Source organism: Epinephelus lanceolatus, chromosome 16 (assembly GCF_041903045.1).
Source record: "Epinephelus lanceolatus isolate andai-2023 chromosome 16, ASM4190304v1, whole genome shotgun sequence".
NCBI lineage: Eukaryota > Metazoa > Chordata > Actinopteri > Perciformes > Serranidae > Epinephelus > Epinephelus lanceolatus.
Window position 1 is genome coordinate 33408501 of NC_135749.1, and position 72089 is coordinate 33480589.

At 40.9% G+C, this 72089-nt stretch overlaps 2 protein-coding genes across 3 annotated transcripts in view; both read right to left on the reverse strand.

Annotated features, from left to right (window-relative positions):
- Positions 1-266: 266 nt before the first annotated feature.
- chd4a (chromodomain helicase DNA binding protein 4a) lies at positions 267-36897 on the reverse strand. Of its 2 annotated transcripts, none has more exons than XM_033636985.2 (41): positions 36679-36896; positions 36031-36187; positions 30962-31071; positions 30229-30471; positions 25618-25736; positions 25076-25341; positions 24748-24878; positions 24482-24620; positions 22418-22584; positions 20140-20373; positions 18267-18470; positions 17972-18180; positions 16705-16836; positions 16515-16614; positions 15974-16165; positions 14678-14878; positions 14442-14579; positions 13877-13998; positions 12652-12825; positions 12402-12543; positions 12106-12237; positions 11601-11718; positions 11239-11363; positions 10821-10913; positions 10392-10536; positions 10119-10288; positions 9766-9943; positions 9052-9141; positions 8035-8126; positions 7776-7909; positions 6911-7055; positions 6429-6582; positions 6235-6344; positions 5812-6070; positions 4389-4457; positions 2790-2981; positions 2595-2703; positions 2341-2473; positions 1242-1437; positions 813-988; positions 267-591 (listed from the first exon to the last, which is right to left on the reverse strand). In XM_033636985.2, the coding sequence occupies exons 2-41, from the start codon at positions 36089-36091 to the stop codon at positions 577-579; spliced, it is 5919 nt and encodes a 1972-aa protein (XP_033492876.2). In that variant the 5' UTR covers positions 36092-36187; positions 36679-36896; the 3' UTR covers positions 267-576. The 2 variants fall into 2 exon arrangements, with proteins under 2 accessions (XP_033492876.2, XP_033492873.2); XM_033636982.2 differs by having other exon boundaries at positions 268-591; positions 22418-22587; positions 36679-36897.
- Positions 36898-62771: 25874 nt separating this feature from the next.
- Positions 62772-72089, reverse strand: part of LOC117263484 (cell division control protein 42 homolog) — an 18855-nt gene continuing 9537 nt past the window's right edge. Inside the window, exons 3-6 of the mRNA XM_033636886.2 lie at positions 68096-68168; positions 67731-67840; positions 67011-67208; positions 62772-65718 (exon numbers count right to left, since the gene is read on the reverse strand). Coding sequence (XP_033492777.1) covers positions 65629-65718; positions 67011-67208; positions 67731-67840; positions 68096-68168 — 471 coding nt within the window. The 3' untranslated portion in view covers positions 62772-65628. The remainder of the gene's footprint in view (positions 65719-67010; positions 67209-67730; positions 67841-68095; positions 68169-72089) is intronic.

Sequence of the window (72089 nt, forward strand, 5' to 3'; positions counted from 1 at the left end):
TCATCGGTTTAAAGCAAGTAATTCTTAATTTCTAGGTACAAAACCACATCTGCAAGTGTCTTTCTTAACATTTGGACTTAAGACTTTTAAATACACCTGAATATAAAACAATAGGAAGTAAACTGAACTAGATTATAGGAGTTTTCTCCACCTAACTACTGTCGCAGATATGTGTTTTTACTTTCCCTTTTCTTTAATAAAATAAACTAATCAAATTAATTATATTAGCCTGTAGTTTTAATGCAACTGTAACTGACCAAAGACACATTTTTTTATTTCATTTTTTTTTATTTAGGTCCCAAAAAACCATCATAATAACATTATATCAATAATATTAATACAGAAATTGAAAAAAGGAGGAAAAAAATAAAATAGCTTTTCTGTCCACAGCCTCAGACTTGGGGAAGGGATTCGATCCTCCAGAAAAACTCTGTTTAAAGTCTGTTTAAGGGGGGGGAAGTGAACTGGGCGTGGCTTCAAGCTTGAACGCGCTGTCCATGACTCTGCTGTGCACCAATCAGGAATGTCGAGGTGAGGCAGGGGGTTGGTTTTCGAGGTAAAGCGCAGAGTTTCAGTCTACTGCTGCGACATCTGGAAGAGGGAAAATGGAAACGACAAAGTTAGTTTTATTTGTTTTGACTCTGCACATCCTCAATAATGAGACCTTAAAGGAAGAGGTGCACATTTTGGGAAACATGCTCATTGGCTTTCTTGCAGAGTTAGATGACAATATCAACATCCGTCTCTGATATGAAGAAGACAGATGACAGAAACTGATGAACACAAACTGAGTGATGGTTCCAACTGTGTACCTGTTGTGTCTGTGACTGTGTCTGTGTCTCTGGCCCTCGACTAGCCAGCCGGCTCAGGATGTTCCTCTCGGACATCTGGAGTCGCACGGCAACCGGGGGTATCCGGGCGATGGTTGCCGGCAGGCGGGTGACATCCGCCTTCATGTCGCTCAGCAGTTCCTCCAACTGCTTCAGCACTGAGAGAGAAAGAGAGAGATAAGGTACTATAAGGACACCTTGATGGTTGTTGAGTTAAGGTCAGGGTTTATTTTATTTCCTAGATGATTCACTTCAGGTGACTTTTTAGGCCCTAATTAAACCCAAAGTTTCAGCCAACAGGGTAAATAAGAATATTTAACAAGTGTTTAATGCTGATGTGATGCAGTTAGTCTGATTTGTGTGTATTAAAGGCTCCTGTGAGATTTTCCCACTTCCTGCTCGATCTCTTACCTTTGTGCAGGACGGCGTTGGCTGGTTTGTTCCCAGACATGGACTCCTTGCTGAGGTGCTGGTGGGACTCGGCCAGACACTCCACCTCACTGAAGCGAGTGTTGAGGGCCATGGAGGGGTGGGAGGGGTCCTCAGACATGTTGAGGTAGGCGGCGCGACGCAGCTGCTCCTCGATTACCAGCGCCTGCTCCAACAGCTGGAGGAGAGAGGGGAGGAGAGGGAGTGTCAGCATCACCGTAGAGATAACTTAAAGAGAACTTGTTTTGTAATTTCACTGACTTTCTGGTTGTCATGGGTTGATTGTTATTTTTCATTGATAATATCATTGATCATGTCCTCAAGGAAACTGACAGCTGTATTTCCAGTAAAAGAAATGTGTTGTATTAAGGTTGGAAAGTACAAAACTCTGCACTTTGTGCTTTAGATGGCAATTTTAAATCACAATTTTAACAATTATTTTAATTTCATAGAGATTTACTTTCTTTGATGTATTAAGATACAAAGTAAATGCATAAATGATCAACTCAAAGAAAAATAATTCTTGAAGAATGTAGGCTGAATTACGTAATGCTGAACCAAAGTTTACAAGTGTGGGTGCTACCCTAAAATTTTAGCCGTACACTGTCAGTGGAAGACTTAGCTGCAGATTCCCGGTCATCTACGCCAGCAGCGAAGATAGAGTTATGCAGAAGAAGAGGACACTCTGCTGCAAGGTGTCTGAATGGTAACACATCCAATATACTACCGCACATCCGACGGCATCACCCAGATGTGCCGATCACTGGGATGACAAATGTTTGTATGTTGTAAATGAAGTGGAACTACTTCAAACCTGTTGTAATTGTTTCCTTTTGGAAAAGGGTTTGTTCTGCGCTGCACAGTTTCATACAGAGGTATTTGAAATGTTACTTATTTTATAATAAAAGTTATAAGGTAGGACAAAATGTTGCCTCAGTCACCTGTACAAAACCATGACTCCTAAACCGAGGTATGGCCCGAACTGTAACTTCTGTGTGATGCCAAACCCCTAATATTTGATATAACACCTTCCCATTTCAACATTACTTTTTTCTGTCCATCTATATAAAGACAAACCTACCTTAAACCTCCTGGCGAGGAACTTGTTCTTGATTTCCAGGAAGTTCCCTCGGTTCATCTCTCCCTTGAAAGGCTCGTTGAGGATGGCGAACTTCACATCATTCTGGATGTCCTGCCAGCGGGCGTAACCGTGTCTAGAGGAAGCGGCAGTCAAGGGCAACAACTACTTCTCTTTCTCTCTCACATCAACAAGTCCCCATTACATTCCCCCCCTCAGTGAGATCTGAGAGCCAATCACAGGCAAGAAAAGGATACTGTATGATGCCAGCCAGCAGCCAGTAGTCATGACGACGGTGCCAGATCTCATTGGTTTTCTTGGTAACGGTGGCGGCGCGCTCCTCGTTTTGCCACAAAGAGTGAAGTTCTGAGAGGGGAGAAAGACATTAATTTGAAAATGAAAACAATCTTAAAACTGTGCGTGTGTGTGTGTGTGTGTGTGTGTGTGTGTACCTGTGAATCCTCCATCAGCAATGTTGAACATGAATCTGGTTTTGGCCTTCTTCTTCTCCTCACTAATGGCTGCAGCTGCGGCAGTGGCAGCAGTGGCGGCTGAGGCTCCGCTCTCCTTGCTGCTGTCTCCGTTCTGCAGTTTGGTCGCCTCCTCCGGTTTCTGAGGCTCTTTCTCCTCCTTCAGATCTGCAGCTGGAAAGTGAAGATGACACAGTCAACAAATGGGCCAAGGCTGAGATACAGAGATGTCAACAGTTAACCATCATTTAGGTAACTGCCAAGAATATTTCTGACCACTTTTGCATGTCAAGCAAGCATATGTTCATTTTGCAGCTCTTCACTTTAGAAGTACTAGCACTACGCTTTACCGCAGCAAAGCTTACGCTTGCTAGCTAGTGTCCCCGCCCAGTCTGCGATTAGCACTGGTAACACTAGCTAGTAAAGTAGCGTTATATGAAAACATGGTGCTGACCCTCAAGTCTCCCCTCAGGTCGCCCCGGTGAGTAAGTGGCTTAATATTGAGCCGCAAAAAACACTGTTAGCTCTGTTAGCATGGTTAGTGGTCAGCACAGCCAGTGGTGCTACCATAGTTAACAATGCTAAGGGGGTTTGCGGATCAAATTTAAGTTGCTTACTCACCGGGGCGACATGGGGGGGACCATGGATGCAGATCTGATGACAGGTTCGGGGGGGACACAATCAGTTGTGATTTTTTCTTTCTTTTTTTTTAATTGCATGCGTGCAAATCATGCCCACAGAGCGCTTGAGATTGCCAGCATATTTCAAGATTTCATAGACGCTCATCACCAAGTCATTCATAGTCATAGTACATGTAGCCAGCCATCCCCCTCCTTTTCACTGCTTCCCTGTTAGTTAATGCTACTTCTTATTTCAGGGTCTCAGGCATGTTATGTCCACTCACATTCTCATCTCTCGCCTCTCACAGATTCCCAATTCTCCTCATCATCTTCCCTTTTTTTTCCTAGTATATGGGACTACTGTATACATTTGTTCAATTTCAATCATTTAGGTTATTTAGAATTGGGGGGGACAATTTGTGTTTTTCCCGGGATCTGCACCCATGGGGGGGACACCTAAGGAGGGCACAATGTTTCTGCAGCAAAGCCATCCTGCCACCATTGGGTGGAATGGCATTACGAGTGCTATTCATCAAATGAGCTGTGTCAACTACCAGCTAGTGCACTGTGCAGAGTAGCCAAGGCTACCTTACAGTGGCAGTGTGCACCGTGTGCTTGCTGGCTGTGTATCAGCAAAGCCAACAGAAAATTAAATGAAAAGCAAAAAAAAACTTATGACACAAAACATTCAGTTTCACCACCTCTAAATGAACAGATGCTAAAGCTCACTGAGTTGATTGAGCGCCGGACTATAAGGAAAGCAGCTCTTGCATTACATGTCATTTTGCGTATTTGTTATTTACCTGCTTAGTTACTTGGCAAATGAATGCAAAATTCACCAAAATAAACACTGCTACTCTGAGATAAATCTTATTTCCTGCAAAACTTTTTATGTACTAAAGCTATTTTTCTGTTTGTTGAAGTGTCCTGTGGGAATTCTTACAGAAAAAGGGTTTGGTACCTTTCTTTTCATCTGCAGGAGGAGTGGTGTCCATCTTTTCTGTCTTTTCTTCTTTCTTTTCTTCTGATGCTAAACAGGGAAAAAAACATATTTACACATTTTTCACAGACCAAACTACAAAATCCAACCACAGCTGTGACTTAATCAGAGGATGTGGATCCATATGAAATGCAACAATTGGCAAGAATCTGGCAATATGATTAGGGTTGCAACGGATTTTCATGGTATGATAACTGTTTCAATAATATCGTGGTTTCACGGTATCATGTTATTACTGAATTTATATTATCATCAAAATGACCCTTAAAGAAATGATAATGGAAGTATGTGTAAAATGTCTCCCCTTAGAAAATAACTAAATCAAAGGGAAGATTTAATGTCTAGTTGGATTTTTTTCAATATTGTAGATAAGCAAATGTACACTGTATGATAACCATCAACTTTTATATTACAGTATATCTTAAAGTCGTTTTATCACTGCAACCCTAGATATGATATGCATCAAGATACTGCAATACTGTAAGCAAGGTGATATACTGTCATAGTGTTAAGAACACACCCCCATGTGCATTAAAAAAGTTTGCTGGGCTCTGTATTTGTATTTATCACAGCCCCTCTCACACATCACAGCACTATTTTTTTGAGCAATCTGGGCAAAGAAATGAACATTTGCAGATACCACTAAAATAATACAATGGAATATTCTTAAGGTAAACAAATTAGGATAATAACATCATTAGTCAACTGAAAACCAATGCAGTGTTTTAGATAATTTATACAATTCTTAATGTTGCAATACTGATGTGTATCAATATCTTGTAGCCCTGTTTAGCAGGACTTATAAAACGGAAATGTGAAATTCACAGATTCGACAAAATGTTCAAATATGATTCATAAGATTAATCTTAAATATTAGTTTGATAAGTTAAAATCAATGGTTTAAACTCACACTTTTCCAATCATTGTTACACCTGGTCAGACTGTTGGATGGACATTTCTGGTGAGAATCGTTTGGGAATTTGGCAGCTAGCTTGTTAAACAAAGTGGACATGGTGGTATGATATAGTATGGGAGCTACAACAATGATATCTTTAAGTTACCCGCAAAAGTATTGCTGTAGGTATAAATAATAAGGTGTGTATTAAGTGTGTACCTATCTTTTCAGTAGTAAGTGAGCGCACGGCTGCTGGGTAAGTGGTTTGTTTACATGACTTGATGGAATTCCATATTTAGTGAATCCAGTGTGGACAGAGAGCGTATGTGTTCTTTGTATTTTCTACAGTGTATTGGTTTATATTAATGTAAGTATTTTTATTCTTTTATTGCAGAATAAAAACAAGTAACGCTCACAGAAAGTTGCTTTACTTGATTCTTGTGACAAATAAAAACTGAATACAGGTAAGAATTCCTCAACTCAACTTACCTGTGACCTCAGAGTCGTCAGGTTTGACCTCTGACCCGTCCGTTTTGGCCTCTGAAGGAGACTTGGTGTCCTCTCCTTCCTCCGGACTCTTCTTCTCGCTCTCCGCCTCCTTCTCCTTTTCCTTCTCGCCCTCAGTCTCTTTAACACTCTCTGCCTCTCCATTGCTCGGTTTGTCTGTCTCCATCGGCTCCTCCCCATTACTCTTACTCTCCTGCTCTGCTGGCGGACTCTTCTCGTCATCGTCTGGGATGGCGATCACCTGGAGGAGATGCGGATGGAATTTTGTGACATCTTAGATAAATACTTTCAAGAGAATCCAAGAGATCCTACTTTTAAAGCCTTTACACAACGGGGACGTACAAATAAATGACATGAAAATGCAAAAGTGATGCAAAGTAACAACAAAAAAACTCATGTCATTACCTCATCGCTGGCCTTTGCAGGCTCTTTGCCGTTCTTCTCCGCCTCGCCCTCTTTCTTCACCTCCTTCTCTGAATCCTTCACTGCCTCCTCATTCTTCGAGGAGTCATCAACTACAAAACACATTTATTCATTAATGTACTCTGAGTGTGTGTTTGTTGTTTAACCGTTACAGAAAGAGGACGTGCGTGTGTTACCTGGAGCAGGTGTGTTGGGCTGCGTGTCGGCAGGGGTGCCAGTGGACGGAGTTTTCCCGGGGGAGTCGGGCTGAGCCGCTGCCTTCTTGTTTTCCTCCAGCTCGGCCATCCAGGGCATTGACCACTGACCGTTCACATGCTCGAACTCCTGAACCTGGAACACATGAAGAGCACAAAGTCTGCAGGAGGCCGACCAAAAAAGGGCTCGAAACATCACTAATAATAAAACCTCTTAAGATGTCAGTCTGGACAGCTGATTTCTCAGATAGTTTCTGATGAATCTGTTATTCCTATTAAACTGGACTTGGTAAAAACCATCTCAGCCAATCCTAAAGTAGTGACGTGTTTTTTTTAACGTCTTCGATTTAAGTTAATGGAAAAAGACAATCTCCAGCTGCTTTGCTCTTTCATTGCCTTCGTTCTCTCCATTTTTGTAACAACTAAAGGAAAACAAAGTAAAAAGCCGAAGCTGTGTTTGTTACCTTCTTGCGAATGAGTGACATGACGCCGATACGGGTGAGGACGTGTTGCCGTGACAACCCTTCTCTGGGGACACCATCTGCAAAGGTCTCGGCACCATCGGCTCCGGGCTCGCAGAGGTGACGCATAAACAGAGAGACATACGCCCTGAGAGAAAGAGAGAAGAAAGGGTTATTTAAGAATATTTGAAATGAGAGGAAAACATTTATGACGAGGTAAAAAAAAATGTTGGTGAAGTTAAACTATGCAGAAAACAAAAAAGGTTTGTTTCATTAATTCACGCAGAGTACGTACAGGTGGGCATGTCAAATTCAAGGACTTGCGAAATTTCAAGCATTCTCATTTTCAAGGCAAAAGTTGTTTCATCCAAAACCACTTACGGCAAGAGAGCTGTGAAAATTCAGAACTGGAGCAAACACGTAACCAGGGCCTAAAAATAACTTATTATAAATTAACTGCACAAATCCATTCAACAGCTCCACAGTCAGACACACGGCAGCTCAGAACTCGCACTGACGGCTGATGCTGCCCTGGTGTGAGTGTTTGCAGGCAAGTGTAACATCCTGGTGCAGACTATTTACTGGAGTTTACTCCCCAGTGGTGCTCTGATCTCATATGGCAGTAGAAAATAATTGCAAGCATGACTGTCCTTGGCCTCTTAAACATTTTTCTAATAATAATTAATACACTACAAACTTATTTTACTAAATATTCCAACTCTGCAAATAAATTTCAGCTTTAAGTTATCAAATAATAAACAAAAACGAACGCAACCAAAAAGATGGCAAAGAGGTCCATCCATCCATCCATCCATCCATCCATCTATCTATCTTCTTTTTGGAGAGGCAACACTGCAGCGTTTCTTACTTGAACTCCTTCTCAGATTTCCCTCGCAGGTCTCGGACCAGCCACTGGGTGGTGAAGGCATCTTGGGGAGGCATCCCATAACGCATCACTGCATTCAGGAAGGCCTTCCTCTGCCGAGAGTTGAAACCCAACACCTGAAGAACAGAAAGTGTCAGGTTTTACTTACACAAACAAAAAGTAGTGCTACTTTTGAACTGTGGGAATCTAGTGAAGTTGCTCTAAGAGATGGACAAGAAATAGTGGAGGAGCTGCTGCTCACCTCGATATTGCCTCCCACCCTGGCCAGCAGGGGGGGCAGCGGTTTGTCTTTGTCATTCCTCAGGCCCTTCCTGTTTGGCCTGCGTGAGTTGGCTGCAGAGAGGAGACAGATGTTGTGATTACAGAGGTAATGACAGACGCTGTGCAGGGAGGCTGGAGTGCTGCATCAATTATGTTTTTATTTTCTGAGCATAAACATGTGATACAACTCGTCCTCTGTCTTTTACTACCAATCTGATTGTCTATTATATTGGATGTTTCTTCTATCTTTTTATGGTTTAGAAGCATCAAGACATTTTTTTGCCCAACTGAGGGACAATTCAGTTTCCCAGTTACCTCCTGTAACATACACAGATATGTTAAACTGTCACTGATACATTCAGGGTTTAAAAAAAGATGTGTAGGGCTTGGTGTCGAACTTGGTACCTTTAAGGGTACCAACAGATTTACGTCGGTGCAATGGAGTACCAGTTTCAAGTTAAATCATTTCGTGTGTGTGCTTATTAATTAGCTATTGTCTAATCTCATCTTGACCTAACGTGCATGACCTCGTTGTTTAGCTGGCTTTAGCAATCGCATTGGCAGGCTATATCACTGGATTCCATTATGAAATGTCATGAGAGCCGAATGTCCACAGTTTCTTAAAGCCCAATAATTGCGGTGCCATTGATAACAAAGTGAAAAAGAGGGATTGATGGGGTGGAAATAAAAGATTCATCTGCTCTGTGTGGTGCTGACAGAAAACATGATTGCATGGTTGCCTTCTTTATTCATCTTTTCTCTCCATGCCCTTATAAATGTAGAATCTATAAGCTTGTTCTGCATATCAATTATTACCAAAATGAATGAATAAATGAAAGTGACATTCTATCAAATGTCTTATCATTTTTTTTTTAAATGAAAATGGCGTATAGTAATAGATTGATAGAATTTTTACAACCCTGTCCGTCAAAATGACGATCAATGACAGAGTCTAACGCCACTTCTGCTACAGAGAAACACAAACAATGGTTCTTACCTTCTGTTCGCTCATCAAAGTCTTCGTCTCCCTCCTCAGATGCCACTGAGTAATCTGATTGGCCGTCAGACTGGTCGTCCTGCCAATCAGCTGTGAGACAAAAACAGAACAGATTTTTAAAACAAAGTCCAGTAAGACTTCTGACCACTCAACTATATTAAGAAGCTCTTTCAGGGGGCCAGAATGCTTCAGAAATCCTTCACAGCTTCTTATAAACTGAACATCATTATACAAGCCTCAACATGAGCAGGGCTCCAGGTTTCATGAATGAACTCTTAAATCTGTCAGAGGGTGAGATAAAGACACATCCCACATTGAATATATGGCTACTGACTGCTGTTGTTATGAACTGATGTTCCTGTTTAAGCTTATGAACACTACATGAACAACACTCTCCTGTTGTATCACAACTGTTCTTTCTCACAGTGTTTTTAAGTGTGTGTGGGCGGCTCCGGCATTTTCCTCCTGCTGCCGAACAGGCTTAGATCATGGCAGTTCTATGCTGTGCATTATGGGTAATGCAGTCTCACGATTCAAGAGGTAACACCCATGTGACACACAAACATCCATCTGCTGTGTTTTCGTTTGTGCGTTCAAGACTCACTCAGGGTAAGGAAGGTGGAGAAAGAGTCCTTAATGCTGCCTTTTCTTGTGACAAAACCTTTTCTTGAAAACTTCTGATTGCTACGAGTAATTAAAACACTCCGTCCTTACCTCTGTCTTCTTGTGAGCCGTCGTTGTAGTTGACCTGTTTGCGGATACGTTTGCCTTTGCCCAGGTTGCGGGCCAGATCCTCCTGCTGCTGCTCGTAATGGTGACGCAGTAGCTTCTCCCAGTAGTCTGGATCCACGCTCTCCTCCTGCTTGATGATCTCCCGCTGCACCTCCTCCTCCTGAGCAGAGAGCAGATAAATAAAGGAAAAACATGGAAAGGGTTGTAGAGGGCAATTTTTACAAATTAAACAAAATTTCCACCTGCCAATCAAAACAAGGCGAAACTGGCGTATTCCTACATTCAACAATGTCAGATTAATGCTCTGGAAAATCAGGATGCACATCTTCGCTCACCTCCTCCTCCTCGTCTTTGACCACATACTGAGCCACCTTGAAGGAGCTCAGGTACTCGTTCATGCTCTGCAGCTCCGTGTCATCTGTGGCGTCCTGGTTCCTGTCCAGCAGACGGTCGATGGCCTTGTCGTCGTAGTGAATGATGCTGCTGTCCTCCTCCTTGTTTTCACCTGAACGCGCACACACACATACACACACACACACACATCAGTTTAAACCATCTCACTTCTAAGTGTCTTCAACTGTCCATCGAGGCTCTCTGGCTTATCTTACTTTTGCCTTCTCCCTCGTCTTTGAAGAGCTGTTCTGTTCCGAACTTGAGGATGTCGTCCAGCTCCTGTTTGGACATGGAGCCTGTCTTGGATCCAAGACCAGGTCGGACGACCAGGTGAGTCAGCATCATCTTTTTCTTGGCAACCTGGACAGAGGAGGAAAGATGGAGCAATTTGGTAACATGTTAGATTAAAAAAACATGATGGGTTCTTTGTCTCAAAGGTTTATCACAAAGCAGCCTCTTTTCTGGATGCAGCTAAGGGCAGACGTTTAAAGGATCGTCCTAGTCTTGCAGTAAAATATAAGACTTTTCTCCTCCTTTTCTGCAGTCACTTAGACAAAACAGCAGCCACATCAACGCATCCATTTAGCAACACTTTCTTGGCTGTAGTTGACATTAATAAGTAGTCGATTTTCTGTGTACTGCACCTGAGTAATCCTCTCCTCCACGGAGGCCTTGGTGACGAAACGGTAGATCATCACCTTCTTGTTCTGACCGATACGATGAGCTCTGCTGAAGGCCTGCACACACAGGAAGAGGAGTAATGAGCTGTCAAAATAACATCTTAACACCAGAGCTAGATAAAGAGGCGTCTCTGGGAACTTTTCAGTTGAAATAAATGTCAAATAATCAGTCATATAATCGTGGAATGGAGTAAACAATGTCAGACTATCATGTTCAAGATATCTGGACATAAAAAAAGAAAAAAAAAAAAATCAGAAAGAATGTCTTTTATATTTCCTCAAAAGTTCAAACCAAGTTCAGATACAACCTCTGCCTAAATCTTCACTTTGTTGTGAATGGAAACTGGTAGAATTAGTTGGAGTAGCAGTGATCCTGCTGTACCTGGATGTCGTTGTGGGGGTTCCAGTCAGAGTCGTAGATGATGACGGTGTCGGCGGTGGCCAGGTTGATACCCAGACCACCAGCCCTCGTTGACAGCAGGAAGGCAAACTGCTGAGCACCAGGAGCTGAGGGAAAGAATCGTGGAGAAACAAGTATGCTTTAATGATCAGATTCCATACCTGCAGCTTTAATAACAACATACCAAGTAAAAAGTGAGTTAAAACTGAAGTTATTAGTTACCCATAGTTTAAATTCATGAGAAGGGTTAGAGAATCCATAAAGAAAATCAAAGTAAAAAAATAAGGAAAGCTGAAGAAACAAAAGAAAAAGAATAAAAAAGGAGTTTGTGCTCTCAGTCTCACCGTTGAAGCGATCAATGGCTTCCTGTCTCATCCCTCCAGTGATCCCTCCATCAATCCTCTCGTACTTGTAGCCCTCGTTCTCCAGGAAGTCTTCAAGCAAGTCCAACATCTTGGTCATCTGCAACAAAACACAGAGGACACGATTTGTTAGTTAAAGGTGATTTCTGACTCTTTAAAACTCACTGTTTCAGTTCAGTCCATCTTGTTTCAATTATATATATAGATATATTTTTACTGAATTATGTCAATTGTTGTTTAGTTTGAGTTAGCATCTTTAATGTGTCGTAAGAAATCACAAATTTTATTTTTAGAAGCAGTATTTTTAGCTCTTGCTAAATTCTGCCCCAATGTCAATATTTTTTTTATTTATGCCTAAAATTTAAATTTAGTCCATTAATAAAAGGACATCAATGAATATTTATCATCAAAACTTTGGTTAATGTCACAATACGAGTGCCGAGTGGAAGACGTGTTGAGGTTTTATGAATAAGAAGGTCTCTGTTACCTGAGAGAAGATGAGCACTCTGTGTCCTCCGTCCTTTAACTTCCTCATCATCTTTTGCAGTAACAGCAGTTTCCCAGCAGCCTTTGTGAGAGCGTTTCCATCGTACATCCCATTGGGCATCTTTGGAGCTTCCTGTTTAGAGCGACCAATCAAATGTTTAGGTTCTGTAAACTTTGAAACGACTGCAGGGAAAGTTTGATCCAAAGTGAAGTTATATTTTAAAAGTATGCTTCCTGAAATGAAAATTAAATCTTTGACACATTTCAGCTCTAAAACAAACAGTGTTTGGGTCGTACAATAGCGGCTGCGGGGAAGAGGTAGGGATGGTTGCAGCATTTCTTGAGGTCCATGACAACGTTGAGCAGAGAAACCTGGTTTCCTCCTCCTTTGGTGTTCAGAGCCTCAAAGTTTTTCGTCAGGATGAATTTGTAGTACTTCCTGTTAACAGACGACAGACACGTTTACTCTTTTCTTCTAAAAAATGTACTTCTCCACTTGTACAAAACTCTGATCTTTTTAAAGGAACAACAGTATCATTGTTCTCACTTCTGCATGGGGCTGAGCTCCACTCTGACGATGAGCTCTGTCTTGGAGGGCATGTGTTTGAAGACGTCGGCCTTCAGCCTCCTGAGCATGTGCGGACCCAGCATGTCGTGCAGCTTCTTGATCTGGTCTTCCTTTGCAATGTCGGCAAACTCCTCCAGGAAAACCTCCAGTTTACTGCCGAGAGAGGTGAACAAGTTACCACTCAGCTGTGTGGTCCACCTACAGACTCCAGCTGCTGTGAATGTTTTTGTTTTCTACAAATTACCAAACCTCGGCACACTTACTTATTCAATTTTAACATGTTCTTAAAACCCACAAAGCTGCTTTAAATTTATGCTTGTTGATTTAGAAAACAGCCGATAATGTACAAATCAGAGAAGGTGCGAGATGATAGAAAAGCAAAATACATTTCTTTTCTCTGACACAAAATCTTTGCTGGTTTTCTTTGAATTACTGGATATTTTTAACCTTCAACTTCAAGTATTCAAATAGAACAATGTCAGAAAGAACTGAGGTGCAAACTGTGAGGAGGGGTCACAAGTAGACATAGCTTTGTTTTTAAAATGTCACGTGTCAAAATAAGGTTGTAAACCACTGATAATCATTTGATATTTTCAAAGTGAGGAAGTTTGCTGTGTTACAGCAGCAAAGGAGATAAAGCAAAAACAAGAAGCATCATGAGCAACATATAGTAAGTAAAAAAAACTGTAAAAACTGTACAGACATAAAATGAATAATGTAAACTGCCCATACAGTTACCAGTGTTTCTCTAACACTGTAAATACATTTTCAAATCAATTGCTCAAGAGCCAAAATGGCCGACACAACAACGCAAAACCCCAAACCCCCAAAGTGCAATAACATAATTGGCCCTATCTAGAGCCAGTGTATGGTTTGTCCGTTCTGATTTAGTTTAAAAACAACATGGTGCTCTCTGTAGAGGAGGACACTAACGAAAACATTGATAGGAGTACCATTTTCCATTTTTGCCAATATATCCCCCCTAAATCCTACAAACTGGATCTTTAAGGGCGAGGCAAAAGAGTTCATTAGCATTTATTGTTATTTAAAGACTTCATACCTTAAGAATAATAAGTTCCAGGTTAGCTTAACAAAATATTAAGAATAAAACCTTCACCTTCAACTTCACTACTGATCGACACGTCATCATCTTACACCTGGAGGAACGCCTTGTTGGTGTGGTGAGGAGTCTAAAAATGCTTACCTGAACCTCTCAGGTGTGAGGAAGTTGAGCAGGTGGAAAAGCTCCTCCAGGTTGTTCTGCAGAGGAGTTCCAGTCAGCAGCAGTTTGTGCTGCAGAGGGTAGTTGTTCAAAACCCGGAAAAACTACAGCAGGAAAAAACACAGAACAACATGTTAACAGTTTCAGCTTCAGTTAAAGTCCAGTCACAGCGGCACATGTTTCACATTCACACATGTTTTTAACGGTTTTATTCCAGCAGCTCAGAAGAAATAACTGTAGAAAATATTCAGACAGTAGAACTTCTGAATCAAACATAATTCCAAGCAGGATGTAGTTTTACTGTTGATATGGTTAAAAGAATATATTTATTGCATGTTTGTGCAAAAGAAAACCTGTATCCATGGAGCATTAATGACAGCATCTGAATGCTTTACTGTCTCTTTAAAAGGACTGATTATTTCATACCAAGTATTTCCCTGATATAAAGAGGGTCCTCACAAAACTAGGCAGCCTGTGCAGTAAAGAGACGCAAAGACTTTTGGAATTGGTGCTACACTACCAGAGAAACCAGAGTGTGTGTCTGTACCTTGGACTGGTTGTTTTTCAGTCTGTGGGCCTCGTCCACCACCAGGCAGGCCCAGTCTATGGAGCCCAGGATCGCCATGTCGATGGTGATCAGCTCGTAGGAGGTCAGCAGGACGTGGAACTTGATCGATGAGTCTTTCTGTTGGAGGAAATAAACAACAAAGATGTTAAAACTTATCTGCGTCTATTAAAGTTATTTGTTTCATGAGTATTCTCTTCACTGATGTCCCCTCTCACCTTCATCCTGGAGGCCTTCTTCCCTCCTCGGATGGCGTTGTCCTCGAAGGAGAACTCGTTCTCTCGGATGACGGCTCTGCTGTCTTTGTCTCCGACGTAGGTCACCACGTACATGTCCGGGGCCCACATCTCAAACTCTCTCTCCCAGTTAATGATGGTGGAGAGCGGAGCGCTGACCAGGAAGGGCCCCTTAGAGTGGCCCTGGAGGTGGAGAGTGGAAGTCAGTTCAAATGTCCTACAGACCAGCAGTCATGTGTTGTTTTTTTTTCAAACAAGAGGAAGTTATGCACTTAACAAGAAGATCTGCAGATATCAGACCCATGAGGCATCAAAGATCCCAAAAGACTATGAAGTTATGCAAAATACAACACCATGATTTCAGAAACAGAGCAACCAATGGTCTGTTTTTAACTAATGTGAAATAACAACTAGACCAAAGTAACATCTACATTTGAAAGCACCCATAGCTTAAAATTACCTTTATGATCTCAGGACTTAAAGTTATTAATGTATGTCCTTATGAGGGAACAAATGTTTTTACACATTGCATCCTAATGATGACAAACACCCTACAGTGTAAACTACTGTAATGGGAACTCAGTCATTTGATTTCCCCCCTTGTTCTGAACTTGATTGCATTTTTTTTAAAGCAGATAATAATAATAATAATAATAATAATAATAATAATAATAATAATAATAATATTATATATAACAATAATAATAATAATAATAATAATAATAATAATAATAATAATAATAATAATAATGTATGTCATAGAGAGATAACTTTAGTGTAAAAACATAAAAACACAAAATGAAATCATCAAATTTTGTTTAAAAATGTCGTCAGGTCTCCTGCTGCTCTGGCAGGAAGTGTATTCTGGCCTCCTGTCTGTAGGTGGCAGCAGCTGCTCACATGATGAGCATCTGTGAATGTTTACTGTTTGAGATTGAACTTAATGTCGTCAGATTTCACCTGGCTTATACAAAATGGCTGGATGGCTCCTGGCCAATAGGACGACAGCTCCCTACAGATGGCTACACACGCTATGGAGGAGCCAAAACAGCATTTAGAAAGGTCAAATTTGTTATTTTAAACTAAATATTTTTAAAAAATTAAATAAAGATAATGAAGAGGACTGACTTAAAAGTCAAAACTCACTTTAAATTTACGTGCAGTATAGTGTAGCAGTTCATGTTTCCAAAATGATTAAGAAGAAGCATCTCCAAAGTATTTCGCCACAAAATGAGAGTACACCTTTACAACATCACCCAGAGTCTCACAACCACGCACCTCCTTATAGAGCGAGTAGAGGAAGACGGCAGTCTGGACCGTCTTTCCCAAACCCATCTCGTCAGCCAGGATGGTGTCGGTGCCCTGAGCCCAGGAGAACCGCAACCAGTTGAGTCCCTCCAGCTGGTAGGGGTGCAGCGTTCCCCCTGTGCTGTCCAGGTACTCTGGCTGACGGTCAAACTTTATAGTCGGCTGGAGAGAAGAGAGAAAGAACAGATTTGTGAGCACAGATCAGACACAACAGTTACATGAAGACAAGGCAGGTAAAAATGATCAAGGTCATTTCTGAAAAGAAAATTTAATGGCACATCTGAGAGTAGTTAAAAGATCAAAATAAGCAAGAGTCAGAGGAATTATACCGTCAATATTAGGGTTAAATCAACATTGGATATGGTTTGGTTATATGTTCAGTTCTTTATCTACTGATGCTTCCTCCCTGGCCACATCTGCACAAAAGTGTCAGGCCCTGATCAGAAAATATACGAGCCGAATTGTCTAAATCTATAAAGGAATGCTGAAAGGTAAAATACTGTGGACTTACATCTACCACAGGGTTCTCAGGAGGTCTGTCAGGCCGCTTCACTCGTCCCTTCACCTTGATCTTCTTCCCAGGTTTTCCCTCGTCTCCCATCATCAGCTCTCTGAAACAAACATGCACATTTAGTAACATGGTAAGTGTTGTTTGAGTGTGTATTAGCAGTAAAAGGTGTTGCCCTGTGTCTGTATCTCACCTGTGGTTCCAGTACTGCACCTTGTAGGTGTCAAACTCTGGTACGTCCATGTCGTCGGCCTCCCAGGTCGCCTGGTCGTACGGCAGCTCTCTCCATTTGATCAGGTAGTGGACGTTGTTCTTCCTGTCCACACTGGAACACACAACAAAGAGAGGAAAAAATTTCATTTTGATTCAGTTTTTCTCATGTTTGGAAGATGATTCCTAACACCAATATCTAAAATGCAAAACATCTAAGAAGGGAAGTGTTTTGGATTAATGCCAGCTCTGAATTTCTAAGGTTATTTTTAATAAATGCACCATTCCTCAGATACAGTTACTCATACAGCGAAGGTGTGTGAATGTAGAACACCATGTTCCTTAAAAATGTGGTAAAAATGTTTTTTTAGTGGATGGGTGGTGTGGGAAAGAAACAATATTCATAAGCAGGCCTCTTGTGGCTGCTTGTAAATTCTGGCTCTTAAAAAGGGGAAATGGCCAAACTCAAGAGACTGTCCTTGCAAAATGAAAGGTTAAATGAGTAATCAAATTCGGGAATGGACAAGAAAATAGACTGGGTGGAGCATCTTCTCAGGGGAACGCCTACGTATATATCAGTAGAAAGTAACAGGAACACACTTTTATGGAAAGGTTTTAACACAATTATCAGAAATTGGACATTCTTTATTCTGATAAAAGATCCTGAAGCAGTTTTATTTTTACTGGGCTGCTACCAGGGATGCACCCGATTTATCTGCTCAACACTGGTACAGAGCATGCAGGTACGTCTGCATGCGCTGTGTGAATGAGACGGAGCTAAAGTGTAGCCTCTGCTCTTAAATTCTGTTTTCTTAGGGCAGGGTCTTCCACATGTTTATTTGTTGGGACCTGCCACCAAAAAAAGCCAACTGTCATTTGTTTATTTTTGGAGCTGGCCCATTCATTAGGAACTCTGTCAGAATTTATTTACAGTTTGGTTATTCATTGCACCACACTCAGAGAGCAGAGCGACTCAGGACACAGATGGAGCAGCAGAACGTCAGAACACAGTGAAAGTGAAACTTAACCGTTCATGGCGTGGGTCTTAAAGTCTGCTTTCATAATCACTCCATCACTAGCTGTTACTTCAATGTTAGGAAGATAAAGGCTTCATAAAAACGCTACATCTTGCAACTGTTTTAAAATAAAGTACTGTAATTAAAAAAACTTCTAGCTGTATCATCAAAGCACGTCTGTCAAACTTTTGTGTGTGTGTGTGTGTGTATATGTGTGTGCGCGCCCATGCTAACCTGTGGTTGAGGATGCGGTGGATCATCAGCCACTCCATCTTGATTCCAAATCGGAGGTATTTCTCTTCCAGCTGTACGTACATAGGGTCCTTGCTCTTCCTCTTAACAATTTTGTCCTCCTCTCCCTCGCCGAAGTCGATGGGCGGCGGATCGTCCATGTCGTTCTTTCTCTGGTAGTTTCTGAACATCACCTGACAATGGAGCTCAAGCTGGAGGGGAGAGAAGGGAGGAAGGAGGTTAGAGAAGAAATTTAGAAAATGTTTTTTTTTTTCTTGTGTCAGTGTATCCCACCCACCTGGAGCTCTGTGACCCAGGAACAGTGCCAGTATGACATGTTGGACCACTTGGCGAAGAACTCCCTCTCTGGACGCCCTGCCAGCGGGGCGGGATCGGGTGCGTCGGCTGCAAGATCTGGCGGACGGGGTACTGGTGTGGGTGCAGGAGCCTCGCCCCACCTCCATGTCAGGATCTTCTGGACCTTCCCCTTCATGGCCGGACACTGAGGGGGGGAAAACAGAGAAAAATTATTATTAATATTACCCTTTTCTTTCTATCTCAGGTTTATTTAAAAAAAAAAAACACACTCCTCAAATTTACCCTTCAGTTTATCTGTTCAGAGATAACAAGAAAGTTTTTTTATGGGGTAAAGTGTGTGAGACAAGTGTGTTTATTTATTTTCATCCCACTGTTCCGACATCCCATTGTTCCGACCATATTAAACCCATTGTTCCGAAGTCCGTTCCGAAATCATCATGATGCCCTATGGTTAAGGTCTGGTTAGGTTTAGGCACAAAAACCACTTGGTTAGGGTCAGGAAAAGATCATGGTGTGGGTTAAAATGAAAAAGAAAGTGACAAACACATAAGCCGTGAGCCTGCTCCACCTCAAGCCTTTCCCAGCTGACCCAGAGCCGGTCGCGGCGCACCATCAAGGCAGAAATACGCCCGCCGGGAGCCGTCGGACTAATGGGCTGTCGGACCAATGACATGGACCCCTGTGTACCACCTGGGTCTGGTGGGAGCTAGCTATCAGCGCCTCATTCAGCAATTACCGCTGATATCCGGTCTCCCCCCAGGTAGCCCAGGTGAGTAAGAGGCTTCATTCTGAGCTGTAAAACCCCCTCTAGCACTGTTAACTATATTACCACCACTAGTTGTGCTGACACTGCTAACGTTGCTAACACAGCTAGCAGGGTTTTCGGCTCAAAACTGAGCGACTTACTGACTGGTGCAACCTGGGGAGTGATGAGAGGGTAAGAAGTACCAGCTTTAATCACCAAATGAGCTGAGCTAGCACCCAGCAGGCCCCAGTGGTGCGCAATACACTTAAATGAAGAGCAGCTAAACTGATCTATAGGCCAACACATGTAGCCTGTCAAAAATATTCTTGGAAGTTAACTGACCAACTGTGAACTGTTGACATCCAATTAATTTTTGTCCCTTTCAGTTGTAAACTGAATTTTTTGAGGTAGAACTGTTGGTAAGGTAGAAACAATGCATAGAAATGACATCATCATCTTGAGCTCTAGGGAACTGTGATGGAATTTTTTTTTTTATTATGTAGTGACATGTTATAAACAAAATGAGAAATCAAGAAAACAACTGGCAGATTACTTATTAATTTGCTTATTTTCTCCTATGTATTAAAACACTTTATGCACATCTTCATACATCGTTCATCGTTCATATATTATTTTCTGTTGATCGACATATTCAGCTTTCTAAATAATTTTTGCAGCTCTTTTTTAATGCACTAAATTTCTCTAAACGTGTCACAAAACGCAGAATCACAGGATTTCCATACACAATTCATTGGAGTCATTTGGCTGCTGTGGTTGTGATGGATGCATTAAAATCTGCTTCGTGTTTACCTGGTTACACAGAGATTCCCTAAATGTAGCTCTGCTTTGGTTTCTTGAGTTTTTTGTGGAATAAAACCAGGGTTGTTTTTGTAAACCACTGATCGAGCCGTGCTGACATAAACAAGCACAGAAATACCCCCCGGATCCATAAAATACTTTTTCCAATCAAGCAGCGCTGGGCAGAGAGAGCACAAATAACCACTGGATTGATGAACAAACTTTCCTGCGAGTCAGCTGTCATTGCTCTGACAGGTCAAACATCACATCAATCAGCCCGGCTGACCCTGACTGACTGTTGGCGACTCACCGTGCAGCGGGGGCAGATCCACTCTCCGTTGGGGATCTCTGGGAGTGGAGGGTTGAGGCAGTGGATGTGGTATGACGAGGGGCACGAGTCACAGCAGAGGAGCTCTCCTCCGTCTTTACACACCCTGCAGAACTCCATGTGGTGGTCGTCCTCCTCCATCTCTCCAGTGTCGCCGTTGTCCTCCTCGCCTTCTGAGGCCTCCTCCCTGGCCTCCCACTGGATGCCCTCCTTCTCCTGGAATCAAAAGAAAAATTCAGGTGTTTTTTTTTTTTTTTTTTTACTTTAAACACAACGCTCCAGTTCTAGAAAAACATCATGTTTTGAGGTTTTTGATCTGGTTTTAATGAGATGAAATAAATAAGTTAATAACTGCTGTGAAGATGTTTTAATATCACACTGAGAGCATTTATTGCAAAAAAAAAAAAGTCTCCTAATCCCTCTTCATGAATTAATTCTGTTTTCAGCTGACACCGAGATTGATTCTGTTCTAGTTTCAGGACTTGTGGAGAAACTATGAGTGTTTGGAGCCTTTTTAAACAATACTTCACCTCCCAAGTGACCATTTGTACATGAATTTCTCACCTCATGTTATGTTGAATATGTGGGGAAAACTTTGTTTTTCTCACATACCTCCATGGTGAATGAAAAATCCAATAATGGAGGAAAGTCTTGATCAAATTAAATAAATTGGGACCACGTTTAACAACAGTAACACTTTATCAAAACATCCGTTTACAAACTCTCACACAAAACATGCAGTATAATCCAAGTATCATTTATCCAGTTGTATCCTCAGTATTTGCTGTGCACCCCTCTGGTCTACTGGCAGTGGGAAAGGAGTCTATTAAAAAACCTGTATATACGTGCTAATTTTGCTGTAAGAAAGGGTGGTAAATTGTTTGTATTATTGTGTGACTTTGGTGTTTTAAAGGGTAGGTTCAGATGCATCAAACGAACCAAATGATGGAGGCAGTGGTAGACCAGCAGCTCCTATGTTCAGCAAGGCAGAATTTCTGTTTTTGTCAGTGGAGACTGGCTTTGAAGAGAGCAAAGATAAGTCTCACTTTTACTTCAGTTCCCCGTCAGAAGGGGCTATCTGCTGGAAAGTACTGAGCAAACGACTTAGGCCACATCCACTCTAATATGTTGTTTCTTTTAAAAAATGGCATTTGAAAATTTAAAAAAACCGAACTCTGTACACACAAACATTTTAGTACTGTTTCAGAAATAGTCTCTGTACACACCAACACGCCTGAAAACGCATACCACATGACCATACATTAACACTGGGCATGCGTGTGCTGGTTTTATCACGAAGCAGATTGTCTACGGATGGTTGCTTAGTTACAGATAAAACTAAAAAGATGGCAAAAAACAAGGCCAGAGATTTCAGTGCTTGGACTGACGACGAGGTGGAACTATTACTGAAAGTAACACAAGAGTATAAGCCAGTCATGGTGGTGGAAAACAGATTGGGAGTCATTGCAAAGCAAAAACGATGATGTAATAGTGGTACCAGGAGTATCATCTAGTGTGGAGGTAGCCATGGCAGTGAGAAAGGAGTACCCACACAAGATGGATGACATTACAAAAAGGTATGTAGGCACAGCTATAATGTTTTAGCCTGACACATTGTGAGGAATAAAACCCAACCAGGAAGTCAATGTAGGTGTCTGTGTCACTGTTTTAAAAAGTCTGTTTTTGCCTGTCTAGACTAAATCACAACCCCAGAGATTTCAAACTGAAACGGGCTCAGCTGCTTTTCACAGGTCTCCATTTTCGGGGTTCCAAGACACTAGAGTAGAGTGGACGCTAGGTGTAAATGTGACAATAGTTATGCATTTTAAAAAGGAAACATATCAGTGTAAATGTAACCTTAAATTATACTGTATGAGTTGTGTGAGAGTTTGTAAATGAATATTTTGAAAATTTTTTGCTGTTGAACACTGACCCCTATGACTTCACTACATCCAAAAATGTCTGTTTTTTGGATTCATCATTAACCCTGGAGGCATGCAAGAAAAACAAATTTTTCTTCAGGAATTCAAGGTAAAACAGGGCGAGTAATTCATACACAAATTATATTTTGTGGGTGGAGTATTTCTGTAACATACATAAAATGCCAAAAATGTGGATTATACTGCAGTCGATGTTTAAAAAGTGTCTTTTCTGCCACGAGGTGCCATTGTCTGAAACTCAAAAATGTATGTGTTATGTATTCCTTTAAGTAGCTGTCAGTTATGAGGTTAAAACCTGAGGGTATGAGCTTGTTTCTTACACAGTGCGGGCAGCTCCAGGTGCCCTCGGGGGCTTTCTCCATGTCGGGGTCCAGGCAGACCATGTGGTACGCTCTAGGACACGTGTCACACAGGATGATCTCTCCACCCTGCTGGCAGACCTCACAGTAGTCCTGGTGGTCGGTCTCATAACCGTCACCGTCCTCAGCTTCTGATTTGAAGAGAGCACACTTTTAAAACCAAAACACCTCCAAACATCTCACATTTAACCAAAGCGCAGGATGTGATATATGTGCTGTGATCCAGGCGCAGTGTTTGTGACATTCTGCTGTGTTGTTTATGTTGTTTGTGAGAGGAAAACCCACACGGTGAGTCATTTTTTCCCCCTTCGACAACACATTTCCACAGTAACACCGACAGACTGAAATTGAAGGGATTCACAACGAAAATATAAACATTTGTTTTGGCTGAGTAAACTGATCTTTAATGCTCATTGCCTAATATTTGGTTAATATTTCTAATGCTCAGCTAAAACTCACACCTAAGAGTTTTTTATTTTGTCAGAGAAATCAGATTTTAAGAGCTAAATGTTCGTGTAACCTTTCACCTCAGTCCGCACCGACTAAACGAAACACCACATCTGTTAAAAGGATTTCCACAGAGAGGCAGCGGCGTCTCCATGAGGACGCCTTGACCTCTTTCAGTTGCCGATCTGAATACATCTGCGATGTCATCAGAGCGGCTTCTGAGGATGTGTCAGTAGGCGACAACCCAGACCAAGATGTTGTCCTTCTAAATATACTCATAACTCAGCTGACTCAGTCACAGTGACTAATGTGTGTGCGTGCGTGTGTACATACACCTCCTCATGTTGTTGTGCATTCCACAGACTGTTAATGCTTTACCCTACATGCAGTCATTAACGCTCACCGCTGTGTGTTTAACCTGAAATCTGCAGTTGCTCACACCTCATCAGGTAGAGCTCTGACTCATCAGGTAAAGCATGAAACTGCCCAAGTCAAAAGTTCAACTCCCACAGGTTATACTTTCCCTGATGGAAAGATGAGAAACGAAAGAGGATGATGATGACGGACAAAGAAAACGACTGAATTTTAAGTCCCCATGAAATGCTAAATGCATTTTCCCAGTTAAATCCTGAGTCCCTGTGTTAACTGCTCATTTATCTCGTTATATACCAAATATATGTCCAAAAAAAAAAAAAAATCAGTATCAGAGTATTTTTACATCAAAATTCCTGTCTTTTACAGAAGGTCATCCAATCAAATGAGACTTTGACTAACTAGCCACAACGGTCACATAATGCTTCACCGTTTGTGTGTTGTAGTAGCTAACAGAGCAACATTGCAAGAATAGGAAAAGATGTGCATATGGAAATCCATGGGCAAAACCTTTCTTTTCATTTCCAAAACAATGTGGCGGAGGTCTAATTCATTCATCTCTCCCTTATCCTCCCAATCTAACAGGTGGGAGGGAGGTGTGGTGCAAGTGGCGCTAACAGTCCGCTGTAGCTCTATATCATGCTAAACTTTAAGCCTTCACACTTTTTAGCAGTCCAATCAATAGCAAAGGAGTTGGTTTAAATTCCTCTTCCAACTGTATACCGCTCAAATATTCAGTTTCACTGGGAAATATGTCACAGTACAAAAGCTGAAGACGCTCCATATTAAGTTTCACAAGAATTTTGAAGGGGAACGACAACCTGGACCCAATTTTCCCATTTTTTTGTGTCTGAGTGACTCGTGGAAACAACAGTTTTTGACAATGTGAAAAAGTAACATTTCATTTCTCGATGGGGTCCTGTTCATAAAGTTGAAAAAAAAAACAAAACACTGATAATAACAATCTGATCCTGTCAATGGCAAAGACAAGCACTTTTAGTGTACATAAACAGGCATAGTGCACCTGCCCCGAGTGGTTACACTGCGGCCTGTTTCATCGCTGCCAGCCACAGCGCTCTCTCTCAATACTAATACCAATTTTAAAAAATTGTTGCTCCCACAGGTCACAGAGAGACAAAAACATAGGAAAACAGATGGAAACACACCTGACTGACTGTCTCATTCACCCAGAGCTTGCAGACGTACCTCTCTTCTTCTTGGGTTTGCTCTTGGACAGCTTCTTTTTGCTGCGGCTGCTGCGGCTGTTGGATCCCTCTGAGACGGAGACACTGTTCAAGCTGCCGTCCTCGAAGTCACTGTCCACATCGGGCTCATCCTCCTCGCTCTGTACAAGGTGAGAGACATATTTCTTGTATCAGAACAGTTTGCTTTATGCATCTCAACTGCATGTATGTATGTATGTATGTATGTATGTAGGTGCATAAGTGTTTGTAGAGAGGGAGGAATCGTACTGATGAGCGTTTCCGCTTGCTGTTGAAGCCTCCCAGTTTGATTTTAAGAGGAGCCACTTTCTTGGTCTTCGCATTATTCTTCTTCTCTTGTGGTTTAGGTGTAGGTTTTGACTTCTTGCGGGCGTTGGGACCTGCCAGCACACAACAGAAAGACAAAGGTAAGTCACTCAGAGAACCACAAACTGTCTGAACTGCAACTTCCCCTGATAGAAATTTGTACCAATTGCTCCTCTAGCTGAAAAATGAGTCATGTTTTGGTTGTGGTATCCAACTTAGCTCTGATATTTCAGATCTTGTTCTTTAATTTGGTCCCTCCTCCCCACTGTACCTTTGCCTTCCTTTGTCTTGGCCTTGCGTAGTGGCACTGCAGGTGGCTGCTGAGTCTCTGCTGAGGCTGGCGGTGCTGCAGCAGCCGGGGCGACCTCCGCCACCATGGTGTCGACCGCAGCCGGAACGTTGGCAGTTGCCAGTGCTGCGTTGGCAGCAGCAGCGCCTCTCAGGGGGTTGTTGGTGCTGAACTCGCGCCACTTGGCACCCAGAACCATCATCATCTTGGACACAGCGATCTTGGGGTTCTTGGCTGCAATGAGGGGCCTTCGAGAGAAATACAAATTCAATATGTGATCTGATTCATCTTCAAACATGATGACTGTGAATATTTGACACATTCGGCAGATGCAAGTGTAATTACAGCTTTCAACCACAACTTGTCACAGGAGTATGAAATATAAAGATAACCAGTACAACATGCAAAACCCCTCTCCTGGAAAAACAATATTCAAGAGCATCACACAAATAAGTCATATTTCTTATGATATATGAACAGTTGTCTGGTACTCAGTCAGCTAGTGATTTTGTGTAAGTATCTACCTGACGTATTGGCTAAAGGCCTTGTAATTGGTCAGAGAGCGGTAGTCTTCCTCTGTGAAAACGTGGTCGATGTCCTCCATTCCCCAGTCATCGAGCAGCTGGGACGACGACTTCGGCTCCTACAGGTAACAACCAACCAGAAGAAGCTTCATTAATATCAGAGGGATAAGAGAAAATGAATATTAAAAGATATAAAAACATTACTAAACTGCAGGACACAGGTTTAAAAAAGACTGAAGGATAGAAGATGTAAGACTTTTCAAGACTTGTTAAATGTCACTAGGCATAACATTTAAGAACAATGTTACGGTAACCAGAAAAAAAAACAAAACAAAAAAAAAACATTGATCAGCATCAGTTATTTAGGGCTGAGGACAATTTTGCCCAAATATTTATTATGACACAAAACATGCCTTTTTGGGTGCAGTTCGAGAGGCATTTGATAAATTAAATACACAGAAAGTAGATATTACCAATTATTTTGAGATTTTACAATCCAGCCTCAGATAAAATCGTTTTATAAAATCCATCTTCCAATGGCTTTACATTTTTTAAACATTTATGTCAAAGAATGAGTTCAGACATTTCAATACCTTTTAAGGCCTTGTTAAGGATCTGTGGGAACCTTATTCTCACTGGAACAGGTTGCCTTTGACTTTAAGTACACAAAAATAAACTGAAATAAATACATTTACTTGGTTCTGTAATTTCACTCCAAAACAAAAACCATCTAAAAATACTGGAAAATGAAAGAGGCCATGAAAAGAGGGACTGCATAATTGTGACATGATGCAGACCTAAAATAAAAAGAAACCCGAGGGTAAACAACCAAGGAAATTAGACCCTGGGTCAACAGCTATCTGTCCCAAATATCTGAAGCTTATTGAAATGCATGGCTACTGAAGAGTCACATAAAACTTTTACATAACATTACAGAGAGCATAACAGTCTACAGTAAATTAAGACAGCAACATTACATACATACACTGTATAGCCTGTTTTCTCACAACCATTTTTACCGAGTTAGTGAGGAATTGTCAATACTAATCTGATCAATTGATTAGATGACCAGAGCGTGGAGAACCTGGTTGAGCAGACCTTACATGTGCAAAGTTGTTTTGCCCATAATTCAATATGTTTAGGACACAACATGACTGGGGCCGGGTGCATCTCTGAACATTTTTTTTATCATAACAAACAAACTTTACGTGAGAAGCTCCTGCTGAGGACGATTACAGCATTGACAGATCACGCACCGAATGGCTGACTCACACGTGGGACCAGCTGTGGCTTTTCAGTGCAGATCTGGGGCACACAAACTGGACTGCACCATTTCCATGTAAAGCTTTTAAAAAGCGCTGCTGTGTCCTTGTGCATGACAAAAGCCGAACCTTCCGCCTCGTACAAAAACACCTTTGTTCTCCCCCCGTGTCAGCAACAGCCATTATTTTGCTTCACATCATACAAAACTATTAAGACACAGATGTTGACATCGTCGCTGGTGTAATAGTTTTTTCCACAGAAAGTGAATTTCTGTTGAAAATAATGGTGATTTTTTTTCTTTTGTTCATTTTATTTTAATTCATATTAATTACTGGACCACATTTGCATGGTTGTGAGGTTTGAGGTCAGAAATGAACAACAAGCATGCAAACAAATGTCACAAAAATTTGTATGAATCCATAAGGATTCCTGAAACCCTGAAGATGTACTATGATTTACTCACTACAATTTTCCTTAAAACAATGTACAGACTGATACCAAAGTAGTCCCTCTCAATCATCACTGATGACCCACTAGAAGTGTGAGCCTGGATTTTCTTATTTTCCTCTTATTTTTCTGTTTTCAGGACGTTCCCCGGGCACAGCGCACTGGTAAGATCAGAACTTAATTAAAGGTAGCGAAGTAGGGGCGTCGGTGGATTAGTGGTAGAGCAGGCGCCCCATGTACAAGGCTGTTGCCGCAGCGGCCCGAGTTCGAATCCAGCCTGTGGCCCTTTGCTGCATGTCACCCCCCCTCTCTTTCTCCCCCTTTCACGCTTACCTGTCCTGTCCAGTAAAGGCAAAATGGCCCAAAAAAAATCTCAAAAAAAAAAAAAAAAAAAAGGTAGCGAAGTAGGACAAAAAGTGACAAAAATCGTGGACACAGTGCCAAAATAACACAAATATAGCAAGGTGAAATGCCAAGCAGGGGTGGTGTTTGGTTTCAGGTTCACCTTCGCCAGCAATAATGTATACACACAGTAATAAAGTATTCCAATATACCTTTAACAATTGGTGTTTCAAGCTTTTCAAGTTTGATGATTTGCAGATTTTTACTGTTTCATGTCAACAGTTCTGCTTCAATCTAAATGAAGTGCAAATTTTAAACAACTTTTCAGAAAATTGAAAAAGAAAACACACATTTCTGTACTTTTCCACTACTGTTATGTGAATATAGGGAGTTGGCATAGGTGGCATTAATTCTCCAGTCGTTATACCACTGCAAAAGAGGAAGGTGTAACAAGATGATTTAATCAAAAGGGAGCAATTCAAACCTCAAACAAAGGAAATAAAAATGACGAATAGTAGCAGTGAGCAGAAATGACGAGAGACGACGAAGAAAGCTTCATTGGCCAATGCAATGACAGAACGTAATTTATCTGCCGAGTGTTTTTTGCTGCATTTAGTCACATTTACCCTTTATCGATACACCAACATTAAAAGCATTTTGGCTATATTTCAAATTTGTGACATTTCCACTTTAATGCGTGAACTGAAAACAGGTGGATGGAAACACACCTACTGTGACCTGAACGCTCTAATCTCACTTTTGCTCAATCAAAACAATTATTTGTTACTTTTGACATTGTTTGGTCTGTGAAGTGACAGATCATGGAGGAAAAGCTGAAGTTGACATCTTCAAATTGTTTCCGTTGTTTAACTTACAGTCCAAAAGCACAAACATGTTCAGTTCATTGTTACAAAGAACTAAAAGAAGAAGCAAATCAAACACAATTTGGTAACTGGAGCCACAAAATGTTTTGATACATCACTCTGTATTGTCTAAACTGCTGTTTTTCTCTCTAAATTTTATTCAACCTGTAAATATTGTTGGCCAATAAAACCACTTTTTAACATAGCGGAGCTTTATTTGTACAGTTTAGAGGCCCGGAGCAGGTAAGCAGTAATTTCATCAACTACCAGCCTGATGTCAACTGCACCACCTTGCACCTTCCTCCACGTCCTCTTCCACCACCACCACCAGCCTTTCACCAAAACCATCTTTCCATTCCCTAGTTTTTACAGAACTGGCAGGAGCACGGATCGAGAGTGGCTCTGACAATGAATCAAAATGTGTTTATCTAACCAAAACAGAAAAAGGGTCAAGAGCGCAGTGCAGTCGGCGCTAGGTGGGGTTGCCATGGTAACAGCATATATGCCTTACAACACCCGCCCCAGACACACACACACACACACACACACTTCACACACCACGCCACCCCTTGCATAAGTGTCATTAACTACAAGGCCCCCTATTGGCCGCCGGGCTTTGAGTCGACCAGACGCAGCTCTTTGTTAAAGCGTCTCTTATATCATGCCTCTGTTTGTCAAAGCAGGACTCCATTACAGGTGCACAGTCAATAGGTGTTCATCATGGGGCAAAGATGGGGCTGAGACAAAAGTTATAATACAAAAAAAGAAAGAAATCTGGTTGGTAGAAAAGGTGAACAAAGCGATTTCACGTTTGTGCAGCGTTTGGTTTGGCTGTCACACATCACACTATAGAAAAGGACCATACCTGCGGTTTGGAATGTTTTGACCCATTTACTACAACTCGCATACTTTACAGACGGTTTGGTACTGTTCACATTTTAACTGATACCAGTACCTGCAATTCAGCACCCAATGGTACCTTTTTTCAGTTTATCACTCTCTCTGCAATAACAAAAATGTAATTTTAGCATTAAAAATTCTTAGTCCAAACTTCGCAATTTCAACATCGATATTTATTTGTTTGTATTTATTTAGTTAATTATTTGGATATATTTTGTGTTTGACCTGGTGTGTTCCCAGGTTAGACATGTTGCCCTGCCCAGCTCTGCATCATAAATATTGTCTGTGTCAAATTTGAAAAGTTTATCTGCTTGCCGTGGCCCAGCATCACTGTGACTAGAATAAGCTGCAGCTGTACAGAGGTCTTGTGCCCTCCCTATCTTTACTCTTTAACTTACTCTCTAACGCAGACATGCTCCCAGTATTCGGTTACTCAAATTTGGCATTATTGTTTTCACGTGAATTGGTACTCTGTCTGTAGTACCCACGAGGGATGCACGATGTGGGATTTCATTTAATGGTCTCGTGCAGAGCAGTGCATTCTGGTAGTTGTAGGTTTTCTACCTCTTGAGCAAACGCAAATGCCACAGCCCTTTTCTGTGTTTCCTCCCGTCATATAGCACCAATTTATAACGTATATGCATCTTTGTACTGCATAGACATTGTAGCTTTATGAAAAGACCATCTTTACAGTAGTGAAATAAAGATAAATGCTTCCTATCTTAATTCTTGTGTAAGCAACTTCACTACAACATATTGCTTTTACCCCTCAAACACCCTGCCTGGTTTTCCTCACCGAGCTGTCGTCGTCATCATCGTCCTCATCCTCCTCAGGCTCCGGCTCTTTCTTCTTGGAGCTGCTCCTCTCTGCGCCGGTACTGCTCCTCTTCTTTTCTTTGCCGCTGCTGGCTCTCTTCTTCTTTTTGCGTCCTGGAGTGTAGTCGCTGCCCTCGCTGTCAGAACGCTGGGCAGGGCCACCATCTTCACCCTCGTCCACCCCGCCCACGTCCATGGGCTCCGGGGAGCTCATGGGAAGCTCCTGGGACACGGATGGCAAAGACAGAACTTATCAAGCTGAGACATTCATGTTCAAGAATGATCAGATAAAAGGGAAATAGATCTCTTGCTGAAATTTGACAAAATTTTCTAATAAGACTATAAAATACTGCAAGATAAAATGTATTTCATAAGGGAAAGATGAAATATGATTCAGTGTCATCCATTGAATTCTACCAAATGAAGACAGGAAGAAAGTCTTGAGCATATTACACTCCCAACTACTTCAAGCATATTTGACTTTGTTGGCTGTTTTGCCTACATGAGAAGATTATCTAAGTCTGCGGGCAGTTATGCTTTTTATTGTGTGTGAAGCTTAAGTAACAGTGTCCGGGTTTTAGTTTCTATTGAACACATCATCTGGGACATGTGATTAAAAAGTTGTCACATTTTTTCTTTTATGCTGTAGCTACAGTAAGAGACCACACACACAAACAAACAAACAAACAAACAAACACAATCTGCATCCTTACCTCTCGGCGCGACCTCCTCTTGCTGCCCTTGCTCTCTTTGCTCTTCTTAGCCTTCTTCTTCTTCTTCACCTTCGGAGTCTCGTTCTCTGAGATCTCGTCTTCCTCATCGTCTACAGAATCAGGCCAGCAGAGACATTTCATGGTTAAAGACAAAGATAAGAGCAGCCGTGTGCGTCGGTGTTTATGGGCCGCGTGATAACGTTACTTAACAGAGACGTGTGAGGGTAGCATGTGTATCAGCAGACACTTGCATATCCTGCCGTAAACAAAAGACTAGCTGGTAAACTTTGGCTGGATCAGTTTGTTTACTGGCAGGTTAACAACTTCCTGTCATTGAGCAGCTTCTCTCATGTGTGCTTGTATTTTGATTTTTTTTTTAGTCTGCAGTATTGTTTCTGTTGTGGCTGAATGAGGAGGTGAAATATTGATTGAGGTTACTTATGCTGCGTTCACATGGAGTCAGGCCAATGGCAGACAGACAACGCCTTATGGACTTCACAGGGAAAAAACAGTTTGACGGAATGGCAGGACAGTAAAACAAAACATGCATGACAATATGTTGTAATGGTGACAATGTATTGTTTACAAAGAATGGAATGAAATGTAATATATAAAATTAGCCCACTGAGTGTCTATTATTTTATGTAATTATTCTAGTAATGCCCAGTGACTGTACAGTGTAAACATAAAGCGGAGTGATGATGTGCTAAGGAGAGGATAAAGTCATGCTTTGTCACGCCATGTGTGCAGTATTTGGAAGTTCTCTGCAGTTTATCGTGGTAAGCTGATCCGGTCCAGTGTACATGTTAGTGCATGTGGGTATCACACTGGCTGGCTCATAGCTGCCGCTTTGCACTGCGCTCCTACTGCTACTATCCGGACGGCATCGTCGCCAAGTGCAGCACTCACCCTCCAGTTCACCCCTGGTTAACACTGTTAGCTCTGTCAGCATTGTTGCAGTTGTTTAGCGCTGTTTATAGAGTTAGCACTGTTTGCTGCTAGTTGCCGGCTCAGCCACTTCCATGTTGAGAATCATGCTCTGAATTTGCTTAGAGCCCCTATAATTAAACAACAGCTGCATCAGCTCTCTGTATTGGCCTATACTCAGAGCCCAGGTACTGTATCAGGAGCATAGTAAGTCAGATCAGTGCATTCCTACTCAGGACAGCACAATTTCTCTTTTGCTGTGAACAACTAACTTACTCTTTGCTTTTCAACTCAAGCCAGGGAACAAAGTCTTGACTTGAGCAGGATAATTTAGCCCTCTCTCCACCCCTGCCAGGCTGCAAGCACATTCACTTGGTGTCAAATGTCATTTAAGTGGTTCATGATTAGATGGCTAGAATAAAAACGAACAGGCACCCCGAGAACCATGACTAGTAGAGACTAGGATAGCGGTTTGGGTTACTACCCCATTTTACAACTTAGCCTCAGGGGGAGGGGGTGATTCAAATCAGTTTTGCTCTAGTGGTTAAACTTGTAATTTACAACTGATTAGTCATTATAATTACCACACCCTCCTGCAGGCCTTATGACAGAGAGGATCCCAGTCCACTGTTTGGCACTGCCTCAGTGGCTCCAGAGTGAAGTGGTGTGGCACTCAGAGCCTATTAATGTAATTTACTATGGTAAAAAGTAAATGGCAAGAAGCCATTAAGATGCACCTGGTGAGGAAGAAGCATTAATGTGATGAGCTTTTTAGGTCATATAAAGGAGACCAAGCTGTGTGTAAGTATGCGTGTGTGTGCGCATAACTGGAAATTCAGGTGGGGAAAATAATCATATTTGATTACTCACTGTGATCTACATAATATTCTGAGAATAGTGTTTTGTTTAAAAACCGGGGCCCCATTTTCTAAAAGCATCTAAAATTATCTGAGTCCATCTGAGACTTGGACTCGAGGTAGTCATAAAGATTGAGATTTCGCAACTCTATTTCACTTTGACCAGGTAGAATCTTAGAATGACAACTAAACAGGCATCAGAAAGGCCTTTTTTCTAAGCTGCATGAAAAGCACTGTTGACAAAGCTATGAAAGGAAAATGTTGCATTAATGTGTAAATGTAATGGTAAGCACAGACACCTGAAAGACTTACAACTGATTTGCAATTTGCTCATAAAAGCTTGTGCTGAAACAATTAAAGCGATGAAGCTGTTATTCCAATCAACAGAAGATTATTAGTAACTATTTTTGCAAGCCGTTTTTTGTGCACTGACATTTATCATTTCTGGTTCCGGCTTCTCTAAAGTGAAGTTTTGCCACTTTTCTCTGCTTTACATCATTGTAAAATATCCCAGCATTTGCTGTCAGGGCCCCAAGGCTCTGGAACTGTCTGCCCGGGGGAATCAGGTTGGTCGGTTCAGTTATCTCTTTGAAGTCCCTTCTTAAAACATACTTTTTATCAAAGACCCTTTCCTAATTGTACTTGAGTTCTAATTTCATTTTAACTGTCTTCTATTTCCTTAGTTTTATACACCAAATTGGTATGTCTTTATCTGTTTTTCTTTTAAAAACTAGATTTAATGACTTGTATGATTTATCTTGCTGCCTTGTGAGGCACTTTGTGACACTGTTTTTGAAAAAAAAAAATTGTTATGATTGTTCTATATTTAGCTTTACGTGCTGCTGGCTGCACAAAACAAACATCAGATTATATAAACCTGGACTCTGGGAAACTGTGGACATTTTTTTGTGAAAATGTATGGACTAAATGATTAATCAATGATGAAAGTTTGTTGCAGCTCCAATTGTGACTTGAACTTGCATTTACTCAAGCACAACAATTAAGTACAATTTTGAGGTACTCTCGAGTGGGAAATATTGTACATTTTACTATATTTCTTTGACAGCTTTAGTTACTATAAAGATCTAGATGATTAAAACGACATATAATAAGCCAATGCATTCTGAGGCATTATTACAGATTAAACTACCCAGCAGTGTACTAAGTAATTAAAATCAACTTCACATTTTCCAGCTGCAACACTGAAGCAATGAACACATTAATGCAACAATAATATTAATAATCCAAAAATATATTTGGATTTGCGGCCAACAGCATAATAAATACTTTAAATGTTGGTACTTTTAAGTATGTTTCTATGCTAATACATGTGTCCTCTACAGTGGTTTATTGTAACACAATAAAAGTACTTTGTTTCAAGTATGTTTTGGGAGTATCTTTACTTGAGTTTGTATATTTCTGCCAACTTTCACATATACTCCACAACATTCTTTAAATAAATGTATACTTTACTCCTATACATTTCCCCTAAACATCTTTGTCACTTCCTACAAAACAAGGAAGGGAGGATGGGAAGGAATAAGAGGGAAGGAAAAATTGGATGTTGATCTTAAATCCTTCAAATTATGAAAAAGACCCTCTTATTCCATATGTAATGCACGGCCCATTTTTTAAGGTGGTGTACTGGTTACATAGAAATAAACTATGTAATTCTCAAAATTCTGACCGCTTGCTTTATCATCAGTAGCCTTTACTTTTGCTTTAACTTTCAATACTTAAGTACATTTAATATCCTAAAATTACTTTAATTCCTAGGTAAAGGTGGTATCAGACACTAACTTTTACTCTAGTAATATTCTAATAGACAGAGGTAGATGAAGTATCTGAAAGCTGCACTTAAGTAAAAGTACAAATATCTTACCAAGAAATAACTTTGGTGGAAGTTAAAGTCACCTATCACTATATTATGGTATTAGGTCTTTTGCACAACTTACAGGATTTAAGAAGAAAATCCAGTTTTTCCTTCCCTACCATTGCTTCATTTTCCCATCCATCCTTTCTTCTCTATATTGTAATAACTAAGATGCTTCTGGGAAACGTATTGGAGTATAAGTTAACGCTGACAGAATATAACAACTCAAGTAAAGTACAGATGCTCCCAAAAACACCTGAGTACTGTAACAAAGTATTATCACTTTGGTACCTTACACCACTGCTAAGAGGTGACTTCAACTTCTACCAAAGTCATTTTCTGCTAAGATACCTGTACTTCTACTAAAGTGTGGCTTTAAGGTAGCTCATCCAACCCTGGGCCTTAATAAAGCAACACCTTGAATGCAGCACTTTGACTTGTAACTGTGGTAGTTAGACTCAGGTTTAATATCTGAATACTTCTCCCAGCATTGATGTATTTCCAGTTGCAGTGTCTGATATGAGATGACACAGGACAAGCATGGTCGAGCAACAATTAATGTGCCTGTATTGAGGAACAATCAGAACAATCACGTGCATTAGGATCCGAAAATGTAACCCGATTTGCACATCTTTTGTTAGGGGTGTGTTCCTGTTTGCACCATATTTTGTTTATGCAGCATCACTTGACGGAATGATAAAAGTTTGAGCTATTTGATGAATGAAATGCGGGTTGTTTAGTCGTTTTTAGCACTTGAAGCTAACTTGCAGGACTTCTTGTTCTCAATGGTTCCGCCGTGTACAAAGCGCGTGCTCGTCGATATTATACAAACTGTAAACAGTGTGATCTTCGACCTGACCAGTCTATATAAATAGCGGATGTTTGAGAACATACAACGGTTAAGACATGTTTTAGATGTGGTTGGATTATATTGTATTATTTGTACTTTTTCCTCACACTCAAACCGAAGGCGCCGGCCATGAGGAGGGGAGCGCTTCAGAACGTCATCCGCCAGCTTCCAAGCTAACTGGCTGCCTCCATCTTGTCATCGACACGTAAATAATACCGGTAGCAGGCTAACGTTAGGCCCCGGGAACATGCCGGTGAGTCGGCGTGACTTCACGACAATGCAGCTATCAGCCACATCGCCCCTGGCTGTGGTTTGGGTAAAAGCGTGATTTTTAAAGAAGGGTTTTTTAAACAGCAGCGACGCCGCTAAGAAAGAAAGGCGAGTTTGATAGTTTTGCCGCGAACATTAGCTACCCGGTAGTTAGCAGCTTTGACTAGCGAGCGCATTGCTAACGAAACATGATTGATACTAATGTCAAAAAACACACACATCTGCTCGTGATGCTAGCCTACAACCAGTGTGAACATTAGCAGTGTCGGCTAACAAATGAGCCTTGTCTTACCGTGCATTAACCGGTCCTCGGGGGCTCCATAATCATCTCTGTCATCCTCGCTTCCAGACATAGCGGACAACAGAAAACTTTCTATTTAGTTAGCTAACAGTTTAGCTAACTAAATAAAGTTATTTGTTTGTCGGATAATCCAGAGTTCTGACCCAGTCTTGAGTCCGTCCCAAGTCGTGGTGTGTTGGTTAGGTGCGGGCACCCGGCCAGGTTTCGACAAGGGAAATAAGAACAAAAAAAAAAGAAAACGGAAGTGAATATTTAGCAGCAAAGAGCATTCAAAACACAGCACCCGGTGAAAGCGACATAAACACTCACCACATGGACTTCTCGGACAATAAATCTAACTTTATCTGGCTATCAAGTTGGACAGCTCACAAAGATTAGCAACCTCACTCACTCCATCTCTGCGTTCAGCTGACATGCCATCTTGCCACAATCGTTAGTTTCCGTGCCATTAGCATGCGTGCTAGCCGAGCTTGACCGGCAGCCAGCCTCAGATTTGAGACAAACTAAAAGAAACGAGCCGCTCTCACACTTTCATACCTTATCTTAAAAGACTGCCCGGCGTCTGAGGTTACCTCACCTCGACCATCTTAACCCTGACTCTTTTATACAAACAATAAAACCAAAAACTGGGATACTCACAACTTGATCACACTGCTTCCAAAAAACAGTAACTCCGGGCTCACTTTGTCTATCAATCAATACTTGGAAGCTCTTTATGTTAAAGTAACGGTATACATATAATTTAAATATATTTCCGTGTTTTCTTTTTTTTTTGTAGGCAGTGTGTGCGCACGACGCCGTCTCCTCTTTCTCTGCCTCGCACACTACACACACCCCGCGCGCGCACACACACACACAAAGAGATCAGGGGGCAGGCATCCCATAATATCCCCCCCCTTCACACATACACACTCTTCACTCACCCCTCCCCCACTCTGCATAGTTACCTTGCAACGTACAGACCATAATAGTCAACTCACCCCCTCCCTCCTCTACAGTCTCTTCCCCATTCCTCCATGCACACCCCCCCACACACCCTTAGCAACCGGGGTTGCCATGGAGACGCTCACCCCCCCTCCCACCCCCGTGCGGCATCCCATAATAGTAATGAGCGCAGTCACTGACATCCCTCAATAAGCATAACTCCAAAAAGAGAGAGATAGGAGAAAGGAGGCGAGAGAGAGAAAAAAAAGGAAAAGCCGTCACATGGCAACTGTGTGTGCCACATGACTGCTTAACTTGAGTGTGCATGTTTGCATGTATGCGCAGGCACCGTACTGTATATGAGCCCGGCTGCACAGGATGTAGACGCAAGGCAAAGGTTGGTGACCACCTCTGAAAGCACTTTAGGGTCACCAGAAGTGGGGTGACAACCGGTGACCCAGGTGCAACCCCCAACTTCATATGAGGCTTTATCAGCTTAAATATATGGATTCTTTATATACATGACTCACCATAAAGATCATCAGCGCACATGAGGGCCAACAAGCAAGGCTAGCTGGTACAAAAAAAAAAAAGTCTTGCGAGCAGGTCAGTGTGAGGTTAAAAAGTCAGGTTCCATGCACGGCCCTCCAGGGAGGAGGTCACAAAGGTCAAACTGTAGTCAAAACCTTCAAGTGTGCTGCTTTAAGCCCCCCTCAAAACAAGAAACAGGGAGCCCAGAAGTACCAGAGCCAAGCCAACAGCTGAGTTAAGCTGTCTGCACACACACTCTCTCACACACACACAGACAGGCTTGCTCCACAGGCTGCTTGGAAATGCATTGCAGTCAATGGTGGGAAAAACGTCTGGGTCCTAGACAGTTTTTTCCCACCATTAACTGTCTGCAGTACATTTAGACTGTGGAGCGAAAAGGCAGAACTGTTTGTGCTTAGTGTGGCAGAGAGGCTTCTGAATGACGTTTCACCACATGGGAAATCAACAGCGTGCATGTCAGCTAATGGGGAACTTGGTATTCGGGGCCTGCGAAGCATCAGAGTGAGTTATGCATTGTTATTGTAGCACTGCAGGACGAGTCTGCGCTGCTGATGCTGATCGAGTCACTCACAAGTGTGCAAAAAAGGGCCAAAATCAACAGCTGTTTCATGACCCAGAACACAGTATATAGCCAAAAGTATGTGGACATTAAGGGGAGCGTAATTGTACACACACAAGTAGGAGCAAGGCTTAAACAATAGTCAGGAGCAACACCTGCACGATAAAGGCCCTGACACACAAGGCCAACGGTCGGCCATTGGTCAGGCTGTCGGTGAGCAGTCATTGCCTCAGTCTTGGTGGTGTGTCCCGCATCATTGGGTCTAATCAACCATTGTCAGCTTCTCATTTTTAATGTCATTAACAGACGAGCTCTGCTGTCTACGACGCTGATTCAGTAGACAGTGGAGCCCATTTGAGCAGCATTCCTGGGGGCCTGAACGTAACATGTTTGTTTTCGTCATGCCCTCTTGACTTTAGCTGTTTGTTTCCTTTCCCCACTTCCGTATCTCTTCTCATGCACTGAGCTGATCCGCCAATCAGAGTGATTAAATTCACTGATGGGCTCCACTGTCCTGACCCGTGGAGTCCGTCTGTAAATGAAATCACAATCATGCGCCATTGACAGACAGGCTACACTGTCTATGGTGTTGATTCAGCATGTTGGATTGGCATCACAGACAGCGGAGCACGTTGGTAAATGAAATCACCATCATACGGAATGCACTGACAGGCTCCACCATCGATGACGCTGATTCAACATATTGAATTGGCGTTGTCGACGGCCGAGACTGTCGGTGAATTAAATCACTCCGATTGGCGGTTCAGCCAGTGCTCAAGAAGAAAAACATAAGTGAGGAGAGTAAAACAAAAGGCTAAAGTCCAGAGAGTGTGAGATCAAAACAAATGTGATATATTCAGGTCCCCAGGAACGCCACTCAGCCTTGCTGCCAATTTTTTCCCAGTGGTCACTCATGGTTTCAGAACAAAAAAATCCCCTGTGGCCCAAAAACCTTTTTCCCCATAGACCACCATCATAAAAGACAAAAAGAGACATAAAACTGTTGACAGAAAAGCTTGTCTTGTCTTTCGATGTGAGGAGGGTGTCAGACTTTAACCTTTAAAAGTCTTTTCAAACATAAATTGATACGCATTAGGTCATAGGCCTCCATTTGATGATTTTGCTTCAGGAACATCCACCTGAAAAGAATTCTATGGTTTTCAACCACAGTTGAGGAGATAACTGTGGTGCAAATGAAACCTATGATCAAAATAGTGATTCTTATACTTCTTATCCACATTGGGTTCACTTCTGAGTGAATCAGGTAGTGGAAATAAACTTTCTTTCTTGGGACCCCTGGAACTCCCTCAAGGACCCCTGGTTGAAAACCACTGGACAAAACTCTCATTTTATGCCGTGGCATTGAGCTTTTTCTTAATTAGAATCACATGGCTTCACCCAAACCACACAAAAACAACCCCAGACATGATAGAGTGCTGCAGGAATGGGTCCTAAAACCCAGAAATGAGTTAGCATTTTAGCACTCCAGCTTCCCTTGTCTCGAAGTCAGTGGTTATTTTTTGAACAGGTTTTGGTTAGATGCCTGAATAAGGTCTGTACTAGTTTCAGAGATTTTCACATTTTGCTCTACGATATAAAGTGTGTCAGTAAACACCCACTTGTAAATTTTGAAGCTTTTGTGTGCCTTAAAAAATACAGTTGCTACCAAGTGGCTAAATGAGAATACAGAGCATCATCTCACTGAACACAGCTTTACAACCTGCAACTTCAAGTCATGCAACTGTAGTGTAGTTCGTTTAAAGCCTAATGTTAGCTTTTTACCTCTTGCAATTGCATTTATGCTTCAAAGATAATAAAAATGGTACTCATTTGTGACGATTATCTTGCTGAACAAAAACGTTAAGTATCATAAAAATTTTTGCCACAGGGCTTTTTTTCTTTGAGCGAATCGGGTGGATGTTAACTTCTGTGTTGGCCTTCAAATAAGCATAATCTCTGCAGCAATCTATGTAAACGCAGGGGAGTGGTGTCTACCTACTTTTAACCAATGTATGTTTATAGAACATAAAGGAGAATATCTGGTTTGGAGAGAAACTTGCAAACAAGCAAAGATGACAGCTGGTGGTACTTTCCCAGAGTGAGTCTACATTAGTCACATATTATGAATGACTTAATGTGCAGAAAAAAAGCCCACTTTCTTACACACTGGGGGATTAGTCATTATAATGTAATGCACATGAATGCTATTGCGTCATTTTACCTGTAAAATTGGAAAATTAGCAACAGTATGGCACTGTTTCATGAATCTACTGACAAATTATTCATGTCAGCATATTGTTGCAGTGCCCCGACTCTTTGGCTTTTAACCCTTTTCAAGCTGTCCCTCTCTCCTCTCTCTTGGTTCTGGCTAAAGGCCTCTCCCTCCCTCTGGATCTACAGTCGGCTCTGACTCAGCACACCCTCATTTTGAGTCTATCTCTTTCTTTTTCTTCTGGCCTTTCCTTTGTCCCATCGCCGACAGCAGCAGCACTCTTCCCTCTCTGTATCCCGACACAAAGACCGACTTAAAAAAAACAACTTCTCTGTCTTTCCTTTCTCTCCATTCCTTCCTTTTTTTCTCCCTCTTTTTGGTTTGCATCTTCCCCCCTCCCCCACACTTCTCCTTTTCCTTGACTATGGACACAGTGTTCATGTGTGCATTTGGGGAGGGGGGGGTTGTAGGATGAGGGGTGGTGGGGGGGTAACATCCTATAATCACCAATCAGAAGGATACTGGGGGCAGTTGTCATAGAAACCTCGTGCACGGCTCTCGACGCCCCTCCCACCCCCCCAACCACCACCACACTCACAGAATTGCATATCACATAATGATAATAATATCATTTCTGAGGGAAAAAGGAAAAAGGAGGAAGTGGAGAGAAGGGAGGTGTGTGGTGGTGGGGGGAGACTACAGACCATAATAGTGCTCCTGTGCTGCAAGTCGCCATGGAGATAAGCAGAGGGGTGGCGGTGGTGGAGGAGGGTTAAAGGCGGGGGTCAGATTATCATGTAAGTCAAAATGCATACCATAATACTTCTTGACTGCTCCTCGTCCCCCCTCCTCCTTCCCCCTGCCTGCTCAGACACCATCTCCGCTCCACCTATCGTGCCCTACAGAACATACTCCGAAACTGCGCCAGATAACAAAGTGCAAATGGATTTGATCAGACCCCCAACATGTCTGCCACATGAGATAACACACAGCAGTGGCTGACGGATGGAGAGAACAAAAAGAAGAAGTGAAAAATTAGATTGGTACATTGGTGTTGTGCGGATGTCCCAGACGGTTCTAGTGATGTTGCGGCGTTCAAATCTGTCCCGTGACCTTTTCATCCACTGTCATCTTTCCCAACTGTGTCCTAGTTCCTGTCTCACTTTGTATGTTAGGAACATAGATGTATAAAAGGAGCTGGCTACAGCGTTGGAGACTGGTCCCGTTCATTCCTATGAAAGATGCTGAGGGGCACATGAAGCCAAAAAAGTTTGACTTATTTGTATAGAATTACCTGGATCTTCTGCATCGTTTGGCCCATAGAACAAGCACACTAGAAACTTTTGCCAATCAAGCAGCTAACTTCCGGTTAAGCCCTCCGCTAACTTGAATGGGGATGAAATTATTTAATGGTGTGGGCCAATTTTTGAAATGTTAATAGATCGAATGGATCAACGCGTAGGAAGGTTGTGTTGATCAAAAACTGTATCCACTGTTTTCCAAATGTCTCTTTTTCTATGGTAAAAGTCTTTTTGGGATCCATGATATTATGTGACAGACCTAAAATTTGAAAATCCACAGTTGGCCACTATGTTAAATTGGCTTCAAAGCCCAGCGCTGCTCCTTGGACTTATAAATACTGTGATTTATCCAAGTATGTTGGCGTAGACAGAGGCAGTCTTTCTCAAGGTTAAGACCACCTTGTAGAGCGCAGATGAAACACTTTTACGTCTTAAATTAAACAATGACGGACAAAATTAACGATGTAAATGAATCTGTTGACAGCAGCCATGTTGGGAAATTGGAACATAGAGCTGTTGCAACTGCAGGCCATGAATATATAAAGAAAAATGGATACAAAATTTGATACATAGATTGACTTTTCAGGTAAAGAATTACCCGGATCTTCCACATCATTTGACCCATAGAGCAAGCGCAATGGAGACTTTTGCCAGCTGAGCAGCTAACTTTTCGGTTTAGCGCTCTGCTAAATTCAATGGGGATATAATAATTTAGTCATGCTGTTCTTCTAGACTTTTGAGTTTTTGTTGGACCAAATATTTTCTTATTTTTCTGGCTGTTAACAGTATACTCACCTATCAGTCAAAAAGCTGTTGGAATATCTAGGAGATTATACTCACTTCCTTCTCTGAAACACATCCATCTACCTAGTTGTACACCCACCTCATCAGCTACCACCACAACACTGTGTATGGATCAAATCGTGAAGTGAAGTGAAACAAATCATTTCATAGGGGTTGTGACATAAAAAAAAATGTTATTCCACAGATTTACATCTGTTTCTTTGATAATGTAATTCTATGGGAAAAAGCCTTTTCAGGCTCAATGGCATCCTGGAAGTTGTAATTTGACAACTATAGCCCTTTCCCACTGCACAAAAACCCCCACTAACATCTAACATCTGACATTTGTATGTATCGAGAGAGGTTACGATCAGCATTAAGGCCCGAGTCAATGACTCTGCCGTAATCATGGGCATTTATTAGGCCTGTCTCCAATTGGCAATGATGGAAATACAACACCTGGGTGAACTCACTAATTTTTTATTAGCTTTACCAGCGAGATGCAGGGTTGATCCATACTACTCTGCCCTGAGTTTGAAAGAGAGACTGAATAAGTATGTGATATGTAAAAAGAAGTAACCCCAGAAACCCTTTCACTGGCCTCCATTCTGATTTCTGTTGTTTACTAACCTGTTTTCTGGCCTGCTGTTGAGCATGACACAGCCGTTAAAACCCATGTACACATGCAAATTTTGGTGGAAAAGGGGTAGGCCTATATGTCAAAATGGCTTTAAAACCCAGTACTATTCCTGGGGGGCTTGGTTTGTAATGGTGCTTAAATAATTAGTCAAATAGTTATTATCGACATCATTTATCAAGCAACAAGACTTGTGTTTACTCATAGGGGGGGTTAGAACAGTTCATTTACAGCTATGGTATACTGTGATAATGTTATGCAAATGCTAATGCTAACTTTAGCTAGTGAAAAACAGGAAAAACAAAATGTACTTACTGGACAAACTGATCATCCGACTCCTTAGAGGGTCATTCAGTACAACTAAACACTGAACAAACCTTTCTCAGGTGACCAAAACATTTAACTTTAATGAACTAAAACACACTGAAATAGTGACATCTCTGTGAATCTGGGTAACACCATGGTTACGTTAGCTAACCAACGTTGTCATCGAGGTAGTGACTTGTTAACAGATGGCACTCACCTGTCACTCACAGTGGCCAAACCCTAAATTATGCGTAAATTTATGCCTTAACAACAGTTAAATGGGTGAGAAATATAAAAATTCACTGCAGTTGTCATGAAAAGTCAAATTACTCCCGCATGTGTACAGTCAATCGGACCCAAACTGGCCGAGGCCCTTTGCACATGCTCCATAGTTTCTGCCCTAGGCTTTGACCCAGTAGCTGAACAGCATTAAATGCGTAACAGAAGAAGAAGCCAAAAACAACATGGCAAAATCGACATCCAGAGCTGTGCATTTTTGGGATGGACGTGGAGACACAGTTCAAGCTGTGTCAGCTTAGAGAGTTAATTATTTTAAAATATATTGATGGGAGGAATGGCGACCTGTTTAAATAAGTGGCAGAACAGCTGGACAACACTTGATTGTTTGGTCTGTGACGTAGCAGATCAACCGGAAAAACATATCGGCATCTATCGTCGTACTTCGAGACAAGGACAGTAGCCTAATTAAATGGCCAAGTTAAGCTATAACTGTAGCATTTACATGTACTGAGTGAAAACTTTAACCTGATGGTGGTACTCGATCAAAAGTCCAGGGATCACTGAAGTTATAGGTTTAATGTTTTGTGACTAAAAATGCCAAACATTACTCTTTTAATCATGCATTTCTCTGTTTTATATCATTACAAACTGAATATCTACAAATCAGCTCTCCAGGCATTTGTTGCCTAATTGCACAGAGATGGAAATTTTCCAGCTCACCAGTCTTTTGTAATATTTTTCTGTCACGGCTAGAGCACGCTTGTCCCCTCTAGTCACAGTCTGACTGGTCCCAGTGCAGACAGCTCGGCCGAAATCCAAAATCCAGTTGTGAAAACATGTAACAATGATTTTTCACCCAGTTTTCGATCCATACTGATCCGGTTTCAACATCACACTATGTCAAAATGTATATCTAAAATTGGTTTAACTGCAGGGAATATGATGAACTACAAGAGAGGCTGACATTTTTATCAGCACAAAGGACACTGCAAAAGATCTACTGTAGTTTGGGCAGTAAACAAGACAAACCACTGCACATAAACATGTTCACGGCTCCGTCTCTGCCTCAATAATTTACATTTACAGGGGAAAGGGAGTGTATTGTGCTCAGTGTGCTGCTTAGATAGTTTGCCGATCAAGTTTTTTGATGAATTCCCAGCTGCCACTCTGCCTCTGTGTCTTTGTGCTACCTCCTCTCTCTCAGGTCTCGCTACCTTCTTGTATGTGAGTCACTCTGCACCTGAAGATAGATACTATTTCCCCGACATACATCATAGTCTGTGCACGTCGAGCTGTGATGGTGATGCACGCGCACACACACAAAGCGTGTATAGACTGGGGGAGTGAGGGGGAAGGAGGTGGTGGAAGGGGGGGGAGCCACCGCACACAAAAACAGGCCTAGGCCAGATCATAATACTTACCCCCCCCCCCCCCCACCCACCCCATTTCTTTCTTCACCGCCTTCGCCCCTCCCCCCATCCGACAACACAGACATCCCATAATATGCATTTGCCTGCCCCCCTTCCCCACCACCTCCTCCTCCTCCCTTCTTCACTGCTTGGCCTGCCACTCCATAATAATCACACTGCTAATTCGCCTCCTCGCTCAGTCCCCCCCTCCTCCCTCTCCCTCCCTCCACCACCACAGCCACCATCATCATTTCCTGTCTTATAGGTTCCTGAAGTGCAGAGTACAGTATGTCTCTCCAAACAGCAGCCACTTAAAGAGGCTCAAAATACCCAGCCTTCCTATCTGTGACGTCTTCATCGCACTTCGTCAACCCGGGGTTCCTCTCTCTCCCACAGCTACTCAGTAGTGCAGATCATCACTGATACTAATAGATACGAGACACAGGCTGTTTATCCGGTCTGAACCACAGGGGGAAAGTTCATCATGTTGTGTTTTTTTATGGCTAGGTAATTACAAAATCAAGACATTCTCATTCCCAGGTCATCAAATACCAATGCTGTGTCGCGTCCCCTCTGTGTCTTATACTTACGCACAAGTCATCCTTTAGTGTCTGTGTGTGACGCACAGCCATCTCTTGGGCGAAAGACACTTTAACACCTGGTTAATATTGTCAGTTGTGGTGAGGTTTAGGCAACAAAACTACTTAGTTAGGTGTAGGTAAGTTGCATAATGTAATGTTAAAACAAACATTGACTTCTGCTTTCGCACAGGACATGAACAGTGGTCTCTTGGGGTGAGAGTCTGTGTTTGTTTGACCCATCCACCAACCCTATGTGGAGTTTCTGCTCTTTTTGCTACATCAGTTGCTCAGAGGATCAGATATTTCAGCAGACATTAGAGTTATTTGAAAGCGCAGTGCATCTCAGAAGCTCCTTTTACTATACTTGTGCAAGGTGAAAAAAGTGCACCATTACTCCGCCTAACTGTTCTGTATATGAGGTATGATCGCGGAATGGGGATACAGAGTTGTCTCACCTTTAAACCAGCAGTGGAGGTAGTAATGGCACTGAATCTACGTCTGTGTAAAAAGGGACAGTCGGCAGAATTGGGACCATGGGCCAGACCAGTGTGATGTTATAATGATGTGTTATGTGTGTGACCCATTCCCAGGTGATTAAAAAAGCAGGTGGTAGCAGTTAGCACCTAACTCAAAGAAGAAGAACAGCTTCCGAAAATGTACGCAAATTGGGAAAACAATGAGGTCCAGGAGCTCCTTACCCTGTCAGACTGTCAAACTAGGCAGTGATAATCAAATATGAATCAAGAATCTGCTTTGCCTGTTTCTCGCCTCAGATGTTTTCAGAAATATATTTTAGTTTACTGTTTAGCTGTAAAATGAGAAAGCTTATGACCTGGTGACCATGTTGGAAACAGTCAAATGAAGCATCACCCACCAGCCAGAGCAAATGTTCTCATTTTACAGCTAAACAGTACACTTAAATATGCTTCTGAAAACACTGGAGGCAAGACATAGGCAATGCAGTAACAGAAACACAAAATAAATAGGACCTCACATTGTGACCTCACACAGTCTACGAAAATGTCATCCATCAAAGTTTTCAGAACAGGTTCGATTTTCTGCGTTTTTAACTTGTTGGTGAAGATTCTCAGTCATCCAGGTCATGGTAATCGTAAGTGCTAATATCGTAGGCAACTGGACTTGCTTGCGTTTCTTGAAGATGTTTCTCCTCTCATCCAAGAACTCATTTTGCCTGTCATTTAGAACTGAAGAAGCTTCTTGGATGAGAGGCGAAACGTCTTCAAGAAACGCAAGCAAGTCGAGTTGCCTACAATATAGCACTTACAACTGTGTTTTTAAGCATCCATCTCTATATGTGCGTGTGTGTGTGTCTCTGTACCTTACGCCATTTTCACACTGGACACAAATATACCCTGATATGCCAATTGTTGTGCAGGCACACATCAGCAGTCGCCTGGCCGTTTTTTGTTTTAGAACAGTGAACAGTGGTTCCCACCTGGGTCAGCTATGGGGTCCAGATTTGTTCTTAGTCATTAGTCCACACAGTTTAATATACTTAGCTTCATACTTGCATTTGGCCATCTTGTCCAGCTAGTTTGCTGTCTCTGTTAAGTAGCTGTCTGTTAGTCACTCGACAGTTTTTTTTTTACAAACTTGACACATTTGTGAGTCACTTATGGTCAGAATGAACCAACCCATTTTGGACCACGACCCACCAGTTGGGAACCACTGGTTTAGAAAACTGAAGTTTCTAATGCCTTTTGGTTTAAAAGTTACAAGTGGCACTGCATGTAACCTAAATTATAATGGAATAATAATAATAATAATATTCTGGTCTGAGTACATGTTGGGGGCGGCACAGTGCTGTGGTGGTTAGCACTGTCGCCTCACAGCAAGAGGGTTGCCGGTTCGATCCCGGGTGTGGGAGCCCTTCTGTGCGGTGTTTGCATGTTCTCCCTGTGTCAGCGTGGGTTCTCCTCCGGGTACTCCGGCTTCCTCCCACAGTCCAAAGACCTGCAGACTGGGGACTAGGTTAATTGATAACTCTAAATTGTCTGTAGGTGTGAATGTGAGCGTGAGTGGTTGTCTGTCTCTATGTGTCAGCCCTGCCATAGTCTGGTGGCCTGTCCAGGGTGTACCCTGCCTCTCACCCAATGTCAGCTGGGATAGGCTCCAGCCCCCCCGCAACCCTCAAGAGGATGAAGCGGTTAGAAGATGAATGAATGAGTACATGTTATGTGATTATATTTCTAAGTGAACCTTTTACTTGTAAATGTGCTGTGTGCATGCTGTGCAGCTTGTTTGTCAGGACTAAAAAAGATAGTTGTGATATCTTACATTATTTTGTAGATGCACAAATTTAGGAAATAAATCTCTGTTGATGCAATCTCAAGATCCCAGATTTTTTTTTTTTTGAACAGCTAATCCTGAGGCCATTTACTGTGTCAAATTCTGTATTGTGAATATTTTAAAAGTCCTGGCCACAGCCATGGTTACTGTTTGGGTACCAATATGTCCACAATTTTTGGCACGCTTGTATAGACAGCACGACCTTTGCTTTGGAGAAAGCTCCTGGTATGTATTGTTGGATTTGGTTTTGTTTTATATTATTGTCATATGGTCAAATTAAAAGAGTAAAAGCTCCACAGTTCCAATAAGCTGCTCCAAACATGTATTAACAGAAACAGAAATGATCTCCATTTTTAGTGAGGTATTAATGAGTATTTTTCCTTACAGTCTTTGTATACCTATAGAGACAAACAAATCCGTGACTCTTAATTCTCCTCAGAGACTCCTCTATCAGTGAAGATCTTTCTAGAAACAGAGCAATATTTATGACATCTGTCACTCCACCTGATATTTAATCATAATTAGAACTACATATATCCTTCAGGTGCAGTCACCGTGACTTAATCATGTGTTTACAGCCGCATCAAAAAATCAAAGTCATGGTGCAAGGACGTACGGAGCTGTACATACTGATCACTAAAGAAATCAATGGCAGAGTGGCTGATGGGATGTCTGTTGGATATGGAGCAGTGACGCTGTGCAGCAGCTGAGGGAAAGGCCAGTGTTTGATGAAGCCTCTCAATCTGTGAGGTCTCCTGAGTCTAGTGTGTTGTCATACGGAGAAGTTATTTTGTTATATTGTTACAGACTTTCAGTCAGACTGAGTGTTAGTTTTATTGGTTTGTCACAGCCGTATGTCCCCGTCCAATCTGCAGTGTTTTACATACAACAGCTTGTCATCTACGAGACATTGTACTGAGCTGTGTATCATACAAAATGTCATTCAGGGATCATGTTTTCTTTTTTTCGTCCTCTTTAGGCTCTCTGGGCTTCGTCTATGTTAAACCCAAATGTTACCTCATTGCGAAGTCTTAAACTATTGTAGTTTTGGAAATAGCATGTATTAATTTACAAGATGGGCACTGATTTGATTAAGCATGGTTTGTCATTTTTAAACTCTGTCTCTGACACTTAAACTTATTATTTCCTTCTTTTCCATTATATTGTTCCAAGAAGGTCACATTTTGGACTCATATGTTTGTCTGTGTTAACAGGTTGGCTCAAAAACTTAATAATGGATTTCTGTCTTATTTAATGGACAGATTTGTCTTGGTTTAACTAGGAAGGTTTTAGACACTTACACTACCCCTCCGTTTTGCACATTTACATGGGTGTCCTTATTCTTGTTGGAATAGATGGGTAGGGCGAAGTGTTAAGCCTCCTATAGACTGTGAGAGTTTAGCAATCTTATAAGTTTAGTGTAAGCTACACCGAGCTACATGGATCTAATAAACTTGGGTATGAAACTGACTTTGATGTATGCAGACTGTACAATGACAACACTTACTGAATTGTAGGCTACAGCATACGATGCAACAGCTTCCCGTACTGAGTGCGCAAGGATGCTGCATGGGTCTCCAACTGTGACGCACAACATAACCTTAAGTTTTGTGGGCACTATATACTGCAGTGTGTCTGTGTGTGTGTGTGTGTGTTTGCTAGCTGCTAGATTGCTCTTTCCTTACATGCTTCATCCTTCTTTTTGTGATCATGGGAAGAGCTGGAGAACACATCATACAGGCAAGGCTTCTGCTGCTTTGTGCGTCATTTCACGCTGTATTTCTTTTGGTTGGTTAGCAGACGCAGGTCGTAACAGCAGTCATACAATTAGATGGTCATCCCAAATTTCTGACACTGTCAGACTTTATCCCAGGCTGTCATTGATCACAAGACTGTGACAACGGCCATCCTTGAACCTCTAGATGTAGGGCCACTATTTTAGAGCCCGAAATTGCACAATGTATAGCAGGCTTATGGGCTACTTGGCCCTCCAAATGGAGGTTTTCCAGAGGCACACTTCAAACTGAGTGTTATGAGAAATCCTCAGCATTATGGTTGCATAAACAACAACAACAAAACACTAATGTATTTTCTTTATTAATAAAGATTTAAAAATTCCAATAAACATTATCTTAGTTTAATATTAATGTTGTTTCAATGTAAGATGCTCTTTTTCTTTACGACAGAGCTTTGAGGGCTCATAGTAGCATATGTTCCCATCGGATCACTGCACTCCGAGAATGCAGGGTTATTCGTGGTTCCTTGAGTGTGAAAAAGTAGAATGGGAGCCAGAGCCTTCAGCTATCAGGCTCCTCTTTTGTGGCTCCATCTTCCAGTTTCGATGCGGGAAGCAGACACTGTCCCCACATTTAAGACTAATCTTAAGATTTCCTCTTAGATAAAGCTTATAGTTGGGGCTGGCTCAGGCTGGTTTGAGCCAGCCCCTAGTTAGGCTGATACAGACCCAGTCTGCCAGGGGATAGTACAGTGTATAGTACCTTTAGAACCAAAAGTAACCCTTACGGACATGCACCCGGACCCTAAATGAGGTTAATGTTTTCACTGCAGACAGTACTCTTAAATTTGGGTGGGGTTGTTGTCACTCATAGCTCCATCCAGCACTCACTGTATTTCCTCTTCATCTGTGATGCAGAGGGAAAGCTGCACCTCGTTTATTGTCCACAGAACAGGGTCGCACGTCATCCACTTATGCATTGAGTACATTTCAAGTAAATGTCCATCTTAAACGTTACCGGCAGTTGGCCTAGTGAATTAAATTATATTTTCTCAGTCTTGTAGACTGAGAGTGGCAGTGTGGGAGCACAGGTTGCTAACATTAGCCTACAGAGCACCACCAGTGGTCTGGTAATGAAGCAGTGTTCTTTTTTGTTGGTTGACTTGTATGATCAACTTTTAGCATGAAACTTTAAGTTGTGAACAAATTGTGAACGTCCATGCTTTTCTGTCTCCACCAGAAAAATGGTAAATGTAACTGTTAAAATTCCATTATTGCCAAAGTGGCATCTGTTTATGTTTTATAATGCCATCTATGACTACTGATGAAGTGTCAGGGTTTTGAAGGGTTGTCTCATTTCATAGGGGAAAATTTCAACTACTACCAGCTGTAAAATGAGAAAGTTTGCTCCAGCCATTCAGCAGTGCTTTGTTGCGGTTCAACTATCTTAAACATGGTGGTCAGGTTAAGAAGTTTCTAATCTTGCAGCTAAACAATACTTTTTTCTGAAAATCTTTGAGGTGAGAAATAGACAATGCAGTGACAGAATCTTGATTCATGCTGCCTAGTTTTACAGCAGCTCACAAGTAGTGATTAACATGATTGACAGCTGCATTAGAGACTCGGCTCTGACTGGTTTCGTTCTCGTGCAGTAAGGCTATTAGAAGTGCTACAAGGCAATAAAGTAGCAGAGTAGTATGATTATTTTTTCACAGATTATCTATCTCATTTAGTGCTGTGTGAATATAGTGACAATTTCAGCAAAGATGATTATTATTTTTTATAAAAGTTACCAACTGTAATTTTAATACAGACTGATTTGATAGATTTTGGTGGTTCATACAACTAGACCAAGTGTCGAGAGTCTGTAACAAGGCTTTTTATACTACACAGTAGTGAACAGACACCAATGACAAAAACAAAGGGCATTACATTTAAAAAATCTTGAACACCACAACACTGGTTGCAAAATTATTGGTAGCATGGTGTTCATTTTATTTGGTTATGGTCTGAAACATGCAAATTCAGAGGAATGGTTCTTTACAGGAATTGCACAGTCGAGGAATCACTTTAACCTCTGACTAAAGTTACACGAAGTGATGTCTTCAGATGTTCTAGCAGTTTTTGCCATAATTAACCGACTAATTCCTCTTCATGTCTCGTCTCAGGCTGTGGTCAGGCTAAATGTGAAGAGCAAATACGACATCCAATTTCTTGAACATGTGATGAATAAAAACACATGCTGTATAAATGGTTTATGAAGAGACGATGACGTGAGCATATGTGGAAGAGACAGTTTTTTTCTTCAACTTTGAAATTCCACCTGAGAGGCCTGCATGTACGCACACACCAGCCGCCATTTTATCTTACCCTCTTACCTTCTCCAAAACACATGCATGCACCCGCTCACTCTCTCTCATGCACACATTATATGCTCGCACGTCCGCACAGACACGCACACCCAACCCCCACCCAATCCTCAACTCGCCATGCAAACACACACACACCCTTTTCCCTGCTACACACACACACACCAAAACACACATACCTCCCCCTCACACACGTAGGCACCCCCCTAACTCCACGCACACACATTCGCGCACGCTAATGCACACACATGCACACACACGCCCTGTTCCCCTCCCCCTCCCCCCTCCCATTCCATACCAGGGCACATCGTGACAAAACAAAGAACACCCCATAATAGTCAGGCACAGTATGCATGGTAACCAGTTATGTCAGAGATGAAGGCACTGTGTGTGTGTGTGTGTGTGTGTGTGTGTGTGTGTGTGTGTGTGTGTGTGTGTGTGTTCACTGTATATATGAGCACACTCACACACATTCATACAGCTGCAGATAATGCTCACTTCATACATAAATAAACACACACACACACACATACACACACACACACGTACACACCGAGGATACACACAAACATTGCACACCCCCACATATATACACACCTCCCACACACACACGAGAACATACACAGACGCACCAAATTACAGGCTAACGGGTTTACATCCAGACACACACACACTAAAACACAAGAGTGCATGCAGCCACATGTATACGCACCCAGAAACACACACATAAAAGTACATGTCTATATAAATAATGACATACTTAAAGAAGAACATTGCAGCAGAGGGAAGTACACAACACAAAGAAATACACAGACGGACACTAACAAAAGACGGAGAAATTAAGAAGGAGCAAAAACACAAATTGACGTACAAACAAAAGTACACTTCTATTTAATAATGACAAACATCAACAAGAACACACACACCAAAAAATCAATCGGACACAAACACAGAAGACCACTAACACAAGATTGAATGGACGAACACAGACACCAAATATATGATTTAGACACAACATGTAGACATACAAGTACATATCCATATAAATAATTACATACATAAAGATCACTGAGGCAGAGACAAGTACACAAGACAAAGAAATAAAAGGATGAAACTAACAAAAGACAAAAATTAAAAAGCACAAATACAACACAAAATTTGAGGTACAAACAAAAGACAACATGTACACATAAAAGTACACATCCATGTAACAAGAACAGAACACTCACATACATGAAATCTAAACAGACGGAAACAAAAAGAGACACAAAACATTAAAAAAAAGCACAAACACAAGCTCTAACTACCAAAAAGAGACCCTAAAGATATGAATGAGGACATGTAGATGTAAAACTTTTCAGAAACAAAATACATACTTACAGGAAATTTTTGTTGCTAATGCTTCTTTACTATAACTTGAGTTTTGAGTTCAGGACCTTTACTTGTATCAGAATATTTTTTACAGAATGATAATTCTACTTTTACTGAAGTAAAAGGTCTGAATACTTTGTCCACTGGATATTTGCCAGTAGTATCTCACAATTTCTAAACAATTAATTAAAAAAGCTATTGAAAAATAAAGTTTTATTTGTAATCTATTTTTGTTTGTTTTATAGGCTACTCTAGTTCTCCAAAAATAATATTTAATAGTATCAGATTTGTTTTTAGTTTGAATGACAAACTTCAAACTTGAGCGCTGAACTTAATGAGGACATGTAGATGTAAAAGACGTTCACATAAATAATGACACACATGAAGAAGTACAGAACACACACAAAAAATCAAAACAGATGGTGACAGAGACACAAAATGTTAAAAAAGGGCACCAACACAAGATTAAACATATCAACATAGACACAAAAGATATGAATGAAGACACCACATAGACAGAAAAGTGCACACTTGAAAAAATATTAATACCCAAAACATTACACGCAGACAGAAGGTGGACACACATAAAACAAAAAGACACAATTATGGAGACACAAAAGTGCATACTTAAAAGCACATAGGCCTACATAAGGTAAAAAAAATGAACAAAACGCAAAGACATGTAACTGTCTTGGCTTCACGTCTACCAGTCTCTTATGGTGCTATTTTACAGATCTTATATTGAGTCTGTCTTGACCTTCTCTCTTCTCTGTTGGTTCAGAATCTCCACATCAACTCCGAAAACGCACCAAGTAGTGTAATGAAAATGAGTAGCAAGATCTTGGGAGTTCAGCACTGTACGTTATCTGTCCTGTTTCACAAACAGATAAGAAGGAAGGCTAAAGCCATCCTTTCCGACAGCTCCCACCCCTTATTCTCCAAGTTTCAGTTTTTGCCTTCTGGTTCTCAGCTCAGATTAAGAGTAACAGATATAAGTACTCCTTTAGTCCTACTGTCATTTCTTTTCTGAATACAGGGCAGTGGAAGAGTCTAACGTGTTGTTTTCCTTGTTATTATTATGTGATGACTGATGGTGACCGTGATGCTATTGATAGTTTTTGCAGATGACCATGTTTTTTTATAGATGTCTGTAGATACCAGATACCAGTTGGTCGATGTTGGAAACAGCATCATAATGGAGAGATGTTGATCTCGTCATCCATGTTATCCATCACTGTGCACTTTACTTACCCTTGTGCACTTCAGTTGCTGCTTATCATTCAATTTGCTTTGTCATTTTCTTTTTTAACATTGCAATGGCTGTATTCCAGTGTCCACTGTTGTTTGACTCAACACAGTGAACAGCTTTTTATTCCTAATATCTTAAGAGCTAGTGTTAATGCACATTTTTATTTCTATTTTATCTTATTTATATATATTTACATACTTCTAGTTCATTCTCTTATTCTTACTTCTTATAATTCTATATTGTTTACATCGGAGTGACTAATCAATCACAATTTCCCCTCAGAGATCAATAAAGTATTTCTGATTCTGTTTCAGCTCACTGTATTTGGCTCCCTCTGACTGTTATGTATGCACATTCTTGTGTTTTTACTTGTTGTGCCACCAAATGCCCTCCAGGGGCAAAAGTTGAAGTTCACACAAAAGTACAACTAAAAATGTTACATGAACAAGACACACAGCATCTCCCGTATACGGATGCCAGCACAGACGGAAGGTGGAGGGGGGGGGCGAAGCCTATCCCAGCTGTCATTGGGTGAGAGGCAGGGTACACCCTGGACAGGTCGCCAGACTATCACAGGGCTGACACATAGAGACAAACAACCATTCACACTCACATTCAATTACATTAGAATTTAGTAACCTGCATGTCACTGCACTGTGAGGGGAAGCCGGAGTACCCGGAGATGGCGATGTCGTGAAAGAGTACTGCTCTTAATACCTGCTGTCAGCACTGTTAGGGTGTAAGATGGTACGAGTGTGTGGCATTACCCTCCTGGTGTGTTTGCTACTTTCCGCAATCTCGCTTAGGTTTTTCACACTCATAAATGCACTATAGAAACTCACATAACAGCATTCTCACTCTGACCCTTGTTGATGTTCTGGGACACCTTGTCAAGTTCTGCCTGTTACATGCATTGTCTTCTTTTGAAGTACACTTAAGTTTTCACAGGAAATTTACCCTTTACATACAGTCTCTTTCAAAATACACACAAACACACTACATTGGTACAACAACACAACTTGACGGGTTTTTTTATTTTTTTTATTTTAAACATGCGGTTAGGCCTAGGACAAAAGAACAGGGTTTGGCTTTACTATCTGATGGGACATGAACACCACTCTCCCGGGTGAAAGTCGGTGAGTGTTGTGCCCATCCACCACTACTCCCACCTGCCCTATTCACACTTTCACCGCCCTTTGTTCTTGTCCCTCTGTGTTTCTCCACGGCGCCACCAAGCACCGTAACACTATAATGGTGACTGGCTGCCTATCATGCCGACGTTAAAGGACAACTTTTTTTGTCAGTGTGATGCCGCAAGTCTGCCCAAGCGTCAGATTTCATCGACTTCAGACATCGACTTCCTTTTTTAAACAGAGGTAAATACTTGTAACAGAATATTTTTACAGAATGATAATTCTGCTTTTACTGAAGCAAAAGCTCTGAATACTTTGTCCTCCACTGAATATTTGTCAGTAGTATCTCACAATTTATAAACAATTAATTAAAAAAGCAATTGAAAAATAAAGTTTTATTTGTAATCTATTTTTGTTTGTTTTATAGGCTACTGCCAAAAAACTACCAAAATAATATCTAATAGTATCAGATTTGTTTTTAGTTTGAATGACAAACTTCAAACTTGAGCACTGAACACAACATGAACAGACACATTGAAATACACAAACACTGATACACACAGTGTTTGTTTTCTTCAACAATAGTGTACAGTGTGTGTGTGAATGCATCTGTACATGTTGTTGTGTTTTTCCTTTACATTCAGCCATAAACAAATGTTGCATTGTTGCTCAGACTCAGGATAAAGAAGCTCGACATACTGGTTCTTGTATCTTTGTTTAGGCTAACTGTGTGTGCGCGTGTGTGGCTGTGGGAGCACAATCTGCATGTGTGCACGTGTACATATGTGCAATTGTGCACGTGTGTGTCCTCCGAGAGATGTGGGGAAAAAAAGGAAGAAGAAAAAAAAGTGAGGTCAGGTTTCTATCCCATGATGCAACTGTTCTATCCCTCCCCTCCCCTCCTCCTTCTTCTCCAAGCTGGTTGCCCGTGGCAACGCACTTATAATGAGGTCAGATGGACATCCAATAATATTCACCAGCCAAACCAGCAAGCAGCACAGAGCGAGGCGTGTTGGGACAGACAGCAGTCAAAGTGTCAGAGGCTGAATCAGCAACAAGACAAGATGGCCGCCAAACAAATGCAATAAGTTGGCACTGATTCATCAAGTCAGAGTAAAACTGAGACTGATCTGGAATCAGTTTACTTGCAACAGCTCTCACTTTTATTTCACTATTATTTACCTGGTAGTTAGGTGAGTTTGGACATCCAAGAAGTTTGACTTGATAGGCTCGTGTCAGTATTAAAGCAAGAAAAAGTTATGAAATGCTCAGAAATTAATCTCAGTAACAAAAACCTTCAGCAGCAAACATGGAATTCTGATCAGCTGAGGTACAAAGTTAAAATCCAATATTTTAACTAATCTGCTGAAGTAGATTAGCTGAAATAAATATCAATTATTTCTCTCACTCATGTTAGCTGCAGCCCTGCTGTAGCTAATGGGGATCCTAATAAACAATAAACAATGTTCTTTAACTTCACTTTCATTTCACCACACAGACCCACTGTCAGTCACATGTTTGAGCTGAATCTATAGGAAGTCTTTACATGCGAGCAACTGAATTCTTTGCATGTGATTCTTACATTAACTAATTGTAAAAATGTGTAAAGCGATTCTTACATTAATTAATTGTAAAAATGTATAGCCTATAGGCCTACAACAAATTTAAAAATGTTTTAAAATTTTGGCAACTAAAATGTGAGTCATAGCTATGTCTCAGGCTAGCGCCATTTCTCTAAGTTCTGTTGAACGTTAAGAGTGTTGGCTTGTCTTGAGTCTCTGTGGATTCCAAATCCAGGAAGGAAGGGGAAAAGAGGAAAATACTGAATTTAATAGTGGGTAGACAGATTTGTTTACTTTCGCTGCAAGGTACAAAATATTCATATTTATTTTATTTATTTATTTTCCCATAGTAACTTTCCACCTGGTCATATGACATGAGACATAATCTACACAAGTATCATATTAAAGGTTCTGTATGTGAGATTCAGAGCATTAATATAACAGTAAACCACTATTTGCCATGTAAAGATATGGTGGAGTAATGGCATCCTGTGCAAAGAATGAAGTTGCGCTGTTTGTTGTTCTGATCTTCTCTGTGGTTTGTTATGGTAAGCCACACATGCTTAGACTAGTTAACTGCCACCACTTTGCACCATGACCTGTTTATGGAGTTAGCACCATTAGCTGCTAACCACTGGCTTAGCCACCTCCATGTTGAGAACCATGTGCAGACAACTCATACGCTAAGAATTTCATATCACTTCTATGAATCACATAACAAAGTTCCCAGAGTCTGTTAACTGATTTTCATGTCATGTATCAAATAAGTAGAACGAATGTTGGCCTGGAAGTACAAAGATTCAAAAATCAAATCCCTGGACTTAATGAGACCAAGGATTTTTCTTAAGAGAGCTCTTTACAATATGTGGAGCATTTCTGTGATTAAGAGATTGCATGTACTAACAAGCATGTGCAGCCAGACCATCTACCACAGGGGTGCTCTAAGTTTCGATAGCCCTTTTTACACAGAGATGGTGCTATATGGCTGCTACAAAGTCCCTTCCCTTTACCGTCTTTGCATTTTTACCCAGAACCAAATGACAGCGGCATCATTCTGCTCCAGTGTGTCATCATAGACAGGATACCAGCATTGCAGAAGCAGAGGAGGCATGACGGGGGTCTCCTGTGACACAACTCTAGTGCAATAACATACGCTTCAGCAGTGCTTTATAAACAGTAACAATCATTTACTGTCTCTGTTACTCTGCGGCTGACCTCGTCCTCTGCTCTGAGGGTAAGGAGCTCCTGGACTGCATAGTTTTCCCAATTTGCTGACATTTTTTGGCTGCCATTCTTCTTTGAGTTAGCTGCTAACTGCTAACAGCTACTTTTTGCATCTTCCGTGGTGGGTTGCAGACATATCACATTGTCACAACGTCACACGCATGCGGCCCATGATCCCATCCTGCCAGTTGTAGAAAATATTCATGAAGACCACATTTTGAGCAACTATGGTAACAACAAAGAACAGAGAAGCTCAGATTATAACACACACAGAGGTAGCTGTTCAGTACATCATTACTCCACTATATCTTTACATAACAAACATTGGTTTGCTGCTCTATCAATTCTCTGAATTTTGTGTAGAGCTCCTTTAATGAAATATGTGAAAACTGGACTGTTTGTGAGTAAAAAACTATCCAAATTATCCTAAAATTAAAAAGGATTTAACATCTTCCAACCTACCTGACATTGTAGAAAAGGTTTTAGACAACAATGCAGGGAGATTTACAGAAAAGAGTTAAATGCTTTATACATGTGGGTTACTGCAGGGCTCACTCAGTTGTACAAATGTTAAATGTATATCTGGTAAATTGCCTTTGAACACCTCAAAATGATTGGTCTTTAGTTTCAATACGTGTGGGTCACCTGGCTGGAGGATTTTTTGCTTTTAAGATCCACACAGTGCTGCAGTCATGTACCCTCATTAACACATAACACTGGGAGAAGTTCAGGTAAGAGGTCAGAGAACATGTTGCAATGATGAGAGTAACTGATGCCAGCACTGAAGTTAGAAATATTGACCCTGAGAGGACCTCAAACCAAAGAGACTGAGAAAAGAGAGGGATGATGGGAAAATGGGGGTAGAGGAGATAGAGATAAAGGAAGGGACAGAAAGAAAGAGAAGATCCTTGTATGAATGAACAGTGACAGTTATCTCGTCATGGTTTCTTGTATCACTGCCGCCAGTCACACAAAGGATCTGTGAGCCTCCATGCCACGTCGGTCTGAAGGATCCATTTTAGTCTGCCAATCAAAATGAAGTCGGGTTATTTACATACTGTATTTACTGAGGCTGCACTGAAAACCAGGGGAACACCTCCCCCTTCTGTTCACTGTTGGAAACTGCTGGTCCCCAAGTGTCATACTGACCATGTGCAGATATAACAGACTGTATGTAGTCTGAAATGTGCCACTAGAATAGTAATAATACACACAATATTTGATTATAATCAGGTAATAATTCATATAATGAACCAATACAATACCCACTTGATTCCACAGCCAAACAAACAAAAAATAATGAATTCCATGTATTTAAACACTTTTATTAAAAACATTAAACATTAAATTTTATCATTTGTCTCTGATGATCCGCCTCCAACGCAAACAACTAGTCCATGTGAGTTCATAGATTTTGTGGATGAGGAGACAAATATTAATATACACTCACCGGCCACTTTATTAAGTACACCTTGCTTGTACCGGGTTTGACCCTTTTTGCCTTCAGAACTGCCTTAATTCTTTATGGCATCGATTCAACAAGGTGCTGGAAACATTCCTCAGAGATTTTGGTCCATATTGACATGATAGCATCACGCAGTTGCTGCAGATTTGTCGGCTGCACATCCATGATGTGAATCTCCCGTTCCACCACATCCCAAAGGTGCTCTATTGGATTGAGATCTGGTGACTGTGGAGGCCACTGGAGTACAGTGAACTCATTGTCATGTTCAAGAAACCAGTTTGAGATGATTTGAGCTTTGTGACATGGCACGTTATCCTGCTGGAAGTAGCCATCAGAAGATGGGTACACTGTGGTCATAAAGGGATGGACACGGTCAGCAACAATACTCAGGTAGGCTGTGGGGTTTAAACCATGCTCAGTTGGTACTAAGGGGCCCAAAGTGTGCCAAGAAATGATCCCCCACACCATTACACCACCACCAGCAGCCTGAACCGTTGATACAAGGCAGGAAATATCTGTGCTTTCATGTCATTTACACAAAATTCTGACCCTACCATCAGACCAGGCAACGTTTTTTCAATCTTCTATTGTCCAATTTTGGTGAGCCTGTGTGAATTGTAGCCTCAGTTTCCTGTTGTTAGCTGACAGGAGTGGCACCTGGTGTTGTCTTCTGCTGCTGTAGCCCATCTGCTTCAAGGTTGGAAGTGTTGTTCGTTCAGAGATGGTCTTCTGCAGACCTTGGTTATAACGAGTGGTTATTTGAGCTACTGCTGCCTTTCTATCATCTTGAACCAGTCTGGCCATTCTCCTCTGACCTCTGGCATCAACAAGGCATTTTCACCCAGAGAACTGCTGCTCACTGGATAATTTCTCTTTTTCGGACCATCCTCTGTAAACCCTAGAGATGATTGTGCATGAAAATCCCAGTAGATCAGCAGATTCTGAAATACTCAGACCAGCCTGTTTGGCAGTCTTAAACCAACCAGTATTAAACCAATACTTTTTTCCTGTCATTCCACTTTATTGCACATAACTTTATTTATGGATTGAAATGTTTTAACATCTTTGTCTGTGTAGTTTTATGGGGTTTGAGAACCAATGTCTGGTCTCAATTTTTATGTGAATAGCTGCATTGGAAATATGTTTAATGAAACAAATGTTAACATGTTGAATACTTATTTTTTCCACTGTATAAACAAACAGGGATAAAATAATATGAGACTGGCTGAACAGTCATTTGAAGAAATGTTTTTAAGTTCATGAGTAGGAGTAAAAATTTGATGTTCACTTTCACTTGACATATGCAGTATTTTCTGTGGTCTTGTGTGGGGGTTTTGCAATGTTTTATGTTATATATATTTTATGCTGAATTCCACTTCTTCGTGTTCATAATAACCTCTTTATTTAGAAGCATTGACAAAAGGAGAGTCACTTAGCCCAAAAAGAAAACAAAAGAAAAAATAAATAGTTTAAGAATTTATTTTTAAATCCACAACTAGAGTACTTTGCCATATTTTTACCGTGGAATTGATTTCTTGAAAATTGCTAAAAAATCCACAAATAAAATAAAATGTAGGATTTTTTGATTAATCACAAGACAATATATCTAAATGATATAATGATATATAAAAGTAATTAAAGATATTGCAGTTTTATAAATAGTTGAGCAGAGGAAGACAAGTGTCTCAAATGGTAATTAATAAAAATAAAATCAAGTCAAGATGAAACAACATTCAAGTACTGTTTTTATTATTTCCAAACACCAGTTCCAACATTCATCTTTCCATACAGAGCAGTTTTCCACATCTGTAATTATTGCTTCAGCTGTTATTATGTCATTTTTTTTCTGCCATTAGAAGCTTATTATGAGGATTTAGTTGGTGACACTCTCTCAAACCGTTGGCACACAACCATCAAGTAATAGCAAAAATATCTAAAAAGAAAAATAAAAAATCAAGTGTCCAGAAAAAAAAAAAAACCTGCTAAAATTATGTTCCCCAAGGAACAATAAGGAGCAAAGAAAAATATATATAATACTTGTAATCATCCATACATGATCAGAATAATCTGTCATTTTCAAAACAGTGGAAAAAAAGCAAAGTGGAATTTTAGATCATTTTAATGGGGAATATTCTCAGTTTAAGTTATTTCAGTTGTTGTCTGTTTGGCCTCGGACACATCAGCTGCTTAACGACAACTTATGGTGTAACTGATGACATTACAGTTTCAAGTTTCTTATTTCTGGGTTCAAGTGAGATTTATTTAATGCCCTAAAGCAGTGACGAGTCAGCTGCTGGCCAAAGTAACAACACAGATGAACCTTTAAACTGAGCGGTATTCCCCTTTAAGGCCTCCAGGAGGTGCTAACACACCAAACGAGCACTTGAGGGTCAGGCCAGAAGGAGAGCCAAGCAGGAGCGGACAATACGAGGAGGTCATGAGTGAAATGTTTCGTCACATCTACTATGAACAGCACAAGGCATGAAAGCTTAGATCCCATTTAATTACCAATATATCAACAGGTTTAGACCAAAAATCAGTCTGGTGATCAAAGTTATTAGGAAGCGAAGCGAAGAAGACGAAAAGCCATTAGAGGATTTCAAAATAATAGATGTCCTGACATCTCAGTCAGTACAATACGCACATAAAAAATGGAATAAAGGAGGTGAAGTCTGGTTCTTATGCTGCAGGAAAATTAAGGCGTTTCGAGGTTTTTTAGTGCATATCTTTTTTTTCTTTTTTTATCAAATGGTTTCTCAATAGGACTGTAGCAATGTTCTATGTCTATGTCCTTTTAACTGTGACTCTTCTTGGATCAGTTGGATCAGAATTCATCCACATTTTTCATTAACCTAATTCTGGGAAAACTTGACAGCCATAGATGTTTTTTAAAATGTTTTGTGCCATAAAGAGATTCAAATTTGACTGACCAGCTCATAACACAAAATGCAGCTTTGAGGCCGACACTGTTCACTGCAGCAGACAGTTTGTTACCAGTAAGCATGATATTGTTCCAAAATTAATTTTACGTTGATTTACTTATGTTACAGTCCCATATATAACACGTTTAATACTTTGTATTAGGTGGTATGGAGTTTTCAGTTACGTGTTTGGTTCAGGATGTCCACAGTGAGACGGCAGGAGAGAGAAAAGACAGCGTGACTACAGAGAAAGCACTTTTGGGGTCACAATGACAACAGAACGTATCATTGTGTGCAAATATGTGTATTTCAACATTTTTCTGTTGTCAGGGGTAAATCCCATGACTCCAAATTTGACGATTATTCCATGTTTGTCATGTTGCCAGATGGCTCAAGGAAACTTTGACTATTTGTCTTATGAAATTCAACCAATATATGTGCCAAATTAAAGGTTTAATTTCTGAACAAATTACATTTTTTGAAAGCACTGTTTTCACTTGAGAGAAGCAATGATGAGTTTGCAATTTTAATCACGTTAGATTCGTTAGATTATTGCAAGCATGCATGTTGCCATCATTGGCTGCTACCTTTACATGCGGGCATATGTTGTCTTTTAGACTGCAAAGCAGAAATCAGTAAAGATGGACTGAAACTTCTGCACAAAGTGATCTGAATCTCTTTCTACTGATATGGATGAAGTCAGGTTACAGTCAACACCACATTTGCTATGACTCTTGAAATAAAAATCAGCATTATTTTTGCCTCAGGAATGTGTTTTGCTCCACCTGATCCTCTTTTCGTTGTTTTTAGACTATTATTGATGCTGCATCTTTCTTTTTCTTTTTTTAACCAGATTTTTTTTACAATGCAACCTGGACCATTAAAGATTTAAGGTATACTATGCATAATTTTCCTAAAAAACAATGTACAAACTAACAGAAGTAATCCCTCTCAGTCATCACTTATGACCCACTAGAAGCGTGTGGCAGTCTATTTATCTGAAGAGACCCTGCCCTCTCTCTGCCTTTATTAACTTATTTTCTTCTTATTTTGTTGTGTTCAGGACGTTCCTGGGCATAGCACACAGGTGAGGTGAGGACTTAATAAAAAGGTAGAGACCAGGTGCCAGACCGTAAGCAGCACGCATCCAAGAGGGAGCTACATATATTGCGGACACAGTGGCAAAATAAACGCAGATATAGTGAATCTGGGTTTGGCTTTCACTTTCATCTGCGATACTGTTTACAAACAGTAACTGACAATTCCTGTGTCGTATACCTGTAAAATGACACAGATTCTAGACCTGAATTTCTAAAGATTTTCAGCTCAGACACCAGAAGAAAATGTTTGCATTGTACGTTTCTATAAAACACAGGTAAGTAAAATTTGTATGTTTCATATTAATGCTTCTACAGTAGACATGTTTACATTGGAGAAAATCTATTTCTTGTGTTAGTCCGACTAAAACCAGACTTTTAAAATACATGTTAACGTGTTAGTCTGAATTTCTCAAAGTCGGACTAACACACCCAGATAACGTGAATGGGAGTCGAATTACTCCTGCACATATACAGTCAATTGGACCCAAACTGGCCTTGGCGCTCTGCGCATGCCCCACAGTGTCCACCTCGGGCTTTGACACGGAAATTGAAAGCTTTAAATGCATAACAGGAGAAGAAGCCGGTAACAACATGGTGAAATCTACATCCAGAGCTGTGCATTTTTGGATGGACAAAGTGTACAGAGCTGTAAAGTTGTCCACCATTGTACCAGTTTGCCGCAAGCTAACGGCAGCTTACGTGTTTGTCGTTTGTTTGGTCTGTAACATTAAAGGTCAACTGGAAAAAGGTGCGATACTAACAAGCTGAAAGGGGGCATATTAACACCTACTGTAGTGGAGTCAGAAATGCTTAGATCAATAAATCATAAATGTCTCACACACAGAAAATAAAAACAATTTTAAAAAATAGTCTCTGCAGACAAATACACCACACACTGAGAGTGGGTCATAAGTGATGAGTGAGAGGGATTACTTCTGTATGAGTCTATGCATGTTATTTTCAATTAAAATCCTGCATGGTATATCTTTAAAGAATCATTTTTCTAACCTTACTGTGAATTGAGACACTTTTGTTGGTGTGAAAATGTAACTGTCAGCTCAATTTCAAATGTCTGTCAGTGAAAATGTCTTTCTAAACCTCTACAGGAAGCGCATCTACAGCAGAGCAACTTCACTACAAATTTCAATGTTAAACAGCAGTGTGATCTACAACTACTGACCAGACAAATCTTCTTCAGACATTTTGTACAGTTCTCAAACTTGAAGACTTGTGACTTGGGTGGAAATCTTTTTTGAGAAGGTGGTTGGCAGTTTGAGCTGTAACCATGACTCCATCCACTGTTTGTATCTTTAAGGCATCTAAGGTGTAGCCCTCTCTGTTGCTCAACCCTCCTCCTCCTATAATTAAAAGCCCGATTCCTGGTTAGTGAGAAGTGTTGCTCACATGTGTTAGTCATATTACATTCGACACGTATCTATGATGAGAATAACGCCTATTGAGAGCCCGTCTCTTCCAACACCACACCCACATTAAGTCACTACGGCTGAAGGCACTGTTTAAACATGTGTCTACCTCGTCCACCTTCGCACCCTCCCCCTCCTCTCAGTACTGCCTCCCTCTGTTCCCGTCTGGGTTCATCTTTTCCCTCCATCCACCCCCTCTACCTCCTCCTGCTCTTCGGGCATCTATAGCAGGACGCAGCGCTTCTTGGGTTTGGTGTCTGGAGGCTCCAGAGCTGCCAGGATGGCCTCATCAAACACATTCTTCAGTCCCCTCTGAGAAAGAGACATACAGACAGAAACACTGATGAGCTACAATTCCATCTAAGTAGGTATGTTTGCTCATTAAAAAAAGTGTATGTTTCTTCTTCAATTGCTGCTGCAGACAAAGCATTGGTGTCACTCTGCCTTTGCTTCATAAGACAGACCAAAACAATAAGCATAAAAGGAGTCGAGGTGTCAAGAGTTTACGTAACCGCACCGTCGCTGTTTTATTCCAGACCGGGGCTCCTGCTACATGTGCATTTCCAAATTCAAGTCTATGTGATTATTTGTAAACTTTTTTTGACAAATCAGTACATGACAGGTGTAATCTCTTTGTAGTATTAGCTAAAGGTAATTAACTTTAATTAACTTTTTCGCCCACCGTCAAAGGTGGCTGTTAGATGGAAAAAATAACCAGCGAGGCAGATTCTTTAACAAGTCAAACTTCTGTACTATTACAATTTGCTATTATTAATATTTAGCATGTTATCTTGATCTCATTTGCCATTCTTAATCAATATTATGTAGGAGTGGGGGAAAAAACTGATTCAGCATAGTATCTTGATATTTTGCCTAGCAATATTTTATTGATACACAGATGCCAAGTACTGATTGTTTAATCTTAGAAATTATTAATATTGTAAATACAAATTAATCATTTGGGAAATGGTTTGTGATTAAGAATATTTTATCATGTGTAAGCTTTTTATATTCCATTCAAGATCATTAAAGATATAATTTGTAACTTTTATGCATTTAAATGTCTAAAAACAACCAGATCAATGTTGTACATTTTGTTGAGTTGTGTACTGAAATTATCGCAAATGTTTCCAACAATGTTCAACACAGAGAAATCTCTAATTTTAATCGAGAACACGGTTTGTGTCATTTGGTCACTACTGCTTGTCAGTGGCATCATATCTTCTTTGTGCATTTGTCAGGGTTGTGGCTGTCTGCACGAAGCTGTAATTAATTGACTTTTGATCCAGTTTCAAGCCACATTTTTAAAGTACACTTTTTAGACCTTGAATGTTTTAACTATATTTTTTTAACCAGATAGAGGATTTTAGTCATTGGTCGTCTGGATCTGAAGTAATCAGAGAAACAAGCCGAGCAAATGCTAGTGGCAGCTCGACTCCAGCTCCAGCTGTACCAAACAACATCTGAGAAACAGATTTTTAACATAAAGCTGCTTCATTCAGTGTTTATATCAGTTTTTATCACCTATCCTATAAGAGAACAGCAATAGATATGGTGGCCTGTTTCTCACTATAAAACCTCAGACATCCTCCCTCTCTGCGTACCTGTGTAAGTGCTGAACACTCCACATATTTGACGGCTTTCAGCTCTCGAGCCAGCTTCTCTCCGCTCTCACAGGTCAGAGCTCGCTGTTTGTTCTTGGCCAGTTTCTCCAGAGTGTTGCTGTCATCTCTGAGATCCACCTGAGTCCCAACCAGCAGGAAGGGCGTCCGCGGGCAGTGGTGTGAAATCTCTGGCACCCACTGGGAAGAGACACAGTCAGAGGAGGATGAGGCGTTTAATCTGGAAGACCTGTGTCTGGGTTCAACACTTGACAAGATCAAAGTCACAGTTAAATTTGTCTTTGTTGAATAAAAAAGGATTTGTGTATTGGAATTTCTCTGTGGTATACAGGTTTGTGTTCTGTGCATGTTTTCACTTATTTTTTGAGGAAGACTTTTCATTTGACCATTGTTTAAATGTCAATAATACTTCTCATCCACAGTCTGGGAAATTGAATAGCTTTATGGAAAAGTTATAACAATTGTTATAGTAATTATAAGTTTCAGGAAAAAAGCATGTATGAGTGAGGAAGTTGTATATTGAATCTAAAGGCTCACAGGGATTACTTTTACATAATTATACCTTGTTATTTGAAACTTCGGCCACATTTAACTTTAGATATATTTAAATATGACAGAAAAAAAGAAATGCATGATAGGGCTACCTTTAACCTCACGCTGGAGATGAAAGACACTGAAACTGACTCAACCACACTAACTCACCTTCTCTCTGACATTCTCAAAAGAGGAAGGCGATACAACAGAGAAACAGACGAGGAAGACGTCGGTCTGGGGGTAGCTGAGGGGTCGCAGCCTGTCGTAGTCCTCCTGACCTGTAGGGAGGGAGACAGACACCAACACTCTGATCAACAGAAATTGTGTGAAAGATGTAGCCAGTAACGGGCATTATGACAGCTTTCAGTGAGGGAGATTAGAAAGTTTCTCTCCTGTTTCAGGAGACACAAGCTCAAAGTACAACAAATACTGCTGCTACTCTATGAATTCTATTGTTACAACTTCTGTCCTTGTAGTTATTGCAGCTCCTCTAAGCATAACATTTAGAAACTACATGCAAACTTTATTTTTACCTGCAGTGTCAAACAGTCCCAGAGTGTACGGCTCCCCGCCGATCATCACTGTCACTGCATAGTTATCAAAAACCTGAGGGAGACAGAGGGTGAGGAGTGAGGAGTGAGGGGTGAGGGAGGAATACAGAGACAGAGCACAAGGGAAGGAAGGAAATAAACATGTGAAAAAGCCCGATGATCTCAGACATTCTTCAGAACAAAACAGGAAGTATACTCCTCATCTTTAAGAGGCACGTGCATGTCCAACAAAAGACACACACATTCTGTACATATCATTTTAAGAACCCTTATGGATACAAAACATTCCCTAGCCACTAACCTCTAACCTGCCTAATTCTGAAACTAGAAAGACCTTTGAGGAAGTGATGACCAGACAAAAATTGTCTTCACTTTCCAAAAATGTTCTCCCTGTCAAGGTCTGAAACTCTCACTGCTCCTTACAAAGATACAAGTACAAGAACACACACACATACAGTTTCACATCATTGCAGGCCTTTCAGTGATTTTAAGATGTTTCCTTTCAGTTTGCTCATGTCCAAACCAACAGAGTAAACAGGACAGAACCTTTAGCCGAGAAACCAACAAAGTGGGTGATTTATAGTCCATAACTATGATATTTATATTGTTTTTTCCAGAGCCTTCTTTGAGGATGGTGTGTTATCGATCTTTCAATATCCCTCTAACCCCCTAACTGGCACGAAAGCTTAGCAATGTATTGCTGAGGATGCCATGTTAGTTTGGGTTTGAAAGTCGCACAATAACACAATCAAACTAATCGATCAAGGCAGCACAAGACTATTAACTCCTGTATTCTGTGAGGTAAAATTATTGTTTCAATCAGAGGAAGAGAGTGACATATCGGTTTCAGCTGCCCGTCAGAAAGGGCTGTATGACAGCAAGGTAAAGTGGTGAAAATATTACACCGACTATCAATAAATACCTCATAAAACCCCATGGCAAAAATCAGGGTTTGAAAAAAGAGAAAAGTTTGAATCTGCTTTTTCGTTAGCCTGATTAATAATTTAATTTTACTGCATTAACTAAGCCAGACATTTTGTTCAAGCTAACCGCTAACTGTCAGTACATTGTGAGTATATTAGAAATATGACGATTTGGTCATTGATCTTGGTTATTTCTGTAAAAATGACAAACTTTTTGACATAGTGCCAGGGGGTGGCAAGCTAATGACTATCAGGACTGTGCCTCGTCTGATCCAAAAGTGCAGCTGCAGGCTACCAGTAAGCTACACTGTGTCATCTTCGAAAAGTTGCTTTATTTTTCTTTGGACTCCCACAAGTAGGTGGAGTGGAGAGATAAAAATGAGAGAATTGTTGTGCCCAAGTCCTAAAATGGTCAGGAAAACCCTGATGTTTATTCTGGAATCATGCTGGCTAAAATTTTGGTGACATTCTTATGTAAACTAACATGCATGTAACACAACAGGCAATACAGTGGCCAGGGAAATGATCAAGGTCATGTCCATATATCACACTATAAGTCAATAATACTCTTGTTATAGTGCCGCTTCACCGACCACGCAGAGGAACTCGTCCATGGAACAGGCTGGAGTGTTTAGAGTCTATGTTGCAATCAATGGGATATTTAAAGATAGCTGGTTAGTGTTTCTAAAAGAAAACTGTATTATTTTAAATCATGTGAAACTGATAGAAACAAGCTGAATGCTCTCGGTAAAGGGAGTGCTGCTGTTCAGGTGAACAGACTCACTGTCAGGCTGTCTCCCTCCTGTTTCATCACTCTCGTACCTTCAGGCTGCTGCTATGCACAATAACAAGCAGCATGGTCCCAACATGCCTGCCAACCTCAGCTCTGTGACTGTGGCAGTGAGCTGAAACAGGGAGTGTTTTATAGCCGCTGTGCCATGCTTCAATACACAGCACAGCTTCAACACGTCTGCAGCCTGCAGACACTGTTCCTTTTTAATGAAGCTCCATATGCACAGACAGGTTCCAGATAAACTGGAGGATGTAGCCTGCAGAACAGGAAGCTACATCAGGTATTACAAACATGGATTCCAGCTAAGTTTACTCCTACATCTGTTAAGTCCTTATTCAAACAGGCAGGCTCACAGCAGGGGACTGGAAATGCTTGTTGCACCATATTGCCTACGTCTAGGGTGGCGTCAGACTATAATATGTTTTCAGTACTGCTCAAAATGTGTCTATGGCATTGGGTATCAAACCTACAAGTACGAAGAGCACTGAATCTATGCTTATTTTATTGATATAAATGATGGCAAAAAAATAGTGACAACACTGAATAAGAAGTAACAATTAAAAAACAAAAACTACAGCCAAAAACAATGCAAATTTTAACAAATTTATTCAGAGACGTAACAAGTTTCAGATAAACTTGCAATAGAACACGAACACACACACACACACACACACACACATACAGAGTATTAGTACAAGTTCAGACAAACACTGAATGATACGTTGAGGCACGAGCCATGGACACACACACACACACACACACACACACACACAATTTCAATAAAATACAAATCACACACACAAACACACTCACACACTCATTGTTCACACACAGATATACACACAAATACACTCACAGCAAAGCATATACAGAACAGGTTTGTGATGATACTCTGTTTGGACAGAGCTCAGACTGCAGAAGCTGCTAGAAACAGTGTGATCATAACACACTGGTTATAGTGGGACAGAGCTGCAGCTACATAGAGAAGTGGCCAGTTAGAGCCTGTCATTTAGCATTACAATAACATTTCTATATAACTAAGTTTAACTGTGCTCATTCATACAGCAACACATGCTGTGTTCAGACCTTATACAGTACCAAACCTCAGCTTGAACTAAGTTCCCTAACAAAGACACCTGAAATAAAACGTTACGGATGTGACATTAAAGTCTGATAAGGCGACATATTTTTGAGGGATTATTTCCTGGAGAAGACTTCCTCCCTCACGATTTTTCTTATTGTGTTTGTTGTCAGCTGACTAACAGGAAGCAGCTCAACAAGATGCAGCACTTATGTAAAAATGCTCACCACAGACAGCAAAGTGAAGACAAAACAAAAAGTTTGTGCATGTTCACTGTGATGAATCTCATACTGAGGGCGAAGAGAAGAACGAGCAGCACTTACAGGAGGATGAGGGTGTGCAAAATCATTTGATCAAAATGCTAATATTATAATTCAAATTTTAAGTTCCAAGTAAATTGGTATTCGTTTCAAAGGTTTAAGATAAAACTAGTGTTGGTCATAGTGTTGTTACTAACAACAGGACAATACTTGCATTAACATAATGTCAAATATGTAATAAAAACAATACATTTCACAAAACAGCAGAACGATAAGCAGTACAAAATGTTATCATTGTTTCTAACTGACCGAACTGTAAGGCAGCCTGCATAAGTGGGAGATATGTAATCATTACTATTATTATATGGATGAATTTCACAGTTGTTACATGCTATGTAAGAGTTTTAGGACCACTGAAAATAAAAAATAAAAAGGTCTTGATATTAGGAGAATTAAACTGCAGTATTATGATTTTTTTTTAATGACTTCGGCTCAAAATCACAACAGTAATGTTATATACATACTGTAAGGTTATAGATGAAACTCACAAACTCAACAACTTTATTCTAAAAACACAGACTTTATTCTCAATTTTTGTGGCTTTATTCTCAAAATACTGTAACTTAACTCTAAAAATACTGGGACTTTATTACCTCCGCCAACGAGGTTATGTTTTCACCAGTTTGTTTGTTTGTCTGTAAAATAACTCAAAAAGTTCTGAACAGATTTTGATGAAATTTTCAGGAAAGGTTGATAATGGGACAAGGAATAGATGATGTTGAAGTGAAGTGGATAAAATAATAAAATGGTGGGAAATCCGAGCTGCTTGGCGGAGGTCTGCGCTCTCTCACTTAATTCTCAAACCAAAACTTTATTCTCATAACACTGGGACATTATTCCTAAAGCATTACGGCTTCAT

Bases quoted from the DNA above. Each gene is read 5' to 3' on its own strand.
- chd4a (XM_033636982.2), bottom strand. From the start codon at position 36,091: ATGTCTGGAAGCGAGGATGACAGAGATGATTATGGAGCCCCCGAGGAC. The intron at 7,056-7,775 runs GTAAGAAACGCT...TCTTTCTCTCAG, and splicing joins AAATCTGAGAAGGAGTTCAA to GGCGTATGTCTCTCTGTTTA. The intron at 989-1,241 runs GTAAGAGATCGA...TTTCTCTCTCAG, and splicing joins CAACGCCGTCCTGCACAAAG to TGCTGAAGCAGTTGGAGGAA.